The 71362-nt window shown below is 48.5% G+C and overlaps 1 protein-coding gene, 1 long non-coding RNA gene and 1 pseudogene across 3 annotated transcripts in view; all 3 read right to left on the minus strand.

The window, feature by feature from the left end:
* Window positions 1-1872, minus strand: part of LOC116529180 — a 7323-nt gene extending 5451 nt beyond the window's left edge. Inside the window, exons 1-2 of the long non-coding RNA XR_004259421.1 lie at window positions 1764-1872; window positions 1447-1579 (exon numbers count right to left, since the gene is read on the minus strand). This is a non-coding gene — a long non-coding RNA (uncharacterized LOC116529180). The remainder of the gene's footprint in view (window positions 1-1446; window positions 1580-1763) is intronic.
* Window positions 1873-11894: 10022 nt separating this feature from the next.
* On the minus strand, window positions 11895-40664 carry SPOCD1 (SPOC domain containing 1). Its single transcript, XM_032246725.1, is given in 17 exon segments — window positions 11895-12170; window positions 12173-12221; window positions 12223-12725; window positions 13662-13848; window positions 14132-14221; window positions 14762-14912; window positions 15216-15366; window positions 15593-15704; window positions 18346-18471; window positions 19742-19858; window positions 19974-20133; window positions 20941-21025; window positions 21348-21408; window positions 21556-21687; window positions 21987-22163; window positions 23197-23238; window positions 39297-40664. Coding segments are annotated over 17 exon segments (3606 nt in total). The 3' UTR covers window positions 11895-12075.
* LOC116529182 lies at window positions 16761-17045 on the minus strand (annotated as a pseudogene). The gene has a single exon (XR_004259422.1). The product of XR_004259422.1 is annotated as a 40S ribosomal protein S29 pseudogene (transcript).
* Window positions 40665-71362: the final 30698 nt, after the last annotated feature.

Consider the following 71362-nt stretch of genomic DNA (forward strand, 5'->3'; position numbering starts at 1 on the left):
CTGACTTGCCTGAGAGCTTGGTTCTCACTTGGGGGGCTGCTACTCTATCTCAAGGCCCATCGCTCACATTAATTACCGAGAAGGAGCCGATTTCTCCTCATTTCCAGACTCCAAATGACAGTATCATTAGTCTGGTAATGTGCGGAGAAATTGTGCGTGTCTGTCTTGGAATATGTCCTGAACCAGACTGTGTGAGGGCGCCCCTAGCAGGGGTTTGTCTCCAAGACACTCCCCGTGGCTGAGGGCCAGTCTCCAGAAGAGATGCTGTGCCACCAGGGCAGAAATGCTCTCCCTCTCTGTTCAGTGGGCACTAACGATGGTGATTCAATCAAAGCATCATAGCAGGCAATGGTGTGGGCAATAGCCCACAACACGGAAACCCTGCCACACATGAACAGAGTCACTCTTGACTTACCACAAGGACAGGAACCTCCCTGGTCGGGGCTGAACTTGAACTTGAAGCCTGCCTGCTGTGCCATGGTCCTTCCCAGTCTTGCCTGGACACTTTTCTCTGAGCTCCTATCCACCTCTGGACCAAGAGGCATCTGGGTGCCATCTTGGCTTGGGGAAGGAGGAATTGGCAGTTCCTGAACATTTTCTCTTCCCTCAGCAAAGTCAGCTTCCTGGATGTGAACAGAACGCTGCCTCCTAGCCCTGAAAAACTCGCCTCTGCTCACAACTCTTCACACACCTCTCCATACTCGTCATGTAGAGTGCTCTTTCAAACCCACTTGACACACGAGGAAACTGAGGCTCAGAAAAGCAAGGCCATTTGCCCAAGTTCAAGCCTCAGAGCTGAGCTCGACCCCCAGGTCTGCCTGAGGCCAAAGCTCAGACTGAAGCCAGAGGCCTCAATTCAATCTATGCAGGACTCCGAAGCTCCCACCCTCAGAGCTGAGGTTGGTGAAGCAGAGGCAGGATGTGAAATATAATTATAGCTCAGTGTGATGCACGCATGACACGAAAGAGGAGATCCGAAAGGTTGATCCTCCCCAGTAATCAAAGGAATGCAAATCAAAACAACAGTATAATGCAGTTTTACCTATTGAAATTAAGACAGGTTTTGTTTTGTTTTGTTTCGTTTTTTAAAGACAGCACCAGTATCGTGAAAACTGAAATCTGGGCCGCTCTCAGACTCCATTGATGAAAGGGTAAATTAGAACAACTTTTCTAGAAAGCTCTAACACCGGGCAGGTGTGTTAGAGCTTTAAAAACAGACAGACCCTTTGGTCCCATCAAGCTACTTGGAGGAACTCAATCCAAAAAATAACCACAGCTGTTAAAAAGAACCATGTACAAAGATGCTTATTACTGTTATTTACAACTATGAAAAATCATAACCAACATAAATGTTTAGCAATACAGGGTTGGATAAATAAATTATGATATATCCATATATAAAGATATTATGCAAACATTAAAAGTCAGGATCTCAAAGAATCTTACCCTACAGTGTAGTATCTGCTGACTCGGACCCGAAAGGCGGTGATGAGGCGGTCCAGCTGGTTGCCAGAATGAGAGAATCGCTCTCCACCACCCCCTCCATACTCTCCTCTATAGGAGGAAGACCTGGCCTGAACTGGAGGGGCAAGCAGGAGTTAGAGGGAGAAATCTTCCAGGAGTTGAGTTTCTCTGCACCACCCCTGTTCCTCCCACATCCCAGCTCCCCCACCCCAAGCCAGCCTCCAAAAGCCTTGGCCAACAGCAGTGCCCAAGGCTGCCTTCCCATGTCCCCCTTACCAGGCTCCTGGTATCTCACTTACTGGCATTGGCAGAGGCTAAGGCACAGAGAAGAGCTAGGAGAGCAACAGTCAGCGTCAACATTCTGGGGCTGCAGTGGAAAGAAAGAGCAAATGAAGATTCACCTTTTTCTTTGTGGACTTCATTGACCCAGGCACTCCTGACCTGCAGTTCAGACCAAGGCTTCTTCAGCCTTCATCTCAGACCTAGCAGACCCAGTCTTGAGCTTAGAAATGCCTGTCCATCGCCTGTAGTTCTTTTGCTCCCCAATTCTCCCTTCTATGTCCCTGACCCCTCCAGCTCTTCCTGGTCTGGCTGTAGCCAAGCCCTCCTCTTTTCTCTCAAGCCTGAAGATGAACACTAACTATCTGGATTAAACCTTATTCCATCCTGGCAAAAAAAAAGCTATGTTCTTGAAGAATTTTTAATAACCTGGGCAAATGATCACAATATAATGATAAGTGAAACAAAGCAGGAAAGAAAACCATACATATAGAATGGCCTTTATTTTAGAAAGAAAATATTTCATCAATTCATTTAAAGAAGACTGGAAGGAAATAAACTAAGAGGTAATCTGAGAGGATTCTGGGTGATTTTTTGTTTTAATTTATACTTTTCTGTTTTTTCCAAATCTATACATTTTCAGGGGGAGAAAATCCATTAGAAATATATGCAATGTGTGGGTGGGGGTGAGGAAGCAGCCCAGGATGTTAGGAGAAGCAGAGGCTCCTAACTCAGCCCGTGGGCAGTCAGGGAAGGCTTCCCGTTGGAGGCAATACCTGCGCTGTGTCCCAGGATGACTAAGCTTTATCCAATGAAAGGAGGATTCCAGTTCCAGGCTGGGCAATAGTTATGTGCAAAGGCACAGAGGCAAGAGAGATCCTGGCCTCTTCTGGAAACTCTCAGTTGCTGTTGTGGCTGGGTGAGGGAGCAACAGGGAGAGGACAGGGGTGGGCAGAGGCCTGACCAGGGAAGACCAGGCTGAGGAGCTGACACTTTGCCCTAGGAACAAAGTGCAGCATTGATGGGTCCCAAGCAGGGGCGTGACAGGACCTAAGCTGTGTTTTATCTTCACGGACACAGAATGGTGAGGGGATGGGGCATGGGAGATAAATAGAGGCAAGATGTGGAACCTGGGCCCAGGGGCCAGCGGTGGGGAGGCTGCTGCACGTCCTGGGGAGGGAGGCCCTTGGCCTGGGCTGGGCAGCGGTGGCCAAGAGAGGAGGGGCCTTGGAAGCAGTGATTAGGAGGAGATTGGACAGGACTTGGTGATTAATTAGAGAGTGGAGGCAGAGGTGGGAGGGGGCCTCTGCTACTGACAATGACTAGAGCACGCTCAGAGATTTCGACCGCAGTTTTAGGGAAGGCTTCCTCCTCCATTTCCCCTAGATAGACAGATTCGGGGCTTCTATGATATTAGGCTGCAGAGCCAGGGAGACATTGACCTCAGCCCTGCCACCACACCCAGCCTGACCCCCGGCTCACCCTGAGCGCCCCACACCCTCATCACCTCTGCACTGCCAGCCCTGGAAGGTGGGGCAGGCAGCAATGAGGGAAGCCCACAGGGAGGAGAGGAGCCCAGGGGCATGCCCAGGGACATGCCCAGGAAGTCTCCGGCCAGGCCCCTCCCTCAGGACACGAGCACACGCTGTCATACACAGGGACACACATCCTCAGAGAGAGAGAGCAGCCATCAATGGGGCTCTGAGAGTCAAGTCACAGGCACTGATATACACCCAGGGACACAGCCTGCCAGGGGCTGTAAGATAGGGACTATCACACACACAGTCACAACCCCACAGTCACACAGCCTCTGACACTGCCAGCCCCAGCCTGGGTCTCACACGCAGGCCATCAAGCTCAGCCAGAGTCCCTAAGGTCCTCCCTCTTGCCCTCCCCACACCCCACCTTCCTTCAAGAGGACAGGGCAGAGGGCTGGCTGGCAGAGGGGCCAGCACGGTGGTGTGGGGGGGGCTGGCACAGGGACCCGCAGCCCAACGGGACAGCCCAGCCAGGAGGGAGGCCTCTGAGAAGGGGTTGCCAAGGCAACAGGCTCCTGCAGAACCAACCAGAGGCTTAGATTCTCGGCTCTTATTTTTAGAAGTTGGGCCTGGGCTGGTTGGGCCGGCCATGGGCCAGGCTCCCCCGGGTATGCCCAGGGCATAGACACCAGCCTGAACACCCTCAGGGGCCCTGGTGGGCAGCTACCATGCTTCTGCTTCTTCCAGGCACTTCCAGCCCCCTTCCCGGGGGTCATGCTCCAGGTGAGATCTTGCATTCCCTCTGTTCAAACACAGCCAGGGGCCTACCAGCAGCACACACCACCCACCAGGCCTCAGGCCGGAGACACAGCCTGCTTGCCCTCTGCACAGCAGCCTCTGAGTGTCTTTGATTGATGGTATCCGGGGAAGGGGGGCTTGGCCAGGCCTGTAGGGTGGTGTTGCGAGGCTTGTGTGTCATTGTCGTCAGCATGAGTGCATATGTGAGAGGCTCGTGTGTCATTGTCAGCATGAGTGCATATGTGGGTATTGCAGGGGCTGCTCTCACTCTCAACTGTGAGAGAGAGAGAGAGAGAGAGTGTGTGTGTGTGTGTGTGTGTGTGTATGTGTGTGTGTGTTTGTGAATTTCCTCTTCTACAGGGCAAAATAGAGGTCTCCCTCTGTCTCAGCTGCACTTGCCACTCCCCACTAACTTCCACCCCTGCTGGGATTTTTCTAAGGTGAGGGGAGGGAGCAGAGATCTCAAGCTGGGTGGGCCTTGGTGGCCCCCCTTGTCCAGCCCCTTCCTGTGTCTGAGCAGGCTTCTGAGGGGGTAGAATGCCAGGAAGGGGAGGGCCCAGGCAGGCCCAGCCAGACAGAGCCCAGGAGAGGGGTACTGAGGAAGCTGGGGTGAACTGACTTTAAGGTGACTCCTCCAGCTGCCAGGGATTTCTCTCTTAATCTGGGACGGCTCTGTTTGCATCTCATTTCCCTATATTTGCATAACAAGGGCCTGGCTGGCACTAGAGATCGAAATTCCTGGCCTGGGTAATTGGGTGGAAAAGCCTCTGGAGGCCCAGCAGGAATCCTGGGGAAGCAGAGGCTGGAGCCGGTGGTGTTGACTCGTGGTGTTGACTCGAAGGTCCCTGTCCAATCCCAGGAGCCTCCACTTCTTCCCCATCCCTGGTGCAGGAGGGGTGGGGACACTGGCAGAAACGGAGAGGGAGGGGTGACAAGATGAGGACTCATTCCAATATCGCTAAGAGAGTACATTTCTAATGTTCTCATCACAAAAAAATGTTAAATATTTGAGGAGCTAGATATGCTGATTAGCTTAATTTAATCATTCCACAGTGTATTAAAAAATCATAACACCGCTTTGTACCCCATAAATAGATACAACTATAATTGGTCAATTTACAATAAGAAAAAAAAAATTGAGTCATCCTTAATAGTCCCTAGCACCCAACATGGAGCTGGGTGTGCACCCAAGGGTGGAAATGGCCTCAACTTGGTAAGGTCAGAGTCCGGATGAGGAAGTGAAACTCAGCAACCTCTTCCCTCCCCACACCCTCAGCCACCATCAGTCTCAGGAGAGTGCCTCTCTGGCAGGAATGACTGGGACCAAATCTGGGACCTGCTACTTACTGTCCCCAGGATTCTCAGACCTGGGCAAACAAGCTCTATGTCCTGGGGTCCCACTTTAGATGACCCCCTTTGGCTCTCTTCTGCATGGGGCGAGGAAGTCAAAGATTCATGGGTCCGCCTGGAGCTCCAGTCCCCTTCTAGACTATATTCCAACCCACGACCCTGGAATCCCCTCCCCAGGCAGACCTAAGCCAACTACCAGGGTCTATGGAGCCACTTTCCCACACGCATCTTTCCTCCTCAAGCCCAAAGGGAGGCTGTTTGCCAGGAGTGTGGACCAAGCAGGGATTGGAGTGTTGGGGTGCCCACAGGCATCCATACAAAGGCCCTTATACTGCAGGATGGAGCCCAAGGTAGGATGAGAAGGGCATGGGCGGAGGGCTGGGGACCTCCTTTTGTGTTGTTACCCTAGGTTCTTTAAACACTTGGGGTGGCTCTGACAAGCTATTTGACCTTGGACAAGCTACTGTGCCCCCCAGTAGGGTTAATAATAGTACTTGCCTCTCAGAGTTGTTATGAGGATGAACTGAGTTAATTCATGTAAAGCACTTTGAACAGTGCCTGGCACAGAGTCCCAGTGCGTAAGCGTGAGCTATTATTATCTATTATCCTAGAATTTGGCGTTTTTTTCTCTCCAGCTGCAGAAGTCCCTTTTCTTTCATTTGAGAGACTGAGCAAGAAGCAGGGGAAGGGGATCCCCTCCACTTCCTCTTCCTTCTCCCTCACAGCCCGGGCCCCCTTTCCCAGCTCCTGCACCCCCAGGCCTTCATGTCAGGAGGGCAGCCAGGTCATTGGACTGAATGTCATGATTTGTTTAAAGTCTTTATTTGCTGAATGACTGAAGGAGCAGGTGAATAAATGAAAAACAAGGACTGAGTGAATAAAAGTGAAACAAGGCTGGACGGACTGATGGAAGAACAGACTGACAGGCACGTGTTTTGGCTTTGGGACTCTCAGATCCGTGTCCCTGCACACCATTGTTTTCTGCCCGTTTTGATTAGATGGTGGGAGTCAGAGAGGGGAGGCGGGCTCTCACCAAGGTCAGCTCTGGCCTGGTGAGTGGCTCACCCTACGGAAGGGGCCCCTGTGCCTGCGGCTGTTAGAGGGAGAATGCCCACATGCATCCAGGTCCTTCTGGTCCTGTAGATGTCTGAGTGTGAATGAGAGACCGTGGGGCAGGCTCCATCCTGGTCTGGGGCAGCGGGGGCTGAGGGGAGAGGCTGAGGAGCCTCACTACCTCCTTACTTACACCCCAGCCTGCTTCTGGCAGAGCCAGGCCTCAGTGCCTGCCTGTCAGCCAGCGGGTTAGCAGTGATGGAGAGCTCCCTTGGGGCCTGTCAGCCTCCACCATCTGGCCAGGCTGGGGAAAGTGGAGGGACCTGTCGCAGGATGCCCCTTTGGGCCCTCTGACTTGGCACTTGACTCATTTCAGAGTCTGATGAGCTAGTGGGCATGTGGGGGTGCAGTTTTGTGGGACTGTATGTGTGTGGCCAGCCGGTACATGGTGGCTAGGTCGGGATGTGACAGTAAGCAGCATTTGACGTGTTCATATTCATGACTGGCTGTGTTTGTGTGTCTGCATCTATATCCTGTGCATGACAGTGTATGTCCCAGAATGTGAGCAAAGTGCATGCGTCTCAGGTTTGAGGGTTTTCTAAGGGAAGCTCAGCGTGGAGATAAGGATGGGGAGGGCTTGAACCCAGTGGGGACTGGAGCTGTGGCTTTAAGAGGAAGGTGCACAGTGAATTCCCGCCTCAGCTTTCAAGCAGGAGAAATTAACCTCCATGTCAATCTCTTAAAAGGGACTAGAAGTCCCTGTGAGGGAAGCCAAGTCAGCCTGAGAGCATCCCTGCCTGTCCTTGAGCCCCAATCCAGTGGTGGGCGGTGGGGGCAACGACTCTGCTTTCAGACACCATCCCAGGCTTCCCAGGGAAGCGTCCCTCCCTGGCCCCAGAACAGAGACAAGACACATACATGTAAAGCCACGCGAAAGTACAGGCACACAATTACCTGGACATGGACACTGGCACAGCATGATCACACGTGATCCAGGCACCCACATGTGTAGTCACAGATCCGCTGGGCACAGCACATGTACACATACCCATGCATCATGACAGACACTCACCTCAGGCAGCCACACAGATGTATAGCACATGCATGTTTACACACAGAAATGTGCCCATACATGGATGAAACACATTCTACAAGGAGTCACAGGCATGCAGACACGCTTGCATGTTTTCACACACATTCTGCCCCCGTGTCCCCTCCCACACTCACTCCAGTTCTCTCTCCGTCCAATACCCTGCCGCTGCCCTCACCCACCGTGAACAACCCTCTGAAGGTCACCACAGGAGGGATGTATGCATCTGTGACCCTGTGAGTAGAAAGCTGTGTGTGTCTACAGGTCTAAGTTTGTATATGTGAGTGTCACTGGTAGTCTGTGTGGCTCTAGCTCTGTGAAAGTGTCTCTTTGTGACACTGTGGGCATTTTTCTGTGTATCTCTGTGTATGCCTCTGGGAGGCCCTATGTGTGTGTATGTGTACCCGTCTGTGTGAATGTGAGTATACGAGACAGTGGGGAACTTTTATATCTGTGTGACTGCATTCTGTGGGCTACCTATCTGAATATGACTGTACGTGTATATCTCTGTGTGCATTTGCATATCTGTCATGGCTCTGCGGTCCAGGATCCAGAGTCAGGCTCAGTAGACACCCCTGCCAACAGACGCTGTGGCCTGGGGTGGGGCCAGGCAGGACTGAACTGAATACCCTGGCCGTTGACAGTTGTATTTACAGAGCTCCGAGTAGGACATAATTGTTCCTATTAATCTTTCTCCGGTTGTTAATTGCTCACTTATCGGGTTGTGTATTATGCCGACTGTTGCTCTTAATTCGCCTCCATAGCTGCAGGTGTTTGCTGCCTTATTAACTGTTAATCGGCTCGGCTAGGGATGGAGACTTAATTGGCCCCCAGAGCAGGACACAGGCAGGCCAGCCGGGTACTGCTAGGCTCACAGTCTGTCCCTGGAACTCTCACCTGTGAAGCACAGGTGGCAGGCCCACCGCCATCCACCAGCAGACAGCAGTCTTGCATGTAGCAGTCAGAGTGACAACTGCAGAGTATGGCCCCCATGCAGTCCTACCTCCTCTAGGAAGCCACTCAACCCCTGGGAATCCAGCTCCTACACCCCTAACCATCACCAACAATCTTCCTGCAAGCAGGATAGAAGCCAACCCCAGTTTCTAAAGAACAAGAGCTTCCAGGAGTTCTGCTGCTCCTATTCAGCACACTTAAGGGGTCCCCCTCAGTTTCTGCTTGCACAGCACAAAGAACAGGGAACTCCCTCCACAGCACTGTTACATAGCTGCAGCAATGAGAGAGTTCTCCATACTGAGCTGACTTCTTACCCCCAACCCAAGAGGCAGCAGAGGAGTCCCTACTGTCCACAACAGGGAAACTGAGGCTCAGAAAGGGCAAGGGGGTGGCCCAGGGTTCCCCAGTCCTCTCTGGAAAAGGCACTCCAGGCAGATTCTGCTCTCAGTCTCCTTCCATCTCCAGACCTGCTCCATCCCAGACATCTCAGTCCTGGAAGGCACTTCCTCAGCCACCACCTGCTCAGCCCTGGTCTTCGGGCCTCCCAGGCTCAGCTGTCACTGCTGCAGCCGCGTCAGGGTCCCGGCCTTTGGGACAGGAAAGCAAGTTGTGGGCTCCCTGAGAGAGACAAGGATGTCAGGGGGTGGCAGTAGGAGAGTCCATGCTCACCAACCTGACCTCCAGCTTCCAAGAAAGACAAACAGGCAAACCAATAGTCCTCATGTTGTGTGTCAAATCCAGTCTGCCTTGACATCTGGGAGTTCTTCCTGGTGTCCAGTTGCCATGTCTTAAGCGGCAAAGGAAGTTGATTTGCTTTGGTTGGACTCTAAGAAGGGTTGGGCTTGAGAGAGGGAGGAAGGGAGTACCACCAAGTGCCCACTGTATGCCAGAAAGCAGCAACTAGTGTGTGTACAAGTGGCATCCCGTTTAACCCTCCCATAACCTAGTAAGTTAGGGATTAATATCCGTTTACAGAGAAGAAAACTGAGCCACAGAGAGGGTAACTAAACTTGCCCAAGGACACACAGCTAGAAAAGGGCAGAATTGGGGTGCCAGAAAGGCCTGGCATTGCTTGGGAAGCTGGGAGTCTTCGGTCAGAGATATCTGGATGGATTCAAGCTAATGGTTCAATAAGGGGACGTGCGGAAAGGGAACCGGTGGTCACTAACACAGCTCACTCATTTACCCCACATCTGAGAACAGGGACAGGCGAAACACTCACGCATGCGCAGCCCACGTGCCCATCAGAAGGAATGAGGAGGAAGCAAAGGGAACCGTCCAGGGATAGTTGCCCAAACAAGTTCCGGCCCCGCCTCTATGCTAATGACATGCAGATATATGTAAATTTGTGCACGCAACCGCTCAAACCTTTGGGAGCAATGGGGTGACACAGGAGCGGTTGCTATGGAAACCCAAAAGTGATATCCGCTCCGCACCCCCCCCCACAGGCAGGCGCACAGACACGTGCACAAAGATGCAGGGTTCTTCACTCCGCAGCCAAGAGGATCACGGAGTGGCAGAGGGTGTGACCGGAAGGACCCTTAGAAACTGCGTCCAGTCGGGGGAAGCTCAGGCCCCAAGAAAGTCGCCGGGAGAGCAGAGTGGCGATCTCTGGTAGCCTGGGGCGCCTTCCACTAAAACCCAGGGCACGAGGTGTTTCTTCGGGTCCCGGGCGATTCCAGCTCCGGCCTAGCAACAACGAGCCCCGCCCAGCGTTGCATAGCAACGCCCCCGGAGCCTAGCAACCGCCAGCCACGCCCCCTAGCAACGTCCCGCCTAATCCTAGTTCCTGGCCTCTGCCGAGAGAGGCTAGGGGCTCTTGGACTGGGGCCAAAAGGTGGCAGGGGTGGGGGAGGGTGTTATGTTTAGCGGGCAGTAGGATTTCGGGGCTCATCTACAGCCCTCCTGAGGGCGAACCCCATTTACAGAGGGGAAAACTGAAGCTCCCAAAAGAAATCCCTGCCCAGAGTACAAAGCTCGCTCTTCGCTGAGTGCTTTGGAAGAGCGGCTCTGGCGTCTCTCCAGAGGAAGCCCTGGGCCTGGAGGGGAGGGGGTGCACAGTCGTCTCCCTCTGCACCAACTGCATTAGGAAAACCACCCAAACTGTGGGCTCAGAACCGAGCTGTAGGTTTGCATAGTAATTTGTACCATTTGCATATACCGCGGAGGCTGCGGCGTTCCCATGCCATTCCTAGCCGGAAAAGTTCCCGAAGGAGCCCCGCTCCCTCCCCGGGTTCAACTGTCCAGCTCCCTCTCCCTACACCTCACCTGCACCCCACCTGCATTCCACCCGCATCCCACCCCGACCCCGCTTCCAACTCCTTCCGCCAAGTTCCTGCACCTCGCACCACCCCTGCCCCCAGCCGCCTTGACTCCGGTCCTGCCAGCCCCGACCTCCATCCCAAGGCCGAGGGCCCCCTCTGCTGTCGTCCGCGGGTAGGGCAGCCGCAGAGCTCATGGGGCAAAGAGGGGCTCTCCCAACCGACCATCGCCCCACCCTTCCCCGTCCAGGAGGGTCCAGGGCGAGGCCTGTACATGGGTGGACTTCGCGAAGGGGTGGACAGGGAGCGGGTAGGGCCCTTCTCACTACGGGCGAAGGGTGGGGTTCTAAAGAGTTTCTCTTCTGGAAGCCAGGCCCCTTTCCCCACGCGGGCCAGCTGGTTCCCTATCAGTCCGCAGACTCCGTTCTCTCGAGGTACACCCTACCTGAGACGCTTGACAGTTACAGCTGCTGTTGGAAGCTTATTCTAGGCCCAAGGCGGGGTAGCACCGTCCAACCCTAATACCAGTCCCCAACCCCACCCTGAATACCCACCACTAAGGCCAAGACCCTCGACTTTTTCTAACACCAGTCTGCGATCTGGCAAGAGAGAGAGAGAGAGGAGTCACCCAATCTGGATCTCCCAACTTCCTCAACAGAGACCTACCCACAGGCAGGCCATGAGAGTCACAGATACTCACACACATGCACGCAGGCACACACATGCACAGAGATCCCCCAGAAGCACAGAGACACAGAGGGGATATGGTGGAGGTAGGTACTACCCTTCCCCAATTAGTCAAAGGAAAAAAATCTCAATATTAACTGAAAAATGTAAAAACCACTGCAACTTGCTCTTCTTTTCCTCTCTAGCAATCTGTTGATGTCTGTGACCCTCCAAAAGGCTCTGTCCATTTCTCTCTCCACCCCCAACCTCAGTCCTGCCTTCTTTCCCACCACCTCCTCTTCCTCTTAGTTCAGAATACTTGCAAAATGCTTCCAGAAGCCACCGTGGCAATAACTGTGCCCTGGGGCACAGAGATGGTTCAGGACCTCAGCCCAGCAATGAGTAAGGCTACACATCTGCGCACAAGACACCCACTGACACACCCACCCAACCCACATGGGACCAGGACCAAGGGCTCTCCCGACCAGCCAGTAGATGCCATCCCAATTTTGCCAAATTCTTTATTGAATGAAAAATCAACAGCAAACATTGTCAAACAGGAAGCTCAAACAGGGCGGGTGTGTAGAGCTGACCCTCCTCTCCTTGCAGCCCAGCATCTCTCCGGAACAGGCTTCAACACGAGTGAGAGCATCAAAAACCCTGTTCTGGTGGGTAAGGAGGGTCAGGCCTTTCTAGGGAGGGGACACTCAGAGCCAGCTTCATCTGTAAGCCCCAAAGAGGAGTCAGGGGCTGGGCCAGGGAGCTCTGGAGCTGCAGGCGGCTGGACAGATGCTACAGAGGGTGAGGGATGGAGCTCTTGGTCTGGGGAGCACAGTAAGGCTTGGAGCTGATGACTCATGGTCACCAGGGATTCCAGGTGCTGGAGCAGGGCTTTGTGGGGACAGGAGTTCCTGTGGAGGTGCTGGCCATGGCCAAAGCCATGGCCAGCTGGTGCTGCTGAATAGGGATGCCAGGACTGGCGCAAGCCGGGTTCTGGGGGCCATTGCCCTCGCCCAGGATCCTGCCAAATTTCAGGCTTTGGCCAGAGCCTCCCCCTGCCTCTGGGGGGTCTCTGCCAAGCACAGATTCCCCTTGGAGCTATACTGCCCCTGCCCTGGCTCTGCTGCCAGGCGCCTCCTGGGGGAGGGGTGCCCTTCAGGGGCATACTCGGCCTCCTGTCGTCTGGCTGGTAGTATCTCTTCTCTACCTTACTGTTGAAGGAGACCATCTTTTGAACCTTCCCCACCCAGGGGCTGGATGCTGCTGTGTCCGGAAGCCCTTCCTTGGGGAGCAGCACAGCCAGCAACAGACTTGAGTGAGTGACTTCCAGACCTGGGGAAGGAAAAGGGGAGACAGGAAGAGCCCCAAGTCCTGTGGGGGAGAACTATGTTCAGCTTAGCTGCAGCAGATCTGGAGGCTGGATCCCAAGAAGGGCCTCTCCGCAGTAAAATGAGGCCCATGAGATGCTGGGAAGAATAAGTGGGAAGGTGGGGCCATCTCGGAAGATTTGAGCTCTAGGATCAAGGGTCCTCTGGCTGAGGCTGGGGTATGGATGGTTTGACCTGAAGACTCTCCAGACTCAGAGTCTAGCTCATTGTCTCAGGACATACAGCCGGGAAAGGCCAAGCGCTTGCTCAGGAGTGGACAGGGCCCCCACCGCCGCCCTCGCTGTTGTCCTGAGCTGCACCATGCAGGGTGTCCAGGTACAGAGGCCGAGCCTGGCCCCCACAGAGCTGTGGTGAAACATTCCTCCCTCCTCTCTTAGGTGACATTTGCAGTCAACCGTGTGTAGACCCTGTCTCTGTCCTGCTGCCTGGGTCACATGTGGCTGTCCCGTTTTTCTTCGGGAGGTGCCTACCTTGAGAGGCAGTGTGGTGTGCTGAGGGGCTGGGTTTCTGAAGCCACGCTGCCTGGCTGTGAAGCCCAGCTCTGCTATTGACTGGCTGTGTGACTTTGCAAGTCACTTGCCTTCTTCCTACCTCAGTTTCTTCATCGATGAAATGGAGAGTCTAGTCTAATAGTACCATTCTGATAGGGTGATTTTGAGACTACAAGAATTCAGCTAGGCAAAGCTTTTAGAACAATGGCTGGCATGCAGTTCACGACGTAAGTGTGAGCTATTGCTGTCACTGTTCTCACATTTGCCTGGCTGGGTGAGGAGTTCCCTTCTGGGATGCGCCTGCCTCTGCTGGGTGACTGCATCAACCATGCCTGGTCTGGTGACCAAGTGAGTGGAAGCAGGGTCTGCTACGGGCCTTGGGCACTCACCTGGGCCCCCTAGAGGGCGCAGCCTGGTGGGCAGGGGCTGGAAGGCAGGCAGGGGCAGCAGAACCATCCCCATGTGCTCCACAGAGGCCAGGCCGTGGCGCTGCCTGTCGTTGAGGTATGAATAGAGCAGGCGGCAGTTCTGGGTGTCCCGGGCCCCATGTGGGCACAGTCTGATCACGCAGACATCCTGCGATGGCAGGAGGAGAGCAGCTGTAAGCTTAGTCCTCCTCTGCTCCTGCCAGCACCCCTGGGCTCCCTGAACGCCGAGAACCCCGCGAGGAAGTGTGTCCCCATCCTCCAGAGGAGGAAACAGAGGGACCTGCCCAGGGTCACGCAGTGAGTCTGCAGTCACTCTGGAAACTAGACCTGGGTGTCCCAAGCCAGGCCTCTCCTCCAGAAGTGGAGAGGGAGGGTGTCTGGGGTGGGAGTAAGGTGCTAGGAAGAGGGGGTTCCCAAGAGTGGGCAGTTACCTTGGTCTTGGCTGGGCAGATGCTGGCCAGAAGGTCCCAGACAGTGTTGGGGGAGACGCAGCCTGCTGAGCGGATCACGGTGGGCAGAGCCTGGGGACAGGAGGGACGGCCAGTCAAGACTCCCAGCTTCCCACCCACTCGGGGTGGATGCATTCCCAGCCACCTGGAAGGCTTCAGCCTGTGGCAAAGATGGGTAGGCCGTATTCCAAGACCCTCAGTGGCTGCCCAGAAATCTCTAATTGCCCCATGGAGGCCTGCAGCCTGTCCTGGCTAAACTACAACTTCTCCAAAGCCCCTCCCTCCTCTATCCTCGGCCCTCATCCAACACTTTAGCTGATCATTCAGTCACTCAACGATCACTCCTAAAACCCTCCTATGGGCCCTTCTTGCTATGTGCTTTGGGTGACAGGGAGTCCTTCACCCTGTGTCCCTGTAGGAATGGGGCCAACACCTCATTTGCCCCCATGCCTCACATAGGGCCAGGCACAGAGAGGGGTGCCAATGACTTTAGAATGGGAGAAAAGAAAGAAAAAGAGAGAGAAAGGGAGGGAGGGAGGGAGGGAGGGAGGTGGGCGGGTGCCTGGGATGGTCAGTATATGAGGGAGTCCTTGGCGAGGAGGGCAGGTGCACCTGGACGAGCCGACAGCTCTGTCCTGAGACCAGCTGGGCCCTGGCCCGGAACCGCTTGATGGAGAACATGTCCAGAACACCTTCCCAGGGCAGCGGACAGGGCAGGGCCTCTGTGGGCGCAGAAGGCACCTGGGGCCCAGATGGAGTGACCCTAGAGGGAGGGACAGAGATGGAGCCATCAGGACTTCTCCGGCCACACCTTTCTTTTCAGAGCAGGTCCTGAATCCCCACTGTGGGAACTGGAACATTGGCCCAGGCTTGACCTTGTGCAGGATGCAACCAGGTGGCTGGGGTGATAAGTTCCATTGCACAGATGGGGAAAGGGAGGCTCCCAAGGGAGGGAAGACTTGCCAGGGCCACACAGAAAGAAAAGCCAGTGCTCCGTCTGTTGCCCCAGCTGGTGGCCTCCCCTCAACCCTGCTGGGCTACCACCTCCCTGCCCCCAGCCCCATACCTGTCCTGTGGCTCTGTGGGAGGCATCTCCTTGGCTTTGGGCATCTCTGGAGCAGGCACAGGAGTTTGGCTTAGGACTTTCTGGAAGATATTGTCCCCAAGCCTCTTGGTGGCTTTGAAGGAGCCCAGCAGCTCACTCGAGGGCTCCCAGTCTGCAAACAGCAGAGGCAGAAGCTGAAACAGGGGAAGCAGCGAGACTGACGCCAGCCCAGGGCTTTAGCGCCAGGGTTGAACCAGGTCCTTTTCTAGGTGACCTGGGGCACAGACACCCCCGCTCTGCTACCCTCTCCCTGGGCCACAAATCCCTGTTGCTGCTGAATTGCACACTCAGCCCCAGCCTGCCCACCACCCCTGCACCCCTCCTGTGTCCCCTCCCACCCATGCAGATGCGGCAGTCAGGGTCTAGGAAGTGGTGTTCATGCTGCCCCGTGGTGTCCTCTGATGCGATGGGCGGGGCCTGTGGGCTGCAGTCCCTGGACACCTGCAGTCCCTGGGAGGCAGAAGACAGAGGGGCAGGCTGAGAAGGTGGCTGGGGATGCCAGGAGCCCACAATGGGTTGGGGACCCCAGGACGTGGTTTATTTTTTTCTCAATAATAAATGTTGTTTATTATTGTGAACTCACAAAGGAAATTTGGAAAACACCAAAACTTGAAAATTGAAAAGAAAATCGCTTCTTGTCCCACCACTCAGAGACCACTGTTGCTCTTCTGGGTATTCTTTTATAATCTTTTTCTAGACACAGGGTTTGGGAGTCCTTTTCCTAAAACAGCTGGGATCACATATTCAACTTAGTGATCTCTTTCTGTCCACTGATAATAGCAGAGGCATTTGTCTTGCCACATAGTCCCTGCAGCCGCTGCTGTGACGGGGTGGACTAGAGCAGACGGATCCCCTCTGTTGCTATACATTTGGGTTATTTCCAGGTTTTCACTATTACAAAATAGCACTGAGGACATCTTTGTGCAGAAAGTAGTTTCCTAAACTTTAAATTATGTCCTTAGGACAAGATTTCAGAAGCAGATGACAGAATCAGGGAAAAGGAACATTTTAAAGACTCCTGACGTCTATTGCCAAATCACTTTTTTTCTCATACTAGAAATAGCTTTAAACATAAAACAATCATTGCTTTAGGAAGGTTTAAGAAGATTTTGAAACTCTGCTCTTATCAGCCACCTCCAGAACAGTCTCAAAGCACAGACTTTGGAGTCAGGCAGCCTGGGTTCAACTCTCAGCTCCCACTGCACATTGTGTGGCCTTGGGTAAACAGCGTCAGGTTCCTCATCTCAGAAACGGGCAGGGAATAGCACCCACCTCCTAGGCCACTGTGAGATGTGAATGAGACACTGCTTGTAAAAGGGGAACATAGTTAAGTATTCAACAAACAGTCAAGACTGTTATCATGTGTTATTTTCCCCTCCCCTCCCCACCATCTCCTCTGTCTCCTCCTCTCTGGCGCTATCTAGGTCTTTCTCCTACATTGTCATTCAGTTTGTTCAGGGAATACAAATCGATTTTATTTTATTTATTTATTTATTTTCTTTTTTATTTTTTTTTTTTTTTTGGTTTTTAAAAATGTTTATTTTATGTACAAAGAACTATCATGGTTTTTCATGGTAGGTGTCTTGGATAATCCTTTGAAGATCATTTTGTCCAACTGAATGAAACCTACATCCTTCGCGTACTGACGGAAACACTGGCGGCACATATTGAGACCATATTTCCGGATCAAACCGTGCCGGTTTGAACAGACTCGACAAGAGCGAGAACCCTGGCCGAATTTTCGCGGGTGGCTCCAGTACAGCTGCTGGTGACCCATCTTGCTCTCAGGAAGGCTATTTATTTATTTTCTAAGACAGCCTCGCTCTGTTGCCCAGGCTAGAGTGCAGTGGTGCAATGTCAGCTCACTGCAACCTCCGCCTCTCAGGTTCAAGCGATTCTCCCGCCTCAGCCTCCCAAGTAGCTGGGACTGCAGGTGAGCACCACCAGGCCCAGCTAATTTTTGTATTTTTAGTACAGACAGGGTTTCACCATGTTTGTCAGGCTGGTCTCGAACTCTTGACCTCATGATCTACCTGCCTCGGCTTCCCAAAGTGCTGGGATTACAGGCATGAGCCACCGAACCCAGGCTGCAAATTGATTTTGATTGGGGAGCAGCCACACTCCCTTGGGGCTCCTCTCGGCACAGGCAGAAGTTCTCCCAGTCATTGGTGGTAGGAGTTGGGAGCAGAGATTTCCGTCTGTTCACTGTTTCCCCCGTGCCTGGAACCATGCCTGGCACCTGGCAGGTGCCCCATAAATGTACTGACTGACTGAGTATGTACTGGTTAAAGAGACCTGCCCCCCACCCCTCTCCTGGACACATAGCTGATAAGACCCAGTTGAACATGTGACCCACAGAACACTCGACCACAGCCAGAGTGGTCTTCTGAGAGTGACCAAAGTCAGGGGAAGTTCTGGTGGACTGCAGGAGTCTGAGGTGAAGGCTTCGTGGATTCTGGGACTGCTGAGCCACCACGTCAGCTTCTGTGCAAGCCTCGGCCAAGGGGGAGGAAGGGGCAGGATGGACATGGGGATGGAGCAGATCCTCAGTGGCAAGAGCCCTAGACTCTTGTCACTCCTGTTGGCTTTTGTCACTCCTGTGGGCTTTCCAGGTCTGAGGACAAGTTCCAGGAGGCCCTCTGGACCGACTGCCTGGGCGCCAGGGGGTCCCTGCCTGGAGCATCCCCAAATCAATCCACTGAATACAGTGGGTCTTCATTCCTTCCATGTGAAAAATTCACTGCCTGGAACAGTGCAGCCTGCTGTTTCCCAGCAGAGATCTTGGCAGAAGGCCTGAGGTTGGGGGTGACTATGATGATGGGACTTAATGCCACTCATGTGGGGGCCTTGGGGTGAGGCCAAAAGGAGGGGGACCAACAGTGACAAGGCGCTGGCAGGCCTGTGCCAGCAGCACTGTCTCCTCCCATGCTCCCCTGTGCGTTAAGGGTCACTGTCCCCATTTTATCACAAATAAGTCGGGCCTCAGAGCAGTCGGGTGACATGCCCAAGGCCACACCACTGGTGAGGCGAGGTGAGGCGTGGGACCCCCAGGCATGGGCTCTGCCCAGAACCAGGTCAGGCTCCAGCTTACCACCAGATCCTCCAGGGTCAGCGTCTGGTCCATGTCCCGCTGGATCTCCACTTCACCTTTGTGGGTCATTTTGGAGGCTGGGAGTCTGCACGGCTCCTTCTGTTGCTGCTCAATGATATCCAGGCCCTGAAGAGGAGGAGCAGCCAAAGCTGAGCCTGGTTAGGGGGCCTCTAGCCATCAAAAGCCCAAGTGCTCACTTTCCTCCCTTGAGGCCCTCTCTTGTAGTTCCCTTTTCCTCAACACTTTTACTTCCACCATACCCCTCCCCTGGGAAGCCCTCCACCCTTAGTGCTACCTCTCCATGTTCCACTGATGCACCCTTCAAATCCTGCCTCCTCCAGGAAGCCTTCCTGGATTTCGCTTTTACCCACAGGTCAGTTCAACCTCTGACTGTACTTCATCCTGCTCTGGGAACGGTGTGGTATTGCTTAAACAGTGCAGGCTTTGAAGTCCCCACTGGACCATTAATAAAGATTCATAACGTGGTATGGCCTGGGGCAAGCACTTAGAGGCTCTAAACCTCAGTTTATCTGTTTGTAGGAATTTAGTGAAAAGCACTATATTAAACAACATATAGAGAGTGCTTAGCCTGGAATATGGCTCGTAGCAAATGCTAGTTGTAAGTCTTACTGTCGATCAATGTCACTCTATCTGCAATGCTCCCTGAAAGCCTGTGTCTCCTTTCCTAACAACCCCTGGAGGACAGGGGGTCCGCTCCTCTCTGGTGGGCTCAGCCTCGTGCAATTGCACAGGGCCCTGCGCTTCGGGAGGCCCCTGCATGGCTTAGTGCTCTGTTGTTGTCACCTTGCAATTCTTAGCAGTTGAACAGAGGGCCCCGAATTTTCATTCTGCACTGGCTCCTGAAAATTATAAAGCCAGTGCCGATCCCGGTCCCCCACAGAGCCCGGACGGAAGCTCCGCCTATAGGGAAGGATTCACCTGATGGACTCTGGTTATTCCTTCTAATCCACTCAGTGTCTTCCAGAGCAGGGGCTGGAGGGCCTTGCCCCATCCCAGTGGCCTCAGCCCCTAAATCAGTCCCTTCTCTCACTGGGCCACCAACAAGCATGAGGTGAGTGTTCTCTAAAGCCCGCTCGGTGCCACAGCTTCCCAGTCCCCGAGCAGTTCCCGGGCAGGGACAAACCCACGCCCACAGGGCCAAGTATGTCACGTCTCTACCAAGCTCTTTCACTTCATCCCAGTCCCTTTCATTCCCACCCCTTCTCCTGCTGTGGGAAGGGTCTCTCTGATTCCCCGTCTGCCTTCTGTTTCCTTCATTCTGTCTTTCTGAGTTCCTCCTCCCTTGCTCCCTGTCTCTGTCTCTCCCTCCTCCACCCTCAGGTCACCCCCTCTGCTCCCACATCCCCTTACCGTCCTGACTGAGCTCAGCACTCACCCGTTTCTCCTCCTGGTCCCGCCAGCGGGCCAGCTCCTGGGGGGCCAGCTGCATCGAGCTCATCCGCACCAGGTCATAGGGGTTGACATCTCCATGAACCACTTTGAGAAACAGGTCCTGTGGGGGCAGGGGGCAGGGCTGCAGCACAAAGCCGAAACAGCCCCTGCCTCACATCCTGCAGGGGCTATGAGCCTCGGACAGGGGACCCGGCCCAGCCCAAAGCCCTGCTCACCAGGTTCCTGGGGTCCCGCAAGTTAAACAGCAGGCTGCGGTACTTGGTCTTATAGCGGCCGTTGGTGCCTTGCGTCAGGTCCCAGAGGGCTGCCTCAATGCCAGCAGCGATGCCCTCCACCACCTCCTCATTCAGCACCAGGTCTGGGAGCTCCCGAAGGCTGTGGAGGCCAGGGCAGGGTGTGGCCATGAGCCCAGGAGGCTCGCCAGGCACTTGGTCTCAGAGGGAGGCAGATGGGTGGACGGCAGGGTCTGGGCCAACTTGTTCCTGTCGTGGGCGTTTCCCTGCAGGAACCTAGTTATTCTCACCCCAATTCTGTGAGGAGGAAATAGGATCATTCTCCTTTTACAGATGGGGTTACGAGGGCTCAGAGAAAATAAGGGCTTACTCAGCCGTGTAATTAGTGGCAAAAGCAGTACTGGAAACCCGACTGTCTGATTCGTCAGCCCGTGCTCCGTCTCTGGCCCATGCAATGTGTGGGGTGTGTGTGGAGAGGAGGAAGCCCAGGTCAGGTCAGAGTAAGGCCTGAGTCAGGGGAGGGAACGGAGCCCTGGCCCTGGGTGTCATTTGTCATTGACTCGCTGTGTGGCTTTTGCAAAGTCCGACCCTCTTTGGGCCTTGGTCTCCCCATCAGCAAATGAGAGCTCGGGGCTCGGGTCTCTGAGCCGCTCCCAGCATAGGCTCTCATCATCTGAAAGCATCTGCTGCAGGTGACATTGGCACGGCTGGACCTGAGCCGAGGCTGAGAGCTGCCGCAGCTGAGTGGGGAAACACAGTCTTGAAGCCAGAGAGACCCGGCTTCAAACCTCAGCTCTCCAATGGCACTTTGTGTGGCCAAGGGACCTTGCACAGCTACCAAACGGAGTTAGCCAGATACCCAGAAACCCTTAGAACGTGGCAGGGCCCCAGAGGCGGGGCATGTGAGGGCGTCCCTTGGGATGTCACGTAGTAGGGAGCAGGGCCTCACCGAGTCCACAGCACCTCCTGCATGGAACGGACAACAGTGCCCCGCACCCCGATATACAGGGATGGCTTCTCCTGTTGGAGCAGAGCTGTGGAGAGAGAATGTCACAGGCTCCCAGGGGTGCGCAGGGTAAAGGGGAGGGGCTGACTCAAGGCTGATGGGCTTAGGCAGACAGGAGAGGGGTCCCACCCTCAAAGACCTAGACCCCTCTCTCCATCCGTCTGAGAGCCAAGCCCAGGCAAGCCAGCGGCCCCAACCCCTTTGGGGAAGAGCTACAGGCTGATGGGATGCGGGGAGAGAAGAGTCCTAGCAGGGGCTGGGGCCAGGAGCAAGGTCCAAGTCCTCCCCAGACCCCAGCAGTGTCTGGAAGCCAGGGGGCGGCAGAGGAGGCTCCCTCCAGGGTCCTTCACCTGAGTCCTCCGCCTCCTCCTCCAGCAGAGGTTCCTCTTCTTCAGCCTCCATTGGGCCACTCTGTAGTGGAGGCGACAGGAACTGAGGCTGTGCCAATGGGCCTGGCCTTCCAGCCCAGGAGACGCTGCTTCCTCTAGTCACCTCCCCACTCCCACGTCCTCCCTGACCCATGCTCCAGCGAAGGAGGCACGTGGCCAGGGCAGAAGCACTCCCCTGGTGACACGCAGGGTCCAAGATGGGGTCGCCAAGGGACAGGGAACCGCTTCTTGGAGGGTGGAAGGGGTCAGAGAGGCCACCAGAGTCCCATGCTGTGCCTCCTGAAGGAGGAGGCTGGAAAACCTTGGGGCAGGGAGCAGGACAAACTAGTCAGCCAGAAATGGAGGCCAGGGACTGTTCCCTCCCCAGATGCACTGGAGACCCAGCCCCTTCCTCCTGCAGTCCACCCTGAATTCAGAGCTGCAGAAGGAAGTACACATGGAGGCAGGCCAGCCACCCCGCTGGGGCCTAACCCTGTCTCTGGCTATTCTGTGTGATAGCGAGCAAGTGGCACCCTCTCTCTGAGCCTTGGTGACATCTCTGTCAATCAGGTGTGAAGCTGCCTCTCTCAGCAGGATTAAATGACGTCACGTGTTCTGTACCTGGCACCCAGCAGGGCCCTGCGCCATGGGTCTTTTCTTCCTTCTGAGCCTCTTGGCAGGTGAGAGCGAGCTGAACTGCATCAAGTCCTCCAGGACCTCTAGCTTTGGTGCGAGCTGACCCCCTGCCTGGCTATGGCTGACAGCCCCCAGAAGATGGATCACTGGCCCGGAATCCAGCTGCGGGGGAGACGGCACTTCAGAAGTAAGCAGGGCCAGTGGCTGTCCCCACCTTGAGAGTATTCCCCTCACCTGTAATTGGTTCATGTCTCTCTCCCACTGGACTGTAAGCTCCGTGAGGACAGACAGCATGCCTGTCTTGGGCCCCCCTGTATGCCCAAAGGCTGGAAAAGGTCTGGCCCATAGCGTTCAGTGAATGTTTGCTACCTGGCTAGCCAGTGTCCCGGGAGAGAAGCCTGTCTCCATCCCCATCCCTTCTCAACCTCCCCGTAACCCCCAGTCACATTCAGAGTTAACTGGACTCTCTCCCAGGACCCTCTCACCCTCCTGACCACAGATGCATCTCATCAGGAGGGACACGCCCTGTTCTGACTCCACCTCCTCCCGCTCAAAGCTCTGTCATGCCCCTTTCAGGGGTCACTGACTTGCTCTCTGCCTCTCCCTTGAAGCAGCCAAATGCAGTCAGCACCTTTTGTAACCCTGCTGATCACTTCTCTATTGCCGATTTAAAAAAAAAAAAATCGCTTCATGACCATTTCAAGGTGCAGAGTAGATTTTGTTCTTCTAATGAGCTACAGAATCTGTAGCTGTTCCCCTTTATGCTATGGCTGCCAGGAAGCTCAGCGTTAACTTTGAGCCTAGTAGTTGTACCTTTCCAGGATTGGTGGAGAGTAAAGTGTTGTAACAAGGTTCTCCCTTCTCCTTCCTCTTTTCTTGCTTTCTTTAGGCTTTTGGCCCATTTTAAATGTGTTTTGATTCCTTTAATTTATTGCAAACCACAGGGAATTGTTTTAAAACTAGGTGAGTCTGAAAACTAACTGTTAAATGAATGATCATGAAATGGTCAGTAACCAAGGTCTGCAGGAAACGAAAAGTCTAAGACCCAATATTATAGAGGGAGGGGAGCACTAGGATGCTGGGGGAGGGCAGGCTGGGTGGGGGTAGGATCACCTCTACTGTGCAGGAGCCCTCCCCCTCCACCCCACCTGAGGAAAGGGAGGAAGAAAAGCAGTATTAAACAGTAAAAACTTACATAATACACAAGCTTCACCCCATGGGGTATTTTCACTTCCTCCTTGAAGAGAAAGAGGATGCAGAGATTAGAATCCAGAGGACCCGGCCACCCCATGGCAGGAAATTCACAAAAAGACGGCATTCTTGTTGAGGTGAGTGTTCAGTGTTCACTGAGTTATACTTACAGCAAAAAAGTTGTCCATCAAAGGGAAAATGGTTAACAACAAAACATCCATCAGGCCAGGCTCGGTGGCTCACACCTGTAATCCCAGCACTTTGGGAGGACAAGGCGGGCAGATCACCTGAGGTCAGGAGTTCAAGACCAGCCTGGCCAACATGGTGAGACGCTCTCTCTCCTAAAAATACAAAAATTGGCCCGAGTGGTAGCGTGTGCCTATCATCCCAGCTACTCGGGAGGCTGAGGCAAGAGAATCACTTGAACCCAGGAGGTGGAGGTTGCAATAAGCCGAGATCACACCACTGTACTCCAGCCTGGGGGATACAGCAAGGCTCTATCTCAAAAAAAAAAAAAAGTCCATCAAAGGGAAAATGGTTAGTACATGGTGACACTTCATACTTCTAAGTGTCTTATAAAGGGTAAGGAAGTCACCATAAAAATGACCACCCGTTGAGGGCTTATGAAGTAGCCGGCCCCACAGGAAGCACATCATGCAGGCTTTTAAGGTCCCAGAACGACACCGTGAGGTATATACTATTTCTATCCCCATTTTACAGATGAGGAAACTGAGGCTCAGAGAGGATCTGAAAAGTCCTATATCTGCTAAGCTGCAGAGCTAGCATTAGAACCTCGCTCTGTCTGACTCCAAAACCCAAGCACTTAACTCAGGGGCTATGTGGAGACATGGAAAGATTCATGGGACGATGTCATGAAGTATTATTGGGAGAAAAAGAAAAAACAGGTTACAGAACAGTATCAGTTGCATAAGCCCATTTATGTAAATATATATTTACAGATACATAATAGAGGTTTATCTGGGGAATGAAATTCCAGCGAGACTTTCACTTTCTACTTGTAGATACTTGGGTATTCATGTTATTCAAAATGAGCATGTATTTCTTTTGTAACCAGAAACATCTTTTTTTATTAAAAACGAGTTCAGAACAATACGTGTAGTGTGCTACCCTTCGTGTTACAGACAGAATGAATTTTTAAATTTGTATTTACTTGGATACGCATAAAATATCACAGGAAGTATCTGCAAGAACCTATATAACCCTGGCTGCCAGTAGCGAAGCGACTGGGTGCCGAGAAAGATGAGTTTCACTTTTTTTGAACCATGGAAATGAATCAGCCTTTCAAAAAAGTAAATTGAGAAAGAGGGAGAAAAAACAAAGAAAAGGGGTGTGGGAAGAAGAGGAGCAGGAAAAGCATCAAGACCAGCCCTTCACAGTTCAAAGCCTTCTGGCTGGCCCCTGTCTCAGGGGTCCTAACGTCGGCGTTATGTGGCTCCGAAAGAACAGGCAGGAGAATGAGACAAGCAAAGCCTTTCAACACTGGACGTATCAGAGCAGAATACAAACTACGTATGTATCACATGTTTAAAGAAGTAAAAGAAAGAGGTGAACGCATGAGTGAAGGACAAAAAACAACCAGGCAGATTTGGTTGGGAACCAACACAACTTCTGGAAATGAAAAATATAACAATCTTCATTAAAGTTTACAAACTCAATATATCGGTTTAATAGCATACTAAATGTCGCGGAAACAAATCAGCTAACTGGACAATAGATTTAAATAAATTATCCAGAATCTTCACAGCAGACACTGTGAAGCACCAAGAGACACATTACGCCTGTAATCTCAGCACTTTGGGAGGCCCGACAGGAGGATCGCTTGAGGCCAGAAGTTCAAGAGCAGACTGGGAAACATAGCAAGATCCCGTCTCTACAAAAATAAGAAAGAAAAAAAAAAAAAAAAGCCAGGCGTGGTGTGCACCTGTAGTCCCAACTGCTCAGGAGCTGAGGTGACAGAATTGTTTGAGACTGAGAAGTCAAGGCTGCAGTGAGCTGTGATCACACCACTGCATTCTAGCCTGGGTGACACAGCAAGACGCTGTCTCAGCATAAAGGAAAGGAAAAAGGAAGAAAGAAAGAAAAGGAAAAGAGGAAGGAAGGGAGGGAGGGAAAAGAAAGACAGACGGATAGAGAGAAGATGATTAATTAATCTAACTGAAGTTCCAGAAAGAGAGAGGAAAGAGAATGTGTAGAAGAAGTGTTTAAAGAAATACGGCTAATATTTTTTCAAAATTCATAAAAGACAGCAACTTACAGATTCAAAAAGCTCAGTGGATCTCAAACAGAATAAATAAAAGGAAGTTCATATCTAGACACATCAACACTCATGATAAGGAGATCGTTACAAGCATAAAGAAAAAAAGTAATAGCTAACACTTGAACAGCACTTAAAATGAGCTACGTCTGTGGCGACTGTTTTACGTATCAGTTAATTTAATCCTCACCACAATCTTATGAGGTAGGTACTGGTACTATTATCTCTCCCATTTTACAAAAGAGGAAACTGAGGCACGCAGAGGCATGGGAAGGTTAATCAGCTTGCTCAATGTCACACAGCTAGAAAACTAAAGAGCTGGGATCTAAATCCAGGCAGTCTGATTCCAGAGGCCAAACCTTCAACTACTGTACTATGACCCCATTCACCAAAATACATTTTATCTATAAAGGAATGGCAATTAGACGAATAGATACTTTCTCAACAGTAATAATGAAAAGCAAAACATAGAAAAATAATATTTTTGATGTGCTTAAAGAAAATAATGATCAATTGTGGACCCAGACAAAATACTTTTCAAGAATAAAGCAGAAATAAAGATACTGTAGAGAAAATCAACAGAGTTGTTTTTCTTGATAATTTTGTTTTGCTCAATAAACAAAATGCTAAAAGATAAACCCGAGGAAGAAGGAAGGAAAAAGGATCCCAAATAGAAAAGCTGAGATGAAAGGAGGAATTTTGAGCAAAGAAAATGATGAAGATGTTGTTAAATCTAAACAAACATTCCATGAAGCTGTAATCACAGTGTGTAACTTGGGGATTAAAAAATGCATAGGACGAATCGACTGGATAACTACAGCACACAAACTGGAAATCTACATGCTTGGAATTAGAGCATTCCAAGATCCCTGTGTCATTTCAGAGGAAGATAAAGATTGTAACGACCTTCATACTTTGATAAGTCAGTGATTTTTGCTCAAATTTCTAAGAGAAGCACCAAAAAAATATGAGCTGAGGAAAGGAAACATCTAAACTACTAGAGGAATAAAAAGAGGTAAGAAAAAATAATCCAAAAGGAGGCAATGAAACAAAGGAGTGAAGAAATGCAAAACCCACGCAAAGCACAAAACAGGCTGGGCGGGGTGGCTTATGCTTATAATCCCAGCACCTTGGGAGGCTGAGGCAGGACGATTGCTTGAGTTCAGGAATTCGAGACCAGCCTGGCCAACACAGCCAGATCCTGACCGTACTAAAAATGTTTTTTGACAGAGCCAGGCACAGTGACATGTACCCATAGTCCCAGCTGCTTGAGAGGCTTAGGTGGGAGAATCATCAGCCGGGGATCAAAGCTGCAGCGAGCTACGATCATGCCCCTGAACTCTAGCCTGGACAACAGAGTGAGGCTGTGTCTCACAAAAAAGCACAAAATAAAATGGTAGGAGTAGATGTTAATAAATCAGTAACTGTAACAAATGTAAATGAACTAATGCAATACTTTGGAAAAATACAAAAATGATCAGATCTTTAAGGAAAGAAAATACAATTATAAAGTCTTTATGAGACCCATTTCTAAAACATAATGACGTAAAAAGGTTAAATAACAAAATGGAATAATATATGAACAGGCAAATGCCAACCAAAATAAAGCTTTGTAGCTGTATTAATAGTCAGATAAAACAGACTTTAAGACAAAAAATCATTAGAGGCAAAGGCTTGACTACATAATGATATGCAGTTTTACCAGGAAGCTATCACAACTCTAAATTTATAAGTATCTAAAAGCATCAGCTCAAAAAATATAAAGCAAAAAATAGTAGAACTGTAAGCAAAAGACAAATCCACCATGATAGCAAGAACATTTCATGTATCTCTCCAACTATTGATAAATAAAGCTGACAAAAGAATCAGTAGGAATAAAAAATAATTAATGAAAATGATCGCCGGGCGCGGTGGCTCAAGCCTGTAATCCCAGCACTTTGGGAGGCCGAGGCGGGTGGATCACGAGGTCAAGAGATCGAGACCATCCTGGTCAACATGGTGAAACCCCGTCTCTACTAAAAATACAAAAAAAATTAGCTGGGCATGGTGGTGCGTGCCTGTAATCCCAGCTACTCAGGAGGCTGAGGCAGGAGAATTGCCTGAACCCAGGAGGCGGAGGTTGCGGTGAGCCAAGATCGCGCCATTGCACTCCAGCCTGGGTAACAAGAACAAAACTCCGTCTCAAAAAAAAAAACTCAATTTGGACGAAAATGATCGACAAGCTTAATCTGTATATATACACAGAATACTAATCCTAATAACTAGAGAATACATGTTCTTTTCCAGTATACATGTAACATATATAAAAATTGAGCAAAGCCTGGGCCAAAAAGCAAATATCAACAAATTTCAAAAGACGTTTTTAGATCATCCCTGCCCAACAGAAACATAAGCCACATGTGTACTTTTAAATATTCTGGTAGCCACATTTTAAAAAGTGAAATTAATTTTGTATTTTATTTAATTCACCATATCCAATATATTATCATTTCAACATGTAATCAATATGAAAAACTATTAATGAGATTTTTACATTCTATTTTTTGTTCTTAGTCTTTGAAATTCAGTGTGTGTTTTACATTTAGAGTATATCTCAATTTGGACTCACCAAATTTCAAGTGCTCAATAGACATGAGTAGCCAGTGGCTATCAGACTGTGTAACTCAGATGAACACCAACTTCTCAGACACAATATGATTCAGTTAGAAGACAACAATGACAATATCAATACAAGATTATGTTTGGAAATTAAGAAATACACTTTTAGCCAGGCATGGTAGCTCATACCTGTAATCCCAGCACTTTGGGAGGCCAAGGCGGATGGATCACCTGAGGTCAGGAGTTTGAGACCAGCCTGGCCAACATGGCGAAACTCCATCTCTACTAAAAATACAAAAATCAGCCTGGTGTGGTGGCACATGCCTGTGGTCTCAGCTACTCGGGAGGCTGAGGCATGAGAATTACTTGAACCTGGAAGGTAGAGGTTACAGTAAGTCAAGATAGCGCCACTGCGCTCCAGCCTGGGGGACAGAGCCAGCCTCTGTCTCCAAAAAAAAATAAATAAATACACTTTTAAATAACACATAGGTCAAAGAAAAATTGTAGTTAAAAATGATAAAACAGGCCAGGTGAAGTGGCTTACACCTGTAATCCCAGCACTTTGGGAGGCCAAGGCAGGTGGATCACGAGGTCAAGAGATCGAGACCATCCTAGCCAACATGGTGAAACCCTGTCTCTACTAAAAATACAAAAATTAAAGCTGGGTGTGGTGGCACACACCTGTGGTCCCAGCTACTGGGGAGGCTGAGGCAGGAGAATCGCTTGAACCCAGGAGACGGAGCTTGCAGTGAGCTGGGATCGTGCCACTGCACTCCAGCCTGGCAACAGAGCAAGACTCCATCTTAAAAAAGAAAAGAAAAGTACAACTTACCAAAACTGATTCAAGAGAAAAACAACACTGAATAAACCTATAGTCATAAGATAAATTGAATCAATAGGGAAGAAAACATCTTCCCTAAAGAAAACATCAGTCCAGACTTTTTTTTAAACCAGGCATTCTATCAAAATGTGCAAAGAACAAATAATTCCAATCTTAAATACATTATGCCAGAGAATAGAAAACAAAAAGACAATCCACAATTCATTCTACGAAGCTAGCAAAACCCTGATACCAAAATCTCACAAGGGTAGTATGAGAACAAATCATTTCAGGCCAGTTAATTCATCAACTGAACTACAAAAAACCCCAAACAAAATATGAAATTGAATTCACAAGATATAAAAAAAGATGTACCATTATCAAATTGGGTTTGTTCCAGCAAGGCAAGAACTTAACATTTTTAAAAGCTTAACATTAAAAAAAAAAAAAACCTCATGGCTGGGTGCGGTGGCTCATGCCTGATATCCCAGCACTTTGGGAGGCCAAGGCAGGCGGATTACCGGAAGTCAGGAGCTCGAGACTAGCCTGGCTTGCGCGGCGAAACCCCATCTCTACTAAAAATACAAAAATAATCCAGGCGTGGTGGTGGGCACCTGTAATCCCAGCTACTCGGGAGGCTGAGGCAGGAGAATCGCTTGAACCTGGGAGGCGGAGGTTGCAGTGAGCCGAGATCAAGCCATTGCACTCTAGCCTGGGTGACAGAGCGAGGCTCTGTCTAAAAAAAAAACTAAAAACAAAAACCAATTCCTTAAATTAGCATCAATAAATTCGAGGATAAAAATCATATTATCTTAGAAACAAAGAAAACAGATTTGATTAAATGCACTGTGCATTCAGAATAATTAGCAAACAAGGAAGAGAAGGGCGTTTCCTTTACCTGACAAAGAGCATCTATACAAAAAACATAGCAAGTGTAGGCCAGGTGCAGTGGCTCACGCCTGTAATCCCAGCATTTTGGGAGGTCAAGGTGTGCAGATCACTTGATGTCAGGAGTTCAAGACCAGCCTGGCCAACATACTGAAACTCCATCTCTACTAAAAATGCAAAAAATTAGCTGGACATGGTGGCAGGCACCTGTAATCCCAGCTACTTGGGAGGCTGAGGCAGGTGAATCGCTTGAACCCAGGAGGTGGAAGTTGCAGTGAGCCGAGATCGAGCCATTGCACTCCAGCCTGGGCAACAAGAGTGAAACTCCGTCTCAAAACAAAACAAAACAAAATTTTAAAAACCTAGCAAGTGTCATACTTAAGGTGAAATGATGACGCCATTTCCTTTAAAATCCAGAACAAGTCATGAGTTCCTTGCTATCACCACTTCTATGCAACATTAAACGAACAGTCTTAGCACAGTAAGGAAAGGGAAGGGAAGAGAAATGTAAAGAATTGGAAAGGAAATAACAAAAACTGTCATTTGTCTACATATGATTGTCTACATAGAAAACAAAATCCAAATAGATAAATTATATAGATTAATAAAAGCAAGATTTCTGGGTGCAAAATCAATAAACAAAACTCAATTGTGGTTTTACACGGGAGACAGTGTAGAAATGCAAAACATATGCAAAGCACAAAACATATGCCTGGCACTTTGGGAGGCCAAGGCAGGTGGATCACCTGAGGTCAGGAGTTTGAGACCAGCCTGGCCAATATGGTGAAACCCCAACTCTACTAAAAACATAAAAATTAGCCGGGCGTGGTGGTGGATGCTTGTAGTCCCAGCCACTCAGGATGCTGAGACGGGAGAACTGCTTGAACCCGGGAGACAGAGGTTGCAGGGAGCCAAGATCGCACCACTGCACTCCAGCCTGGGTGACAGAGTGAGACTCCATCTCTCTCTCTCTCAATCTCTCTCTCTCTCTCTCTCTATACACACACACACACACACACACACACACACAATAGCATCAGTAAATACAAAGTAGTACAAGGAGACATGTACCTCTGATGGAAAGCACATACCACCACCTACGAAGTAGTTCAGGCCAAAAGCTGAATCCAATTCTAATAAAACCTCTAGATTCAACCACCAGTTCACAGCTTAAAGTGAAGACAGAGGAACATGTTTAACTCTTGTACAGGATGCAAAAATTACAGGACAATCTAATTTCTTCAAAAAAAGAAAAAAAGATTGCAAGAAAAAAGATATGGAGGGAGAACCTATAGTTTAAAAGACTTAAAAGAGACATCAACCAATCACAAAGTGTGGACCTTATTTGTATCCTGACTTTAGAAAGACAAGCTATAAAAATAAGGTGCTGGCCAGGTGCAGTGGCTCACACTTGTAATGCCAGCACTTTGAGAGGCCAAGGTGGGCGGAATGCTCAAGCTCTAGAGTTTGAGACCAGACTGAGCAACATGGCAAAACCCCATCTTTACAAAAAATTAGCCAGGTGTGATGGCACATGCCTGTAGTCCCAGCTACTCAGGAGGCTGAGACAGGCGGATCGCTTGAGCCCAGGAAGTGAAGGTTGCAGTGAGCTGAGACCATGCCACTGCACTACACCTGGGAAACAGCAGGACTGACTTTCCAAAAAAAATATTGATTGATTAATTTTTTAAAATTAGGCATCTTTATGAAACTATTGCAAATTTGGATATTAAATGAATATTTGATGATTTTCAGGCAAGATAACACATGATGGCTAGGGTTGGGTGTTAAGCACAAAAGGATTCACTCCAGGGGTCAGCAATCTTTTTTTCTGTAAAGAGCCAGAGAGAAAATATTCTAGGCTGAGTGCAGTGGCTCAAACCTGTAATCTTAGCACTGTGGGACACTGAGGTGGGTGGATCACCTGAGGTCAGGATATCAAGACCAGCCTGGCCAACATGGTGAAACCCTGTCTCTACTAAAAATACAAAAATTAGCCAGGCATGGTGGTGGGCACCTGTAATCCCAGCTACTTGGGAGGATGAGGAGGAAAATCGCTTGAACCCAGGAGGCAGAGGCTGCAGTGAGCCGAGATTGCACCACTGCACTCCAGCCTGAGGGACAGAGCAAGAATCAGTCTCAAACAAGAAAAAAAAAAAAAAAAAAACAGAAAATATTTTAGGACTGCCAAGTGACAGTTTTTCTTCTTGACCAAACTCTAGCCAGGCTCCTCTGAATCTCCTTCTCAGCTAGGCCTCAACCTTTGTCTGTAAAGACTTGAACAGACACTAACATAGTTTCTAAGAGATCATGGCACATCCCTAAGATGACTCTAGCCCTCTTAAAGTGGATGCCTAAGAAAACTCAAGGCTGCCTCCAAAATGTACTGCTTGTTCTAGCCAACACCTGAGGGTAGGACCTCTGCCTCCGATCTCTATCAGAGTATAGAATCCTAACTTGGTGAAATCCAACATGGTCAAGCCCCTTCTCTACTAAATATACAAAAATTAGCCAGGCGTGGTAGCCATGCTTGTAAGCCCAGCTACTTGGGAGGCTGAGCTCATGCCACTGAGCTCATGCCACTGCACTCCAGCTTGGGCAACAGAGTGAGACCCCATCTCAAAAAAAAATAAGGTGCAAGATTTTTATGGAGAAAATATAAAGACATAAAGATCAAAATAAATGAATATACTATGTTCATGGATTGGAAGACTCAATATTGTGAAGATGGTAGTTCTCAGCCAGGTGCGGTGGTGGTTCATGCCTGTAATCCCAACACTTTGGGAGGCCAAGGCAGGCAGATCACTTGAGCCCAGGAGTTCAAGATAACCCTGGGCAAGATAGTGAAACCCTATCTCTTAAAAAAAAATTAGTTCTCCTCAAGCTGATTTATAGGTTCAATATGTTTTCAATCAAGATCCCAACCTCTGTGTGTGTGTGTGTGTGTGTGTGTGTGTGTGTGTGTGTGTGTGTGTGTGTGTCTGGAAGTTGACAATCGGATTGTAATATATGAAAAAGCAGAAGAATGTAAGAGTGAAGATCCTCTCGAGAACAACAAAGTTGGAAGACTTGTTTCACCAACTATCAAGAATTTTTAGTAAGACACAATGTATGAGAACTTCATCACTACATTGAGATAGGAAAGGAATTCTTTAAAAATACTTTTAAAACAAACTATAAATGAAATAATTGATAAACCTGGATATTTTTAAATTAAGAATTACATCAGCAATTTTACTTCTGGGTATATATGCAAAAAAGAATTTAAAGCAGGGATTGAAACAGATATTTGTACACCAATGTTCTTAGCAACATAATTCACAAATGCCAAATGGTGAAAATCATCCAAGTGTCCATTGATAGACGAATACAATGGAATGTTATTCATCCTCAAAAAGGAATGAAATTCCAATACACACTACAATGTGGGTGAGCCTTGAAAACATTATGCTAAGTGAAATAAGTCAGTCACAAAAGGCCAATTATTTAGTGATTCCACTTATGTGAAGTGCTTAGAGTAGCCAAATTCATAAAGACAGAAACTAGAATGGCGGGAATCGGGGTTTGGGGAGGGAAATAGGGGGTTCTTGTTTAATACGTACAGAGTTTCAGTTTGGGGTGAGGAAAACGTTCTGGAGATGGATGTTGGTGATGATTGCACAACAGTGTGAGTGTACTTAACGCCACTGAACTGTACACTTAAAAATTGTTAAAATGGTAAATTTTAAGTTATGTATATACTTTACCACAGTTTTTAAAAATTAAGAATTTCTGCTCATCAACAGATACCACAAGGAAAGCAAAATTATGAGCCATACTCTAGGAGAATATATTTACAAAATACATGAGCAACAAAGGAGTACTATCCAGAATAGATAAAGAATTCTGGCCAGGTGCAGTGCCTCATGCTTATAATCCCAACACTTTAAAAGACCAAGATACGAAGATTGCTTGAAGCCAGGAGTTCAAGGCCAGAGTGGGCAATATAGTGAGAGCCCATCTCTATAAAAATATTTTTTAGCCTGGCATGGTCGCTCGTGCCTGTTATCCTAGCACTTTGGGAGGCTGAGGCAGGAGGATCACTTGAAGTCAGGAATTCGAAACCAGCCTGGCCAACATGGTAAAACCCTGTCTCTACTAAAAATACAAAAAAATTTAGCTGAACGTGGTGGTGGGCACCTGTAATCCCAGCTACTCAGGAGGCTGAGGCAGGAGAATCACTTGAACCCGGGAGGCAGAGTTGCAGTGAGCTGAGATGGCGCCATTACACTCCAGCCCGGGCAACAAGAGCGAAACTCTGTCTCAAACAAAAACAAAAACAAAAAAAGCCAGGCACGGAAGCTCATGCCTGTAATCCCAGCACTTCAGGAGGCCGAGGTGGGCAGATCATGAGGTCAAGAGATCAAGACCATTGTGGCCAAATATGGCAAAACCCCATCTCTACTAAAAATACAAAAATTAGCTACTTGGGAGGCTGGGGCAGGAGACTTGCTTGAACCAGGGAGACGGAGGTTGCAGTGTGAGCTGAGATCGCGCCACTGCACTCCAGCCTGACAACAGAGCGAGACTCCTTCTCAAAAAAAAAAAAAAGTATTTTCTTAAATAAGCTGGGCATGGTGGCACATGCCTGTAGTCCCAGCTACTCAGGAGTTTGAGGTGAGAGGATTGTTGGGGCCCTGGAATTCAAGGCTGCAGTGAACTATGATCTTACCACTGCACTCCAGCCTGGGTAACAGAGCAAGACCCTGTCTTTAACAAAAAAATAATTTAAAAAAGAACGCCTTCTACAAATCCATAAGGAAAAGTTAAACAACCAAAAAACTTTTTTGGCAAAAGACTTAAGAATAGCCAAAATGCATGAAAAGATGCTCCTTACTAAGAGGGCAGTGAAAATTAAAACAACACTGAGACACCACAGCATACTGCCATTTCAGCAAAAAATCCAAGTCTGATACTGTCACAGCTTGGCAAAGACGTGAAGTCGCCAGAACATTTATACACTGCTGATGGGGGTGTATACTGTCTCAACCACTTTAGAAAGCATGTGTGCACCCTATAACCTAGCAATTCCACCCCAGAAAATATTCGCTGGAGATACTCTTGCCCATATGTACCAAAAAACATACAAAACTAGGCATAGCAGCATCATATGTAGCAGGAAAAAAACCAAAAAACCCAAATGTCCACGCAGAGTCAACAAATAAATAAATTGTGGCATATTCATGCAATGGGGGTACCTGCTGCCAACACTAAGGAGCTGCGTGATCTTGGGAAAGTTACTTAATCTCTCTGTGCCTCAGTTTTCTCATCAGTAACATGAGGATAATACCACTATTTACTTCACGGTGTTGGGGCAAGGTTCATTATCATTATTCCAGACCCTTAGAACAGTGGCTGCAGCAGAACAAGCTCTCTCCGTAAACGTTGGTGTTGCTAACATTCCTTGGTCCCTGCCCTGGAGAAAGGCCATGCTGACATTTTACCCCCCTGCAGGCTCTCCATTTCCATCCAAGCAGCGTTGCCCTCACTGGTCTCTCCCACCTGGCTCCTGTCCCACCGGTAACGCCCACCTACCCTTCCACTCCTGCAATGCAGCCCTGCAGGGCACTGCCCTCTTCCTAGCAAGCCTCTCCTACTTTCTCAACTGCTGAACACCCACTTCCCTTGCCCAGACCCAGCTCAGACATCCCTCTCCTCTCCCCTCTGGGCATCCTCGATCCACTGGGCTTCCGTCTGTATTTCAGTGCTGTGGCTAGCTGCTTTCTCCTCCCACTAGTAAGATCCCTGGACGAGCCCCACTCCTTGTTCAACAAATTATAGCAAAGCCCCATAAGCACCCAAGTTATGTCAACACTTACTCACTATGTGCCCTGAGTGAGTCACTTAACTTCTCTGAATCCCAGTTTTCTTACTCAGTAAAATGGGAATATTAACACTGATTTTTTTTTTTTTTTGAGACAGGGTCTCACTCTGTTGCCCAGGCTGGGGGGCAGCAACGCCAGCACAGCTCACTACAGACTTGACCTCCTGGAATCAGGCGACCCTTTCACCTCAGCCTCCCGTGTAGCTGGGACTATAGGCACACACCACCATGCCTAGCTAATTTTTGTATTTTTTGTAGAGACAGGGTTTTGCCACATTGCCCAGGCTGGTCTCCTGGGCTCAAGCAATCCACCCGCCTTGGCCTCCCAAAGTGCTGGGATTACAGCTGTGAGCCACCCCGCCTGGCCAGCATTGACCTTTAATGGTTAACGTGAGGATTACATGAGATGACATATGTGAAGCTCTGTCTATAGTCAGCACACTAATAAAACGAGCTCCTCTGAGGCTGCTCATCTGCTGGGAAGACACGCTCCTCCACGCATCTCCTGACACTCTGCAGCTGCAGACAGCCTACCTTGAACCAGGGATTCTGGGCCAGGCCAAAGGAGCTACGTGCCCCCCTGGTTGCAACAGGCGGACTGCGAGCAGCACAGGGTTACTGGCAGAGCTGCCCTCCACACACCCACTGCTATCCCATCCACAGCACAGCTCCAAACCTCACCAGCCACTGTGGGGCCCAGGACAGACAAGAGAATGGTATCCACTTCCCCTCCCATGTCTCCTCCAAGAGTCTCTGGCCAGCCTCTGATACCAGAGTTCTAGGGCCCAGTTCATTCTCCCCATTTCACAGACGAGGCAACTCAGATTCAGAAGAGACATTTCTAAATATCTAAAGTCTTCTTGCAGCCAGGCGCCGTGGCTCACGCCTGTAATCCCAGCACTTTGGGAGGCTGAGGCAGCAGATCACATGAGATCAGGAGTTCGAGACCAGCCTGGCCAACACAGTGAAATCCTGTCTCTACTAAAAATACAAAAATAAGCCGGGCGTGGTGGCACACATCTGTAGTCCCAGCTACTCAGGAGACTGAGGCAGGAGAATCACTTCAAACTGGGAGGCGGAGGTTGCAGTGAGCCAAGATTGTCTAGCCTAGACAACAAAGCGAGACTCCATCTTAAAAATAATAATAATATGTGGCCAGGTGTGGTGGCTCACACCTGTAATCCCAGCACTTTGGGAGTCCGAGGCAGGCGGATCACCTGAGGTCGGGAGTTCAAGACCAACCTGACCAACATGGAGAAACCCTGTCTCTAAAATAATAATAATAAAGTCTTGCTGTTACTGAGCTTAAGAAAGCGGGGGGAAGCTAAACTCATCTAAATGTCTAAAGACAGGTCTAAAGTCACCCTGCAGTAAGAGACAGAGCTTGACCTTGAACCTCTCCGTCTGCCCCCGCCACAAGCCAAGCTGTCTCCAGGGGAAGGTGCTAGGGCCCTAAGCGGGGCTCCGGACCAGCTGGGCACTGTGCCCCCCATTGCCCAGGCCCCACTCAGCCCTGTCCGCAATCACCCACCCGTCTCTGTCACATCCCAGACTGAATTCTTCTCCCGCAGCTGGGACTGGTTGTCACGGCAACGAGTTGTTTGGAAAGCTGTGGGATGATGGGCTATGCCGCAGAGTCAAGGATGGAGCCTGGAGGAGCCAGCAGTCGTGGGCTGCTTCCAGTCAAGCCAGGCAGGAAACTGGCTCCACCACCAGCCCCCTCAAAGGCTGCAGACCCAGGAATCCCAATTCTGGGCATCTGGTCGAAATAAATCACGTGAAGAAGGGAAAAGCCAGATGCACAAGGATGGTCCACCCCTGCATTACTTACAGCAGGACGAAATTGCCTAGGTTGGTAACAGGTAACCTATCTGAGTATTTTTCTTGCACCAAGCACTCTGTTAAATGGCAAACAGGTGTCATCTCATTTCATCCTCACCACCTCCCTAGGAGGCAAGTCCTCTTAATACCCACATTTTGCAGATGAGAGAATTACACTCGCCTCAGTTGTTCGGATAGCAGCAAAGTCAGGATTGAACGTCAGCCTATTGGCCTCCAGGACTCACGCTCCTGACTCCACTACAGTGGTTGAAAATGAGAAGAGGAAGTCCCAGCCCACCCTCTCATCCTGACAGCGCCTGTGGTTATGACAAATACATCCACAGACACTTATGACGCAGGGCTCAGGAAAAGATCAAATTCGGCAGAACAAGGTGAACCAGCTGAGAAAGATCTTCAAATACTATAGCACTTACAAAACAAAGCAAAGTCCTGGAACAATAAGGCATAATAGGAGCCTATTTATAGATAAAAAGGCTTCATGCATAGTGGAAAACAGTTCACTGATTCTATTTTACTAATTGGCCATTTGGCCTTGAGTACTCATGTCACCTCTCAGAGCCTCAGTGTTCCAATCAGTAAAATGGGTATATGTCAATAGTGTCTACCTCACAGGCTTGTTACAAAGATTGAAGATAAAGTGCTTAGCACAATATCCAGCACGTGTTAAGCAAGCCAGACGCTGTTACGACTGTGCTGATACCACAGAACATGCACAGAGAAGGGCAGTGCAGTGAGCTCTCAAGATAGATCACCTGGGGTTATACCCTTGCTCCCATTCACCAGTTGGGTCTGTTACCTCACCTCTATGGACACCATGTGAAGATGAAATCAGAAACACTTAGCCACATCCTGCACATTCAATAAATGTGATGAAAATTCAACTGCGTGACAAATATACACCAAAACCAAGTAGAGTCATCTTCCGCCTTTGGTGTGTAAATGTTAGCTATGATTATTAATGAACCGATGATTAGTATAAGTAAAAGAACAATGGAAAGGGAAATGGTGATACAGGGAACATGGCTGGGCACTGCCTCGCTAGCTGTGTGAGCCTGAAGAATACTGTTAACCCCTTGAGCCTCAGTTTCCCCATCTGGTTATATGGAGCTAACGCCTATCTTACAGGGTAACTGTGAGCAGTAAAGGAAAAACAATTTACCTTGTGCCTTGTGCTGTGCTGGGCACATTATTTTATACCATAATCTCATTTAATCCTCAAAACAATCCCATGAAGCTGGAATTAGTATCCCTTTTTTTTTTTTTTTTGATTTTTTGATTTTTGTTTTCTTTAGTATCCTTTCTTTTGAGACAAAGTTTTGCTCTTGTTGCCCAGGCTGGAGTACAATGGTGCGCCCTCGGCTCACCGCAACCTCAGCCTTCTGGGTTCAAGCGAGCAATTCTCCTGCCTCAGCCTCCCAAGTAGCTGGGATTACAGACATGCACCACCACGCCCAGCTAATTTTGTATTTTTAGTAGAGACAGGGCTTCTCCATGTTGGTTAGGCTGCTCTTGAACTCCCAACCTCAAGTGATCCGCCCACCTCGGCCTCCCAAAGTTCTGGGATTACAGGTGTGAGCCACTGCACCCGGCCTAGTATCCCCCCGACCTTTTTTTTTTTTTTAAACTAATGAGGAAACCTAGAGAGATTTAAAAAACATCCCAATGGCCTCGTTTTGCCCATTTAGTTAACAGGCATGTAAGAGAGAATGTTCATGAAGAGGCCATCTAGCTTAGCTCTATTAAATTATACCGTCAAGCATGACATTGAGAGACATGGCCAGGCCCCCCTCCTATCCCAAACTATCAGACTCAGCTCACCAGCCTGGGGCAGGCTCCTGGGCCGGGTTCCTCTGGCCCGTCCTGGTGGGAGTTGTCTAAGCTTCTGTCTGCACCTTGGTCTTGGGCACAGGGCACCGGACCCTTCTTCAGCTTCTTAGCGCCCTTGGATCTTCTCTGCTCCGTGAATGGGCCTGAGCAGGCCCTGCTGGCTTCCGGGTCCAGGGGGGAGCTGGGGCTGCCCAAGGACTCCGGGGAGCCAACACAGCTGTCCACAGGAGCAGCGAGTCCTTGCTCTAGCCTTCCCCTGGATGCTGGCTGACCCTTGACCTGCAGCTCCTCCTGGTCCTGCGCTGCAGCCCGGCCTTCATCACTGCCAGCCCGCACGACATGCACAGCTTTTTGCTGCTCTGCAGAGGCCCTTGCTGACACCCCCAGGCACAGTGCCGCGCTCTGTGGAGGAGCCTGTGCAGCTGGACTGAGGGACTCCCCTCCACTGGACACTGGGAACCCGACAGCGCCACAGCGGCTGCCTGGCTGGGCCCCATCCCCTGCAGCAGGCAAATATCCAAACTTCTCAGTCCCTGAGGCACAACCTGCCCCACTTCCACCTGGCTCTGCAGGCCCACACCCAGTGTCTCTGCAGGGGCCTCCCAAGGACTCCAGGTCAGCACCCTGGGGAGGGTCTCCCACAGACGAGGGCTTGTTTCCACCAGGGCTCCAATCAAGCCACAGGAAGCTGCCGGCCCTTTCCCCACCCTCCAAATGGGCCCCCTGCTTCCTGCTTTTCTTTCTTACCCTCACAGAGGCTGGGCCTGGTGAGGCTGTCGGGGGCCTTCCATGGGGCTCCTCTTTGCTGACTGTGGGGCTTCTTCTGTCACACCCTGGAGAACTCATCCCACCGTCTCTGGCCTCCCTGGACCTGGGGCAGCTCACCTCCTCCACCCCTGCAAGCCTCTCCCTGCAGACCAGGGCTCTCTCTGGAAGGCCAGCAGACCTGTGACAAAGTTTCCTGGGGCAACTGTCAGCTAAGATGTCACACAGATAAACCTGGAGCCTCTTGGAGGTCAGAGCTCTCCCCTGAGCTGGTACCGAGGGCAGCTGCATGTGGAGCCCAGGACCCGGCCTCGAGCCCTGGCTCTGTCCCACAGCGAGCGGCTCCGAGACCCCTGGGCGGACCCCAGCAGCACCCGCAGCCCAGGAGCTGGCACCTTGATGGGCCTCCTTCCTGGGGATCTTCCTTCTGCTGCCAGCCCTGACTTGGGGCCCAGAGCTTGTTCCTGGCCCATCTGGTGCCAGGCCTGCAGTGGAGCTGGCTCCTTCCATGTTCTGTAAAAGCTCACAGTTGTGTTGGGGACTGAGCACAGGGTCTTCTTTGCTGGGAACCTCTGCATCACCCACTTGGGACATGTCTTTCCACCTATCTGGGCCAAAAGCACAACACCGGCCCTGTGTGGAGACAGAAAGAGGAGACTTTGTCATGGAGAGTCCGACCTGTCAGCCCATTCAGTGGGAACTAAGAGGAGCCCCTCTTCCAGGCAGTGCTCCCAGACCCTTCCATTCCTGAGGCCTAGGTGTGAGCACTCCAGGGAGGGGAGCACCCATCAGGAGCTGGTGCCCTGGGTGAGGGTGGAGAGGCCTGCCTCCAAACAGGGCAGAGCTACAAGCGGCCTCCAGGGCCTTCTTGTCTCTGAGAGTTCACTCATTCGCTTAAATGGGATCTAATAAGATACCATTTATTAATGGCTTGTGTGCTTACTTCATTTCATGCTGGCAGCCACAGGCAAAGACACTGAGATTCTGAGATGTTAAGTCACTCACCCAAGGGCACACAGGAAGTAGAAGGGCCAGGATTCTCTCCTCTCAATTATCTTTCTCAATTCTCATTCATTCTCTCTCCCTCTCTCTCTCTCTCTCTCGTCTTTTCTGAGATGGAGGCTATTGCAGTGGCGAGATATCGGCTCACTGCAACCTGCGCCTCCCGGGTTCAAGCAATTCTGCCTCAGCCTCCCAAGGAGCTGAGGCGCAGGCCACCAGGCCCAGCTAATTTTTGTATTTTTAGTAAAGACGGGGTTTCGCCATGTTGGCCAGGATGGTCTCAATTTCTTGACCTCGAGATCTGCCCGCCTCGGCCTCCCAAAGTGCTGGGATTACAGGTGTGCGCCACCGCGCCCGGTCTCAATTTTCTTTCTCAATTAAATTCTCTCCCAGCTCTTAAACACTCCGCAAGGGGCAGATACTAAACGCGGTTCGTGCCCATAACCCCTCCCGTCCCTCTCCCATCGCTCCCGTTCTGAAAGGCGCCCCACCCAGGTTCCCAGGCCTTCCTGGGGCAGTCCCCCAGCATCCGGAAACCGGGCGCCACCGGTCTCGTCGCTCTCACCTGCGCTTCCCCGGGTTTTCCCTCCTGGGGTTCCACCCACCAGCTGAGAAGGAGCTGGGATCACGTGATGCGGGGGAGGGAGGCCCCTGGTGAGGGATGGGGGTGGAGTTCCTGATGATGCGCACAGGGAGGCTCCCCAGGCGTGCTGGCGTTCCTGCTACGATAGAGGGCGCCCTCTTCCTCCCGAGGGCTTCCCGGAGGAGGTGCCAATCCTTCTGGCTCCCAAGCAGAGGTAGGTGGGTGCATGGGGCGGCGTAGGGCCTTGACTGACTGCCTGAGAGTTTTACTTGATCCTTCCGCAACAGTCCCTGAGCCGATAGGGGAATGTCAGAATTATCTAGATTTGTTGCCTAATTTTATTTTATTTTTTAATTTTTATTTCAGGTTCAGAGGTACATATGTAGGTTTTTTATGTAGATAAACTTGTGTCACAGGGGTTGTTGTACAGATTATTTCGTCACCCAGTTACTAAGCCTGTACCCAATATTTATTTTTTCTCATCCTCTCCCTCCTCCCACCCTCCACCCTCCAGCAGACTCCGGTGTCTGTTGCTCCCCACTTTCTGTCCGGGTGTTCTCATCGTTTAGCTCCCACTTATAAGCGAGAACATGCCATAGTTGGTTTTTCTGTTCCTGCATTAATTTGCTGGGGATCTGGCCTCCAGCTCCATCCGTGTTCCTGCAAAGGACGTGATCTCATTCTTTTTGATGGTTGCATAGTATTCCATAGTATTCCATTTTTTGCCAGTGAGTATTTAGGTTGATTTCATGTCTTTGCTATTGTGAATAGTGCTTGCCTAATTAAAAAAAAAAAAAAACTCAACTATAATTAATGTAGATGGAAATGCAGATTCAAGCCCAATAGAAGGTTAGAAATCAAAAGTTTAAAGCTTTCTCTCATTTCCCAATCCCCCAACTCCTGGAAACAACTGTTTTGTTTTTTGTTTTTTACCATGTTTGTTATTGTTTTAGTTTTTTTAATTTCCTGACTGAATAATACACTCATACCTCTATTACTTGATTTATTAATTTTAACTGTACCTGTTGACTTCCTGCTGTGGTGATTTTAAACACCACCCTTTCCCCCTTTCTCCTCCCAGTTTTTCTTTTTTATATTTATATTTTAAGTTTTTCTGTTAGTTTCTATTACCACTTTGAATAATACTCTTAAATGTCTGTTTCTTCTGTATTTTGTATCTCTTGACTCTTCTCCATGTGAAATGGATAATTTCCCTTGATATCCACTCCCTGCCTCTGCTTTCATCCATGAACTAAGCCTTTATTTTTTTAATTTTTTTTATTTTTGAGACAGAATATCACTCTGTCACCAGGCTGGAGTGCAGGGACACAATCTCAGCTCACTGCAACCTCCGCCTCCCGGGTTCAAGCGATTCTCCTGCCTCAGCCTCCCGATTAGCAGGGGGTACAGGTGCATGCCACCGTGCCCGGCTGGTTTTTGTATTTTTGGTAGAGACAGGGTTTCACCATATTGGCCAGGCTAGTGTCGATCTCCTGATCTCGTGATCCACCCCTCTCAGCCTCCCAAAGGGCTGGGATTACAGGTGTGAGCCACCGCCCCTGGCCTAATTTTACTTTTGTATGGTTGAGATTTATAGCATTTACATTCTATCCAGTAAAGAGAATTCAGTTTACCATAGTTTACCTGTAGATTGAGTCTTAACACTGAAAACCAGATGACATCTATGACGTTATGATTATGTAAATAATTTTACTGAAGAAACAGGGGTGTTTGGCTTTTTCTGAGATAGGATCTGGCTCTGTCACCCAGGCTGGGCTGCAGTAGCATAATCAGAGCTCACTCCTGAGCTCAACTACCTGAGCTCCAGTGATGCTCCTGTCTCAGCCTCCTGAGTAGCTGGTACTACAGGCATGTACCACCACGCCCAGCTAATTTTTAAAAAAATTATTTTTGGTGGAGGCTATGTCTCACTATGTGGCCCAGACTGGTCTTGAACTCCTGAGCTCAAGCAATCCTCCCATCTTGGCCTGGGATTTCAGGCGTGAGCCACTGTACCTGGCCAGAAAATTTGATAGGTCTGATTTCGAGGGAGATAGAATTCCCTGGCACTAAACTTGTGCCAGGTGAGACTGTGAGAACCTTCCAGGCCAAAGGAATACTAAACCACAGTTAGACTACATAAATTAGATCTCTATATCAACATGAATGTATCTCAATGACATAATGTGGAATTTTAAAAACAACATAATATTAATAATAAGCGAAACTGAGTTTGGAGTACACGGGAACTCCCTGTACTAATCTTCAGATTTTTCTGTAGATCTAAAACTGTTCTAAAAAACAAGGTTTATTACCAAAAAAAAAAAAAAAGAAAAAGAAAAAAAAAACCCAGCTGGGCTCGGTGGCTCACGTCTGTAATCCCAGCACTTTGGAAGGCCAAGGCGCACGGATCACAAGGTCAGGAGATCGAGACTGGCCAACATGGTGAAACCCCGTCTCTACTAAAAATACAAAAATTAGCTGGGCGTGGTGGCAAGCCTGTAATCCCAGATACTCGGGAGGCTGAGACAGGAGAATTGCTTGAACCATGGAGTCGGAGGTTGCAACAAGCCGAGATGGCACCGTTGCACTCCAGCCTGGCTACAGAGTGAGACTCCATCTCAAAAAAAAAAAAAAAAACCACAAAACAACAACAAATGAAGAAGCTATTGGGTAATCCATATTGAAAACTGTCATGATCTGGCAGTCAGAGTCATAGATGAGGGAAGGGTGGAAATTGGATGTCACTGATGACCAAAATTACTAAGGAAATCGTTTTTGTAAATGAGAACTCCTCCCACTAAGGAAAGTCTTGGTCATGATGGCAGAGAATTGACCAGGTTTTCTAAGACCAGCGAACTAAGCCATTCTGGTCCATTTGGGTAATGAAGTCTCCAACATTGAGCAGAGAAAGCGGGGGAGGAGATGTTAGTACCACATGGTACAGAGATAAAGAATGGCCGGCCAGGTGAGGGGGCTCACGCCTATAATTCCAGCGCTTTGGGAGGCCGGGGTAGGCAAATCACAAGGTCAGGAGTTCGAGACCAACCTGGCCAATATGGTGAAACCCTGTCTCTACTAAAAATACAAAAATTAGCTGGGCGTGGTGGCACATGTCAGTAGTTTCAGCTACTGGGGAGGCTGAAGCAGGAGAACCGCTTGAACCCAGGAGGCAGAGGTTGCAGTGAGCCGAGATCTCACCACTGCACTCCAGCCTGCGTGACAGGAGTGAGACTCTGTCTCCAAAAAAAAAAAGCATGGTAAACACTTAGGTAGTGCTGTATTGAGCCAGGGTCTAGTCTAAATACTTTGCCTCTATTAATTTACCTATGTTAATCCTTACACCAAGTCCATGAGGTAAGAACTGTTAGTATCCTTATTCGACAGACAACGAAATAGGCAGAGAGATTAAGTAATTTGTTCAAGGTTAGCAAGTACTGGTTTTGGAAGCCCGCCAGTCTCTGGCCAATTTCTCTATCTCCTGGTATTCTAACTTAGGTTTTGTTTGTTTGTTTGTTTGTTTGTTTTTTGAGACAATCTCACTCCATCACCGTCTGGAGTGCAGTGGCACAATCTCAGCTCACTGTAACCTCCGCCTCCCAGGTCCAAGTGATTCTTCTACCTCGGCCTCCAGAGTAGCTTGGATTACAGGCATGTGCCACCACAGCTGGCTAATTTTTGTGTTTTAAGTAGAGACGAGGTTTCACCATGTTGGCCAGATTGGTCTCAAACTCCTGACCTCAAGTGATCTGCCTGTCTCGGCCTCTCAAAGTGCTGGGATTACAGTCATGAGCCACTGTGCCCAGCCTATCTCCTGGTATTCTAAAATGTCTCATTGTCGTAAAAAAATAGTAAGGTTTTGCCCAGGTTTTGGCCTAACACCATTTACTCCATCATTAGCTGTTTGCTCCACTGACTCATGACAGCACCTCTGCCATATACCTGGTTCCCATTAATGAATGAAATTTATTTCTTGGCTTTTTTTTTTTTTTCTTTGAAATGGAGTTTCACTCTCATTGCTCAGGCTGGAGGGCAGTGGTGGGATCTTGGCTCATTGCAACCTTCGCCTCCTGGGTTCAAATGATTCCCCTGCCTCAACCTCCCAAGTAGCTGGGATTACAGGCGTCTGCCACCAAGCCCAGCTAATTTATTGTATTTTTAGTAGACATAGGGTTTCACCATGTTGGCCAGGCTGGTCTCGAACTCCTGACCTCAGGTGATCAGCCCAGCTTGGCCTCCCAAAGTGCTGAAATTACAAGCATGAGCCACTGCGCCCGGCCTATTTATTGGCTTTCTTTTCTTTTCCATTGATCGATTTGTCTATTCTTGCTATTGTTTTAGATCTATGGTTTTGTGATAAATATTGCTATTGGGGGAGCAAGCTCCACCTCCCCCAACTTGGTTTCTGTTTTTTATAATTGTCTTAGCTAACTGTATACCTTTATTCTTCCATATGATCTGTAGAATCATTTTGTCAAGTTCCTTGAAGAATTCTGTTGGGATTTAAATTAGAATTTCATGTAATTTACAGATTAGGGATAAAATTGAATAATACTGAGTCTTCTCATCCGTAAATGTACGTTATTTCCATTCTTTCAGGCCTTCAATGCATTTCTGTGATTTTTCTTCATCAAAATATCACACATTTTAATTAAATTATTCTATTATTTAATATTTTTATTGCATTTTCTTTTTTCTTTCTTTCTCTTTCTTTTCCTTCTTTTTTTTTTTAAATAGGGTCTCGCTCTGTGTACAGGCTGAAGTGCAGCGTACAATCACTTGGGCTCAGATGATTCTCCCACCTCAGCCTCCTGAGTAGCTGGTACTACAGGTGCCTATCACCATGTCACTTAGGCTAGAGTGCAGTGGCGGGATCTCAGCTCACTGCAACCTCTGCCTCCCGGGTTCCAGTTCAAGCAAGTCTCCAGCCGCAGCCTCCCGAGTAGGGGACTACAGGCATGTGCCACCATGCCCAGCTAATTTTTTTATTTTTAGTAGAGACGGGGTTTCACCATGTTGGCCAGGCTGGTCTTGAACTCCTGACTCATGATCTGCCCGCCTCGGCCTCCCAAAGTGCTGGGATTACAAGCATGTGCCACTGTGCCCAGCCCATCAGTTCATTTTTAAAACTCTTCCTTTAGCTGGACGAGGTGACTCACAACTGTAATCCCAACACTTTGGGAGGCCAAGGCGGGAGGATCACTTGTATCCAGGAGTTCGAGACAAGCTGGACAACATAGTGAGACCTTGTCTCTATAAAAAATACAAAAATTAGCCAGGCATGGTGGTGCATGCATGTAGTCCCAGCCTAGAGACAGAGTCTCTAGGGAAACGAAGTATTAGTGCCTGACTCGCATTTTTATTTTTTGTAAAGATGAAGTCTCTCTATGTTGCCCAGGCTGGTCTTGAATTCTAGGGCTCAAGCAATCCTTCTGCCTCAGGCTCCCGAAGCACTGGGATTACAGGCATAAGCCACCAGACCCAGTGGCTACCTGTTATTACTAAAAATAAATGTAGTTTCGGGCTAGGTGTGGTGGCTCACGCTTGTAATCCCAGCACTTTGGGAAGCCAAGATGGGAGGATCACTTGAGGCCAGGAGTTCAAGACCAGCCTGGTCAACATAGTAAGACACACCCCCATCTCTAAATAAAAACAAATAAATCATATCTACATAAATGTTTCAGCCAAACTTGGTGGTGAACCCCTGTAATTTCAGCTACTCTGGTGGCTGAGGTGGGAGAATCCCTTGAGCTCAGGAGTTTGAGATCAGCCTAGGCAACATAGTGAGACCCTCTCTATTGAAAAGAAAATTAAAACTTACTTTTACTACATTGTGATAAGTTAAAACGGTCTATATGATGTTGACTTTTTTTAAGATTTCCTTTGTGATCTGATATACTGTCAGTCATTGTTAATATTCATTATATGCTTGAAAAATGATTACAATTATCAGTTTAATAGTTTAAGCTTTTCCTGTTTTTTTTTTTCTCAAGATGAAGGCTTGCTCTGTCACCTAGACTGGAGTGCAGTGGCGAAATCTCGACTCACTGCAAACTTCGCCTCCTGGGTTCAAGCGATTCTCCTGCCTCAGCCTCCCGAGTAGCTGGGATTACAAAAAAGATGGTGCCCATCACCTCGCCCGGCTAATTTTTGTATTTTGGGCAGAAACAAGGTTTTGCCATGTTGGCCAGGCTGGTCTTGAAGTCCTGACCTCGTGATCCACCCGCCTCAGCTTCCCAAAATGCTGGAACTACAGGCGTGAGCCGCCGCGCCCGGCCAACAGTTTAAGCTTTTCTTACTTCAAGCTTTTTACTCATGTTTTTCAAATCCATAGTAATCTATGGTAACCTGAATCTATAGAAATCAGTGTTAAATGCAGGAAACAGAGACTACTCTGGGTATTTTAAGCAGAATGAGGTTTAATACAGGGCACTGAGTGTTTCGAAAGTCATTGGAAAGCCAGGCGCAGTGGCTCACGCCTGCAATCCCAGCACTTTGGGAGGCCGAGGCAGGCGGACTGCTTGAGCTTAGAGGAGTTCGAGACCAGCCCAGGCAACATGCAAAAACCCTGTCCCTACAGAAGTACAAAAATTAGCTGGATGTGGTGGCGTGCACCCATAGTCCCAGTTACTTAAGAGGCTGAGGTAGGGGGATGACCCCGGGAGGCAGAAGTTATAGTGAGCCAACATCACACCACTGCACTCCAGCCTGGGACACAGAGCCAGACCCTATTATATTTAAAAAAAAAAAAAAAGTCACTGGGAGGCTGTAGGAATGGACCCGAGGCTGGGCCTAGAACACACATTAGAACTGTATTTTTAAGTACACTGTTAGGGAGACAATACAAATGTCTCATACAGGCACTGCCGGTGCTGCTCCTACTGCCCACATGCACAACACTAGGGGCCAGACACTGATGCGGGCAAACTCGATAGAGCCACAGCTGTGCCTGGAAGCAGTAACAGCCCACAGAAAAGGACAATGGTCTTGGCCTCTCATCTGCCTTTCAGATCTTGCACAATAGCACTAAGTGGTGGAAAATAATTCACATCTGAGACACTCATTGTAAGGGAATCTGGGAAAGGGCTTTTGGCCTTCAATCCTCTATAGGAAGGCATTCTAGTATGTGGAGGATCAGTTGAGCCCAGAAGTTCAAAGCTTCCATGACCTACGATAGCACCACTGCCCTCCAACCTGGCCGACAGAGTGAGGCCCTTTCTCTAAAAACATGTTTTAGATAAAATTTTAAAAATCAGCCAGGTGCAGTGGCTCATGCCTATAATCCCAGCACTTTTGGAGGCCGAGGCAGGCAAATCACTTGAGGTCAGGAGTTCGAGACCATCCTGACTAACATTGCAAAATCCCATCTCTACTAAAAATACAAAAATTAGCTGGTAGCAGGCACCCATAACCCCACCTACTTGGGAGGCTAAGGCAGGAGAACCGCATGAACTGGGGAGGCAGACGTTGCAGTGAACCAAGGTTGCACTATTGCACTCCAGCCTGGGCAACAGAGTGAGACACCATCTCAAAAAAAAATTTTTTTTTAAATCTCATGCAATTATTATGGACTTGTCAATTTTTTCCTTTACCTCTGTAAGTTCCTGCTTTATATATATTTAAAAACACTTTTTTAGGATCATGCAAATTCATAAATTTTTACAACTTTTTGGAAGATTATAACTTTCATCAGTGCCAAATGTGCCTTTTCTTCCTATTAATGTTCTTCTGCTTTAATTCAGTTTTTCTGATACTAATATTGGCACACTGCTTCCTTGTGATCAGTATTTACCTGGTATAATTTTGTGTTGTTTTTTGTTTGTTTGTTTATTTGTTTGTTTTCAGAGACAGGGTCATGCCCTGTCACCCAGCTTAAGTGCAATGGCACGATTACGGCTCACTGCAGCCTCTACCTCTTGGGCTCAAGTGCCTTTCTGGGCTCAAGTGATCCTCCTGCCTCAGCCCCCCAAGTGCTGGGAATACAGGTATGAGCCACTGCACGCTGCCCATTATTCATTTTTTATAGAAGAGAAAAGGTGGGCTTCACACACGTGACTTGCTAGGGATTGTTTGGCTGGAGAGAAGCAGAGCCGATGTCTGACCTCAAGTCCAGCTCCATCCAAAGTCCCTACGCCAGACTGTATCCCCACGCCAGACTGTATCCCCGCAAGGGGAGGAATCAGACTGGGTCTGCCTTGTGGTGTGCCTGTCTTTTAATAAGAAAACATACCCAGAGGCAGTCAGAGAGGGAAGAAGGAAACAATGGCATGACATCCTGGAAGCCATGGAAAGACTATTTGGGGTTTTGTGGATTTTTTCCCTAATAAATTATTTATTTTGGAATAATTTTAGACTTAAGAAAAAGTTGCAAATGTATAAGAAGTTCCATCTACTCCTCACCTATTTTCCCTCATTGTTAACATCTTTTATTACTGTGGTCTCTCTGTAAACTAAGAAACCAACATTGGTACATTACTATTAACTAAATTCCAAGCATTATGTGGATTCCGCCAGTTCTCCCCTTCAGGTCCTCTGTCTGTTCCAGGCTCCCGTGTGGGCTACCACATTGCATTTAGCTACCATGGCCTTAGGGTCCTCTGATCTGTGACAGTTTCTCAGTCATTCCCTGTTGTTCATGACCTTGACAGTGTTGAGGAGTAATCGTCAGGTATGTTGTAGAGTGTTTCTTCATTTGGATTTCCCTGATGTTTTTCTCCAGATTAAACAGGTCTCAGGGGTTTTGGAAAGAATGCCACATGGGGAAAATGCCTTCTCCTCACATCATAGCAGGGGGGCAGGTGATATTAACCTCCACCGCTTGGTAGAAAGTGTTTTCCAGACTTCTCCACTGCCAAATTACTACTTTAAGAATTTTAAAGGCTGGGCACAGTGGCTCACGCCTGTACACCCAGCACTTTGGAAGGCCAAGACAGGCAGATCACTTGAGGTCAGGAGTTTGAGACCAGCTTGGCCAACATGGTGAAACCCCGTCTCTACTAAAAATAAAAATACAAAGCTTAGCTGGACATATTGGCGGGCATCTGTAATCTCAGCTTCTCGGGAGGCTAAGGCAAGAGGATCCCCTGAACCCAGGAGGCAGAGGTTGTAGTAAGCTGAGATTGCGCCACTGCACTCCAGCCTGAGCAACAGAATGAGACTTCATCTCAAAAAAATTTAAGATAGAAAGAGGTAGTGTTTTCAAAGCATATTGAATGGTGTGGAAGTGTCGTAATGTGATATTACACAAAGGAAGAAAATGAAAGGAAATGTACCAGGATGTTCACGGTGGCTCTTTTTTCTTTTTTTTCTGAGACAGAGTCTTGCCCAGGCTGGAGTGCAATGGCAGTATCTCAGCTCACTGCAACATCCGCCTTCCAGGTTCAAGCGATTCTCCTGCCTCAGCCTCCTGAGTAGCTGGGATTATAGACACGTGCTACCATGTCTGGGTGATTTTTGTATTTTTAGTAGAGACAGAGTTTTACCATGTTGGTCAGGCTGGTCTGGAACTCCTGACCTTATGATCTGCCCACCTTGGCCTCCCAAAGTGCTGGGATTATAGCCACTGGACGGTGGCTCTAAGTTGCCTCTTTTTTCTCCTCTTGTGTTTTTTCATTACTCTACAATAAATATATAGGACTTGAAATTTCTTTAAAGATTTTAAGACATCGTATATAGTATCACCTCCATTATGCAGATAACACATACAGACATATTTATTCACAGGAACAATGTATAAAATATCCATTATATGTTGATAGCTAGAGATTATCTCTGGATGATAACTTTTATTTCTTGTGATTTTATGTATTTTTCCATTTTAAAACAATAATCTTATTTTACTTTTTTATTTTATTTTTTTTAGAGACAAGGCTTTGCTCTGTCACCCAGACTGGAGTGTAAGTAGTGCAATCATAGCTCACTGCGGCCTCCAACTCCTGGGCTCAAGCAATCCTCCCATCTCAGCCTCCTGCATAGTTGAGACTACAGGCATGCCACTGCACCAGACTTGTTTATTATTCTTTTTAATTGGGCTTCAATGGCATAGAACGAGGTTTATCATAATAATTGGGTATGTAGTACACATTCTCACCATTGGTCCACAAAAGGCCTTCCTTGAATAGTTTATGAATTTATGTATTAGGGTATCTATTTTAATTATATAAAAATATCCATGGAACCACTGCCCAAGATGAAAACCAAATGCTGGTAAGAGCTTACACCAACTGATATGATTCTCCTCACTCTTATCCACCCACAGCAACCCCTAATTTGAATCCTGTGTTATGTTCTTTTGCTTTCTGTTTTATGTAGTTTTATCACATGCACATCTGTTTCCCCAAATTATATATATGTTGGAATTTACTCTTTTTCTTTTCTTTTTTTTTTTCCCCCTTTTTTTATTTAAGATGGTGTCTCACTTTCAAATAAAAAATCCAGGGCGGCTCACTGCAACCTCCACCTCCTGGGTTCAAGTGATTCTCCTGCCTCAGCCTCCCAAGTAGCTGGAAGGAATTACAGGCACCCGCTACCATACCACATTAATTTTTTTGTGTATTTTCAGTAGAGACAGGGTTTCATCACATTAGCCAGGCTGGTCTCGAACTCCTGACCTCAGGTGATCCACCCACCCCAGCCTCCCAAAGTACTGGGATTATAGGCATCAGCCACAGCACTTGGTCAGAATTTCCTTTTACCACTCAAAATTATATTGCTAAGTTTCATCTATATTGTTGCATTTACCCATGCTCCTGTGTAATATTCCATTGTATGTTATTCTAAAATGTATGTGTCTGTTCTCCTCTCAGTGGTTCTCTGGATTATTTCTAGGTTTTGTGCTGACAGGAACACTCTAGCACGTGTTTCCTAGTGCGTGTGGTAAGATAGTCTCTTGCATATGAAGTAAGGAGTGAAATTGCTAGGTCATAGTTGTCTTAGTTTGGGTCTCCCTAAAGCAGAGCCTGAGACAGAGACTAAGATGCTCCCTGCATCTGTTGTTGGTTGTTTACCTGGGGGGTAAGCCCAGGAAGCAGGAGGAAGGTGGCAAAAAGAGTGAGACAGGGAAGACATCGAGGTCACTGCTGGAGAACTTGATTTTTGGAACTGTGGACCCAGAGAATGGACGACAGGGGCATTTTTATCTACAAGCTCCTGAGCCCCATCTGTCAAGGGCTGTCCCTGGCATGTTATCTTCCTCACACCTCCAAGCTGTGCTTGGGCGTGGGCTGAAAACAAAAAGATGTACAACTCGTGCTGAGGTGGAACTTGCTAGCGTGGGGTGAGCCATGAGGTCAGGGGAGCTGCAGCCGGGGCTCAAATTAGAGATGGGTGGACGGGAGGCGGTGCTGCACCAGAGGCAGCTCCAGAGAGGATAAGTGAATGTTCCACTTTACAAACGAACGCCAAACTGTCTTCCCGAGTGCTTGTGCCAATTTACACTCCCATCTGCAGCCTCTGAGAAACCCTGTGAACCCACATCCTCTCTAACGCCTGGTACTATCCGCGTTCTTTTTTTTTTGATATGGGGTCTTCTTGCTCTGTCTCCCAGGCTGGAGTGCAGAGGCAGGATCACAGCTCCACAGCTCGCTGCAGCCTCGACCTTCTGGGCTCAAGCAATTCTCCCACCTCAGCCTCCCAAGTATCTGGGACTACAGGTGTATAACTGGTGGCATGCACCACCAGGCCCAGCTCATTTTTAAAAATGATTTTTAGAGATGAGGTCTCACCATGTTGCCTAGCCTTGTCCCAAACTTCTGGACTCAAGTGATCCTCCTGCCTCAGCCTCCCAAAGTACTGGGATTACAGGCGTGAGCCACCAGGCCCAGCTATTAGGCTTCTTAATGACCAATTTCTGGCCCTTGGTAGCTTTCTCTCTCTCTTGTTCTCTATCTTTCATAAATATGCATTTGTGTGTGCGTGTGTGTGTGTTTCTTTTAAATTCAGAAGTAGAAAGAAATCTTATTTTTTTCAAGGAGTAGTTTACCTGTTGAGAGTGTCAGTTGTTGCCGAGGGGCCTAGAAATGTAATGACTGAAAAAGGGCCCGTCGTGAGGCCCCGGGTTACTGGCGACTCTGGGGGAGTGGCTGGCGGGGGGGGAGGCTGATGAAACCTCAAGGGGATAAGGGTGGGGCAATATGGATGCCACAGAAGAGAGCCAAGTAACAGGTCGGGTAGCCAAAGGAAGGAGAAGATTGCAAGGTCAAGTGGCGGGCATGTGTAGAAACGGAAGAACTGAGTTTATAGTGAAATGAGGAGGAGCCAGGAAGGAGAGGGTGATGGAGAGGCAGAAGCAAGGGGCTAACTCTGTGTTAAGAGCAGTGGGGCCGGGCGCAGTGGCTCACACCTGTAGTCCCAGCACTTTGTGAGATTGAGGTGGGTGGATCACGAGGTCAGGAGTTCAAAACAAGCCTGGCCAACATGGTGAAACCCCATCTCTACTAAAAATACAAAAATTAGCTGGGCGTGGTGGTGCACGCCTGTAGTCCCAGCTACTCAGGAGGCTGAGGCAGGAGAATCACTTGAACCCGGGAGGCAGAGGTTGCAGTGAGCTGAGATTGTGCCGTTGCACCCCAGCCTGGGTGATATAGCAAGACTCTGTCACCCCCGCACAAAAAAAGAAGAGTAATGGGGGCATCACAGTCCTCTCAAGGAAAGAGCATTGACCTTGCGGCCAGTCATATGCAGGTTCAAATCCCAGGGCTGCCAGTTATGAGGTGTCGGAGAGGGTGAGGACAGAGGAGCACCTAGACCAGAAGGTGCTCAACACCTGCTAGTTTGTTCTCTCTCCCTTCTTCCTCCAAAAGAGTCTGTGGCTGAAGCCAGTCAGATCCAGAAGCTGGGAGGTTCTGCAGGAGTGAGTGGCTCTTGGCTGAGTGGGCTGCAAGCCTTCGAATTCCATGAGTCTCAGGGAGGCCAGGTCAGAGCGAGTTTCTAGAGAAGGAGAACAAAGGGCTCCTGCGAGGGTGATGATGGAGGAGGCTGAGGTGCTACTGCCGAGGCAGGGAAATTGCCATGGATTAGGGTGGGGGCTGGGCCTTGCAGACTGAGGTCCAGCAGGATACAAGTGAAGTCCGGGCAGAAACGCGCTGTGTCCTGCCCTGCCCAAGCGGAGCCACCTTCCACTTCCAGCCTCCAAGCCTGCTTATGTCGTGTGGCCAGTACCCAATTCTTATCCCAGCTGCTACTCCTCCTTTGTCCCCAGCTCAGGTCCTGCTGTCCTTCCACTGAGTTCTCCCAGCCAGAAATCTGGGCATCAGCCTCCCACTCAGCAGCCATCCCGGGTATGGACTCAGCCCTGCTCTGATTTTCCCAGAAGGTTCCCGGGGCTGGAGCACCTTCCTGGCTGCCCCGGGCAGCTCTCATCAGGCGGGACTCCCTTCGATCTTTCCGCAGGAGGCTGGGGGCTTCACTGGCTCCCTCTGGCTCCCTCTGGCTCCCTCTGGCTCCCAAAAGGATCCATCATGGGTTCAGCTGAGGGGAGCTCTTGGTCTTGCCTCCCTAAGGTGCACTGATTTTGGGGAACTGGCTTCTCAAGCTGCTGGAGAGGGGTGGGGAGGACAAAATTTCATTTTCCACGGATGCCTTTGTGCACACATCCCTCAACCTGGCTTTATGAGCTGTGGGAATGAGGGAGGGAAAGTGAGGATCTGGACCACACTGAGCAGCCAGGAGGTGAACCCCGGAGGAAGAGCAGTTCTCTGCAAATCACGCTTGCCCAGGGCACTCTCTAACCTGCCCGTCCTGTGCCAGCCCAGCCTTGGTCAGCAGGCAGCAGGCACCACTGCTTTGTACTGTGCGCGCCAGGCCCTTCCAAGCCCTTCAGCAGAAGGCAGTGGGGCCGCTCAGCCAACAGTCATCACTGTCCACAGCTCCACTGACCCAGCCCAACATGCTGCAGCTCACTTTGTCACCCCATCTCCCAGCTTCTCTGATTTGCTAAAGGACATGTTCATGGTTGTCTGTCTTGTGAACTGGAAAACCAGAGCAGATCCTCAGGGCCCCAAGCAAGACGCTTGGTGATACGGGGCTTGCAGCTCCGTGTCCTGAGGCTTAGTTCCTGCGTAGAGATGGACACCGCTGTCCCCCAGGGCCACCAGCACCAGGACCTTCTGAAGCTGCCAGGTGCCCTTGCTCCTTGGGGCCTCCTTCCGAGGCCCTTGGTCCTCTGCACTGAAGGTCATGGCTGCTGCCCCTGGACACTGCTAACCGTAGCTGCAGGTCACCGGCGAGTGTACTGGGCGTTGTTTGTGCCTCTGACTGTGCAGACACCACTCAGCCTGGTTGCACCTCTAAGTCCTGGGCTGCAGCCAAGGTGGCTGGATTTCCTGTGCCTCTGAGCTCCTAGCTGCTATGGACACAGCCAAATGCTCCATGGCTCCTGATCCTCATCCCAAAGGCACGTGGACAGACACAGCCAGGAGGAAACCAGAGCGCTGGCTGCTGGGGTGCATGTGCTCATGCTTATGAAAAGTGGCCCTTTTCCGAGACCGCCAGGAGCTGCTGGCAGCCTGACCCAGGCTGCTGAGGGACGCACTTGGATAAACATGACTTACACTGCCGATGGCGACCTGGGTCACGTGGCCCCGGTAGGGTTTGTCAGGTTTCTCCACTGGGAAGGTGACTCTTCTCCTGTCCATGCTCTGTCCCATACTTACCCTTAGGAAGGAAGTCATTATGCACAGCCCACACTTAAGAAGTGGGAGCTTATGTGCCACCTCCTTGAGGGTGGACCATCTACATAAATTATTTGGAATCTGCACGGGAAATTTGTCCCTTCTCATTCATTTATTTATATCATTTGTTCAATTACTTATGTCATCTGGACTCAAGTGTATTGATTTTATACTTTGGGTTATAATCCATTGCTACTTTATTTAGTTTGTTGCTCAAACTATTCAGTTTGGCTGTTAGTAGGCCCCTGTGTCTCTTTAACATTTTGTTGTACCCCAATTATTGCAGGGTATGCTATATTTCCTACCTCCTTGAAGACTTTCCACTCCCCTGATGTCAAACATCAAATGCCACTGAGACTCCAATTCGCCCCTCCCTCCTTCACTCACCCCTGCCACTTGCTACTCTGGACCCTGAGCCCTGGCTGAGCCTCCGGTCCTGGGGACCTCAGAGCTGCTGGACACACAGAACTTCGAACCTTACCCTTCCCACACCCAGCCACTGCCACGCACAAACAATGCCCTTTCCCCTGGTTGAATCTGTCTGTCCTCCAGTTCCGGCTTCCAAAAAGCTTTATCACTTTAGTGCCAAAGCTGCCAACTTCAGTGCATATGAACAAACCTACTCAAAGGACAAAACAAAACAAAAGCCCTGCCCCTCTATTGCCTTTGAAACCTACCTTATCTTCTCTACTCCCGCACTTTAGATGAAAGTCCATTTGCTGGCAACTGTTTTTATCCCACAACCTCTCATTGGCCAGGATAGCGTCATGGTCTCTGGAATCACGCCTGTAATCCCACCGGCCTCTGATGCCAATCCCAATGACCCCAGGCAGTCAGTTGATCCCTCAAAGCCTCACTTTTTTGTCATCTGTAAAAGAGATGTAATAATAGCCTCTGAATAGCTCACACTGATTGATCACTGCTGTCAATATCAGGCGATAACTTTTGAAAAGTACCTAATATCCTCTCCTGCAGGGCCCTTCCTTCCTCCATCTGGGGACTTAAGGTCTGGGTTTCAGTCTCCATGAAACCTTTCCCAACCAACCAGCTGGAGCAAGTTCCTTCCTGCCTGCCTGCACCTCCCTAGTACTTGGAGAGATTATTTGCTGACTCTCTGCTCCGTCCCACCCTTCCTCCAGCCAGGCAGCCCAATGGTCAGGTCATGCTGCATTAGAGCCAGGAGATAAGGAAGAAAGGGCATGGATGTGGACTTGAACTTCACACTCGAGTGTGATCTGCATTGGGATCGTGGCTCTGCACCTCAGCTGCTTGGCCTCAGCAAGCTCCGTAACCTCTTTAATCTTCCTTTCCCTTATTTATAAAATTGTGGTAACAGTAGTTATTTTATAAGAATGCTGTGGAGATTTAAGTACATGTCAAGCATTTCACATAACGCCCAGCACACAGAAAGTGCTTAATAATTTGTCCCTTCCTCTCTTCTTACTATCAGGCAGGCTGCTCTCCCAGGCTCCATTTATTGATGGATTCAAGGTTAAAAATAGAGCGGCAGCCTTGGGGAGTAGGTCCTTCAGAGCTGGGAATTGACACCTTTGGTGCTGTGAATGGGGAAGGAGCTGGCCTCTCCCATCAGGAGCCTCTCAGAGAAACACAAATCTTGATGTCTCTAGCCTTTCTCTCATTGATTTCCAGGGCAGGAGTGCAGAGTCCAGGCCGCTAGTCAGGTGAGTTCAGAGCAGAGGCTCTGCGAACAAACGAGCTGGCTTCTCACCCTACCCCTGCCATTCAGTGGCTGTGTGACCTTGGGCAAGCAGCGTTTCCTCTCAGAGGATCATCAAAGAAACTGACAATGTTAACAACGCTGCTACTTTATATATATTACATATATGTTACGTTACGTATATATTACACACACACACACACACACACACACACACACACACACATACATATATATATATATATATATATATATATATGTGTGTATATATATATAAGCAAACAACTGACACTGGCAGAGACCTTGAAGTCAATGACCAGCCAGCTCTGGGACTCAGGGTAATGGTGTCTCCTCTCTGAGCCTCAGTTTCCATATCTCTGAAACAGACACAGCAGCCCCAACTTACAAAGCTGTTGTGAGGATGCAGCAAGGTCATGGACAGCAGCTGCTGACAGCAGTAACACCTGATGGGCACCTGAGTTATCTAATAGTCCATCTTCCGGTCTGAGGGTATAGGGAGCCGACACATTTATTTTAGCTGTTTGTAACTATTGATCCACCAGCCTTGGAAAATGTAAAGAAATGCATCAATGGAAAAACCCTTCACATCTTGAGCTGCTAACAGAATGGTCCCGCCAGTGGGTAAATCATTTCTGTGCGATTGACTTCCCCTGCTGTCGGCTCAGCACTCTTGCCAACTTGCTTTGTCACCCTGGACAAGACACTGGTTTAATCAAAGCAGATCCTGAATTGTGGGCAGGAACTCCCACTTTCACTTCTGCAGGGAGTCTTAGCAGTGATGTCAAAGGGCATATATCTGGCTTCCAGGGCCAGCCTCCTTCAAGTAGACCCTCGGGGGGCCGGATGGCCCATGACTTCAGGACCACACTCCTGGACTGTGTCTTCCTTCCCTTCCTGGGGCAGGCCCATCAAACTCCAAACCATGTCCCTCACTCATTTCTGACCCTGAGATGGATATGGAATTTCGTAACAATAACATTAATAAAATACACAATCTTGGCCAGGCACGGGATTTCACAATCCCAACTCTGGGGTTATAGCTGTGAGCCATGGCATCTGGCCTACCATTGTTATTTTAAATCCTTCTTGACCTGAACCCTCAGTTCATTTTTAAAAGTCTTCCTTTGGCAGGACAAAGCAACATGGTGGCTCATGCCTGTAATCCCAGCACTTTGGGAGGCCAAGGTGGGCAGATCACTAGAGGTCAGGAGTTCGAGACCAGTCTGGCCAACATAGAAACACTGTTTCTACTAAAAATACAAAAATTAGCCAGACATGGTGGTGCACACCTGTAATCCCAGATACTTGGTGGCTGATGCATGAGAATTGCTTGAATCCAGGAGGCAGAGTTTGCAGGGAGCCGAGATCGTGCCACAGCACTCAAGCCTGGGCAACAGAGCAAGACTCTCCCTAAATAAAATAAAATAAATACACAATCCCATCACATTGCAGTCGTCAAGGGAGGGTGATAATAAATTTCTGCAAGAGCTCAACAAGGGCTGGGCACAGTGGCTCACACCTGTAATCCTAACACTTTGGGAAACCGAGATGGGCGGATCATTTGAGGTCAGGAGTTCAAAACCAGCCTGGCCAACATGGTGAAACCCTGTCTCTACTAAAAATACAAAAAGATTAGCCAGGAAAGGTGGCAGGTGCCTGTAATCCCAGCTACTTGGGAGGCTGAGGCATGAGAATTGCTTGATCCCAGGAGGCGGAAGTTGCAGTGAGTCGAGATCACGGCACTGCACTCCAGCCTGGGAGACTCAGCGAGATTCTGTCTCAAAAAAAAAAGAGCTCAACAGCCTTGGGCCAAGGCACGACATGCAAAGGCTCTCTTCCGGGTCACCTGCAACCTGTGCCCCTCACAAGCAGAGAAGAAATTCATGTTTTGCCCAGGCTGAGCAGGATGATCACCAGAGGATACGAGCAACCCCTATAGGACTGCTCCCACCAGATGGGGGTGTTGATCTGACAGCATCCTGTAAGAGTCGGGGCTCTAGATTCTCATTTTCTTGGGTTTCGGTCCCAGCTATAGCATTGGGTGACTCCAGGCCACACTCAGCCTCTCAAATCTTAGTTCCTCAGCGTGTGTAGTTGCCCCTTGAACAACTTGGGGGCGCTGACCCCTGCATAGTCGGAAATCCATGTATATTAATAACTTTTGACTCCCCCAAAACTTAACTAATAACAGCCTACTGTGGACTGGGAGCCTCACCAATAACGCGAATGCTTAAGTGGAAATGGATCATGGGTCATCATAAAGGTCTTCACCCTCGTCGTCTTCACGCTGAGTAGGCTGAAGGGGAGGGAAAGGAGGGCTTGGTCCTGCTGTCTCAGGGGTGGCAGAGGCAGAAGAAAATCTGTGTGTAAGTGGACCCGCACAGTTCAAACCTGTGTTGTTCAAGGATCAGCTGCATATTTTTGTTTATTTGCATGTTTATGAGTATTCTTGCTTGTAGACAACAGAGTGCCGTCTGGCTAGTTTCCATAGAAGGGACAGTCATTTAGGGATGTTAGAGAAAGAGGATCTGGATGCCTTTTCAGGAAGCTCTCCAAGAAGCATACTGCAGAGTCAGATTCATGGGGACCTGCTGCCGCTGTCACGGACTCCAGACCACAGGCTTCCACCAGCCTGGCAGAAACAGGGTGCCCTGTTCCCACACATAGCTCATCTCCCAGTGGCGTCTCAGGTGGACAAGTGTGACTGGGGAAATTGAGGTCACATCCCTGCACCCTAGCTGCAAGGGAGGCTCGATTGGCTCTGAGGAGGAACTCACGATATCAGGAATAATACAAAGTTATTTTGGATTATTTATTAAAGAATAATTTTTTAAATTGTTGAGCAGCAATGAAAGATAAATGGCCAATACAGCTTTCTTCCTGTGTCCCTCAATTAGACTGTTAACTCCAGGTAGGCAGGTACCTTGAATATCTTGTTCATCACTGAATCTCCAGCACCTAACAAGGAATCTGTGATAAAAAAAACAGGTAAAGGAAATGTAAATAATAATAGAACCACCTCAACTTTGAGGCTTCTGGCCACTCTCAAGGGGCTATGTCTCCAAGCCTTTGGAAAAGCTCTTCCTTATTCATGGAATGTCCATTCCTCCACATCCCCTTGCCTGGTGGTGAAGTTGTCTTTGTCTATCTATTCTCAGCTTTGACTCACCTCCTCCTGGAGGGTTTCCTTGATGTACACCTCCATGCCTCTCACCTCTGTTGGCATCATCACCACATCCTTGCCCTAAGAGCTAGTTTTGTATGGTAGTTAAGAAGGCAAGCTCTGAATTCCAGCTGTCTGATTTCAGATACGGGCCTCAGTTCTTACTGACTGTTGGCACGTAGGTAAGTCGTGTGGCCATTCTGACAATCATTCTCCTCATCTATAAAATGGGGATAAAAATAGTAGTTAAGTCACAGGATTGTTGTGAGGTTTAAATGAGATAGTATATGCAAGTTCTTAGAATGGGGCCTGGTACAGAGAGAGAGAGAACGTGCAATCAGCCTCTGCTGTTGCTGCAATTCTTTACTGTTCTAGAACTTAGCAGGGCAATATTGTAATTGCTTTCCAGTTTGTATCCCCAACTTAACTGAGGCCTTCTGGAGTCAGGAACTGGGGTGTCCTTTAACCCCATACCTCTTCATGCACCTGGCATCCAGACTGGATGTTTACATAATATTTGTTGTATAAACGCAACCAAATAAATTACAAATGCAAAGATGGAAAGATAAAATGTTTAGCTTTTGTATAATAGAAAAATAACTTAATAACTAAAATGTCACCTGGGAGTGGGGAAAATGGAAAATGGATAATAGGTATGTGATGCAAAAAATTTTATATACATCAATAAAAAGATATCTGAGTTGCTAAGAGACATGGGTACAAAGGTCATGAGCAGGCAGTTCAAGTGCGGAAATCGAAGTAGTAAGTAAAATAGGGAAGAATAGTCAGTCTTCCACATGAGCTACAAATGATAGCAACAGTATCACAGAATGCAGAATTAAACATAGAACTATCCATAACACCGAGAAATGTCCAATGGCAGAAGAATGGTTACATAAATAATGATATATTGGCTCAGCGGCATGGTGTTCCACCATAAAATAATTATGAAAATGTTGAAGCAAGCGTTTATGACATAGAAAGTTTGCAAGCAGATTGCAAAATTAAACTTAAAACATGATCACCGTGTGCGAAATGTTCATCTGGACTTGATAAAAGCTTGGCAGAGAATATAACAAAATGAAAACAGTTGTCTTGATAAAAAAGAGAAACTTTACCGACTGCCCCCATAGGCCAGATGCCATGCCCAGGGCTTACACACATATGATCTCCCTGAACCCTCCAGTTCTCCCCAGCTCCCTGTGAGCTAAGAGTTGTTCCCCTTTACAGGTAAGGCAGCTAAGGCTAGAGAAGGGCAAGAGGAGGTGCAGGCAGTAATTAGTGGAGACGTGTGCCAACCCTGCTGTGTTGGACTCCAAGTTCGGTGCTCTTTCCAACTCATCAGATGTGTAAGATGGATGTAATCCAATGACTTTTATTTCTTTTTAAACATTGCCTTTAGTGCTGTTTAAATGTCACTTGCGCAATTAAAACACAATTAAAGAAGAAGCCAAAGCTGTCTCGGTAAGGCAGTTTAGTCTCTGTTCCTCCAGAGAGCTCCGTGGACCAGAGCCCCACCCGGCTCCTGGCCGACGCCCATGGTTTGGCCCAGACAATCCCAGGACACAGCCCTGCTGAATCTTCTGTCCCTCTTCATTGGATTTAAAGCCCACGGGAGGGACCTGGCATTTCCTTCAGCCCTCTTACCAAGACTCTCCTTTCATTTGAGGGTTCTCAAGAACTCTAGTTAGCCCTGTCCTGGGGGCCCCAGTACTACTGTTAGTATTTCAAAAGGCCAAATGGAAATTGTGCTTTCACCTTAACAAGGCCTTGTGGGCTGACCAAGTGCTCCTAGTGTCTGTCCTTGCATGAAAGTATGTCCTGACCCTGTGCATCAGCAGAAAAGGCACAGAATCCCAGTTGCTGAGTTCTGGGGAGTCAGGGAGGTCTCCCCGGGGAGTGGACTTTTTCAGCTGCGATCTGGAAGGTGAGTAGGAGTCAGCCAAAAAAAAAAAAAAAACAGAAGGAGGAGCCTCACTCTGCTGTCCAGGCTGGAGTTCAATGGCACAATCAGAGCTCAGTGTGACCCTGAAGTTAAAGGGAAAGTAACACAAGACAGACTGCTGCAACACGTCAGAGAGAAATGAAGAAAGAAAAATTAAATGAGAAAAAAATTTTAACATTTAAATGATAAGAGAGAAAATGTGAGACCCTGTCTCTAAACACAATAAAATAGACCAGGCGCGGTGGCTCACACCTGTAATCCCCGCACTTTGAGAGGCCAAGGTGAGCAGATCACCTGAGGTCAGGAGTTCCAGACCAGCCTGACCAACATGGAGAAACCACGTCTCTACTAAAAATACAAAAAATTAACTGGGCATGGTGCCATGTGCCTGTAGTCGCAGCTTCTTGGGAGGCTGAGGCACGAGAATCGCTTGAACCCGGGAAGCAGAGGTTTCGGTGAGCTGAGACTGCACCACTGCACTCCAGCCTGAGCAACAGAGCAAGGCTCTGTCTCTGTCTTTCTGTTTCTCTCTCTCTCTCTCTCTCTCACACACACACACACACACACACAAAATACACATATTGTGTGTGTGTGTGTGTGTATATATATATATACACTATTTAAAAATTATTAGATTTTAAAGTTAAGAACAAAAACAAAAAATAAAATAAAATAAAGAGAGATTCCTTTGAGAATCTACACAGAAAGAAAAAAGTCACTTAAAAATCCCAGGCTGGCCTCCAACTTCTTCACAGCAATATCTAGCATTAGCATACAATAGAGAGATACCTACAAAGTCATCAGGGAGAGAAAGTGTGACTCAAGAATTTTATTTTCAGCCAAACTGCTGTTGAAGGAGAAAGGCAAGAGGCAAACTTTTGGAACATGTGTGGGAAGTTTGGAGGCTGAGGCAGCAGCACAGTCTAGATTTGTTGGAAGAATAGGATTTTTTTCCTTATGGGGTGACCCAGAGTTTTACTTAGAGGTTCATTTACATATTTATTCAACAGATTTTTTTTCTCTCTCTCTCTTTTGAAACAGGGTCTTGCTCTGTTGCCCAGGCTGGAGCTCAATGACACGATCACTGCTCACTGCAGTCTGGACCTCCCAGGCTCAAGCAGTCCTCCCACCTCATCTCCCCACCCCAAGTAGCTGGGAGCACAGCTATGTGCCACCACGCCGGGCTAATTTTTTTAATTTTTAAATTTTTTGTAGAGATGGGGTCTCCCTAGGTTTCCCAGGCTGGTCTTCAACTCCCAGCTCAAGTGATCTTCCCAAAGTGTTGGGATTACAGGTGTGAGCCACCATGCCTGGCTTAAACAGATTCTTTAAGACTCAAGAAGGTGTTGCGCTCTGTGTCCGGAACTGTCTTATACCAAATGCTAAGATGGGTGAGAAGAAAGCATCTTGAAGAGGTGAGTTGGCCTTTGAAGGTGAGTCAGAGTAACAAAGGATCCCAGGCAAAGATCCAGGTAAAGAAACGTGCATGAGCGAAGGCAGTAGGCCTGGAAGCATACAGCAGATATTCTAAGGCAGAAACCAAGCAATCGTCAAGGATGGTACCTGGAATGTCCAAGTGTTTGGAATGGGAGAAATGGGTAAACCTTGAAGACTCAGGATTGGGAAAGAAGGAAAGAGCTTGCACTCTGGACTTTCAAGAGGCTCAAACTTGGCTGGGTGCATAGCTCACACCTGTAATCCCAACACGTTGGGAGGCTGAGCTGGGTGGATCACTTGAGACTAGGTGTTTCAGACCAGTCTGGCCAACATGGTGAAACTCCATCTCTACTAAAAATACAAAAATTAGCTAGGCATAGTGGGGATAGTGGCACATGCCTGTAATCCAGCTACTCAGGAGGCTAAGGCACAAGAATTTCTTGAACCTGGGGGGCAGAGGCGGAGGCTGTAGTGAGCCAAGATCACATCACTGAACTCACTCCTACCTGGGCGACAGAGCAAGACTCAATCTAAAAAAAAAATAAGGCTCAAACTTTATCCCACAGGCAATGTGGAGTCATGGAATGAGTGAAGCAGGAAAATTCGAGGAGACAAGAAGATACCTTGAAACCTTCGCAACGAGAAAAGGTTCAGAGGTTTTGTGAGAATTCAGCCATTCCCACAATTGTTTAATCTAGATGTCATACCTAACGGTGCACACTAGAATCATTTCCTGCAAAGTCAGAAGCAAGGCAAGCTTGCCTGCTATTGCTGCTTTTGTTCAGCACTGTGTTGAAGAGTCCCACGAGCACAGAAAAAGAAAGAGCTTAAGGATTACTGTGACCATCTACATATTTTTCATTGCTGAGTCAAGGAGTGTCCTGGTATAATTCCCTCCTTCTGCTCTTTATGTTTTTCCTGGAGTTTTAAATTGTCTTTGTTTTATTACACTATCTGCCTTTATTATTGTTTCTTTTCTTTTCTTTTTTTTTTTTTTTTTTTTTGAGATAGTCCTGCTCTGTCACCCAGGCTCAAGTGCAGTGGTGCGATCTTGGCAAACTGCAACCACCACCTCCCGGATTGAAGAAATTCTCCTGCCTCAGCCTCCCAAGTAACTAGGATTACAGGCGTGCGCCACCACACCCAGCTAATTTTTGTATTTTTAGTAGAGACGGTGTTTCACCACATTGACCAGGGTGATCTCCATCTCTTGACCTCATGATCCACCTGCCTCGGCCTCCCAAAGTGCTGGGATTACAGGTGTGAGCCACCATGCCTGGCCGCATCTGCCTTCATTATTGAGGGCAGAAAGTTCCCAATAAATTGGAAAGGTGGATGTTCCTATTTCCTTTTTGCAGATAGAGGAATCAGAGAGGAATTGGCAAAGTCCACAGGAAAAACCCAGTGGAGCAGCTGGGATGCTTATCTATTTCATGGGATGACTCTATCAACCCCTAGGCTGGCCCCGTACAGAGAACTGGAGTATGCGTTGGCAGGTACCGAGGTGCAGTGCGTATGTCTCAGTTATCTGAACTTCATAAAGTTCACAGTTGCAGGAAATCCCAAGGGCACCAAATGAAAGAAGGTCCTGTGAAGTGATGCCTGGAGAGCCAGCCCTGCCAGCCAATATTCAGCTCTCCGAAGGGCCGAGCCACCTCTGTGCAGCTGCAGGGCTTTTGTATCTTTATCCCCTTGCCTAGAATGTTCTTCTCTGCTCTTCCTTGGGTGAGCACTTGGGTAGCACTTCCTTGGGTTGCTCAAGGCTCTGTTACCAAGTCAGGCTCCCACCTTCACTAGGCAGAATGCTTCATGGAGCCTCCCCAGGCCTCAGGCAAATGGGGGTCTCTCCCCTCAGGTCATCAGACTGGCCCATTCCTGTCCCAGCCTCGGGACTAGTGGACACCATCTCTGGCTCTTGCAGAAATACATGAAATGAAGCACTTGGAAAATTCCATGTTATTCAGCACCTGGAAGCAGAGGACTTCTTTCTGAGCACAAGTGAGAAGCCCTCAAGAGCTCCCAGAAATACCTGGCTCCCCTCTCTCTTTCTCTCTCTTACTCTCTCTTTTTTTCTCTCTCTCTCTGTCTGTCTCTCTAAACTGCCACATCTAATCATCTGTTTACTCAATACGCTACGTGAGCACTTCCCCAGTGCCAGCCTGTGCTAAGCACTGGGTAGACACACCAGGGCAGACTGTTCCTGGCACAAGGGCACCCTGCCCAGGGGCAAGTAGGGCTGAGATCCAGCCCAGGGACTGTTTGCCAAGCTGTGGGCTCAGAGAGCAGCATCTGTCCCAAAGGATTCCTTTTTTCGAATTCCCTCAAAAGCACTGCATGGGCTGGCTGCAGCCCTGCACATTAATGAATTAAACCCACATGGTCCCTGCCCTTGTGGAGCTCCAGTCCAGTGCAAGACAGACACATAATTAAACAATTAAACATATAATTAGAATTCACCCTGATTTTGCTGGTGAGGAGACTGGGTATTCTGGAAGCTAAGTGACTTAGTCAGTGAGTGACAGGGTCAGGGTTCAAACTCTGGGCTCCTGGCTCCAAAGCCACAATCTGTTCTGCAGCATGCAAGAGGCATTTGAGCTACATCAGTATTCATTCTGAGCATCAGCCCCGATCTCCAGCGTTTCAGATTCTCCCTCTTTCTAATCCATTTGATTATAAGCTCCAGTTCCTCTGACCTTGAAGGTCCCTCCTCTTGACCTTGCCAGCTCCTTCAGCTCATCCCAGCCTCTCGTCTCCCTCTGGCTGCCAAATCTCTAGCTCGGATCCACCTGCTTCCTGTTGCCGAGGCCTGCAGCTGGTACTTCCTGTCACAGGTGTCTTTTGGAGCCAGTCATGCATCCCAGAGGCCCGGCTGGGGACAGAACTGAGCAACGGTCCCTGGACCATACTCAGAATTCCACTCCCAGTGGCAACACAAGCCACCACAAATCTAGGAATAAGCCGATATGAATAAAATTATGAAACTTTACTGAAGGTCATAAAAGGAGATCTGAATAAATGGAGAGACATGCCATGCTCCTGGGCGGAAAAACTCAGTACTGTAAAGATGTCAGTTCTCTTAAGAGTAATCTACAAATTTAACATGATTCAAATCAAAATAGCAAAGATGTTTTTAGCCAGGCATGGTGGCTCACACCTGTAATCCCAGTGCTTCCAGAGGCCAAGGTGGGAGGATCGCTTGAGGCCAGGAGCTTGAGACCAGCCTGGGCCGCATAGCAAGACCCTGTCTCTAAAAAAATTAACAATAATTATTAGCTGGGCATGGTGGCAGGAGCCTTTAGTCTAAGCTACTCAGGAGGCTGAGACACGAGGGTCCCTTGAACTCAGGAGTTCAAGGCTGCAGTGAGCCCTGTTCATGCCACTGCACTCTAGCCTAGAAGAGACAGAGCAAGATCCTGTCTCTAAAAAAAATAAAAAGTAAATGCATTTTAAATGGATTTGACAAGCTGATTCTCAAGTTAATCCAGAAGGAAAAAAAATACAAAGAAGATACACAAGAATAGAATATCCAAGAAAACATTTTCAGTAGTTTTTATTGTGGTAAAATATACATAACATGATATTTATCATTTAAACCATTTTTAAGTGTACAGTTCAGTGGCATTCAGTACATTCACAATGATGTGCGCCCATCACCACCGCCCAGCTCCAGAACTTTTCTATCTTCCCAGCTGAAACTCTGTACCCATCAAACGCCAACTCCCCATTCTCCCTTCCCTACAAGAAAAAAAAAAATGTAATGAATAAAAATAAGAAAACTGTCAAACCAGAAATAAAGATACCTTATAAAACAACATAAATTCTGTCTATCAATCATAAATGTAGCATTTCAAATCCACGAGGAAAAGACAGACTATTTAATAAATGGCATTAGGACAAATGGCTCTCCAATTTGAAAAATATAAAATTTGAACTCTACCTCACGCCACACACACATCCAAAGTCCTTTTAAGAACTCAATGTAAAAAACAAAACCCCATAAAATCATTCGAAGAAAAGTAAGAAAGATGGACAGATCTGTCTACATAAAAGCATTTAACTTCTGAATGACAGAAGACTTGGTGAACAAAGTTAAAAGACGGGCAACAGGCGGGGAAAACAAACCCACCATGCACATGCAGGAATGCAACAGAAACATATCTTGAAATAATAACGATTTGGCTTTTATTTTGCGCACTTCCTCACATCAATCAGAGATTTCATTTTACCTCCAGGAGAATTTGTGCTTTTGTAGCAGGAATATAAAGAAAGAGAAACAGTCAGTGTTTAGACGTCATTGTTTTTTTAACTTTCTGGATAGTCTACTGAAGCCCACATCAGAAATCACACTTTTGAAAGGCAAAGTCTTTTGATTTGCAAGAGGCTGCTTCTGCTGAGAGAAGAAAATGCTCTTGAAAAGCAAAAGGGAAGGTCTTGGAGGAAGTTGAAGATAAAATGTATGCCTTAACGATGGATTGAGAGGGAATGGAGAAGACCCACGCTGTGTTTCCCTGAAGGAAGTAAATGGGTCACTGAGCTGGGAAACAGAGAGGGAGTAGGAGTGAGAGGTGACCTTGGAAGAGGTCAGGGGGATCCGGCATGGGGAATTGGACCTGCAGGACCCCAAGGAGAGGAGTGGAGTCAGTGCCCAGAGACAGCTAAGCCCCCTCCGTCACCACTACTCGGGAGCTTCCTGTGGACTGAGTCATCCCCAGCAGACCTTCTGTGGCCACTGGATACCTCAAGCCACCTTGGTTGAAGAGCTTCATTAGCCATTGTATTAGTCCATTCTCTCATTGCTGTAAAGAACTACCTGAGACTGGGTAATTTATAAAGAAAAGAGGTTTAATTGACTCATGGCGCTAAAGGCTGTACAGGAAGCATGGCTGGGAAGGCCTCCGGAAACTTACAATCATGGCAGAAGGCGAAGGGGAGGCAGGCACATCTTACATGGCCAGAAAAGGAGGAAGAGCGTGAAGGGGGAGGTGCTACACACTTTTAAACAGCCATATCTCATGAGAACTCACTATCACAAGAACAGCAAGGGGGATGTCTGCCCCCATGATCCAATCACCTTCCACCAGACTCCTCCTCCTACACTGGGGGTTACAATTCAACATGAGATTTAGGCAGAGACACAAATCCAAACCATATCAGCCATTCAACTCTGCACTGTCTGACGAAGGCATTCATTAACAGCTGTCTGGAGTGCTCAGCAGGCATAACATCTACCCATGTCCTGATACTTTGCTGAGGGCCCCATCCACTTCCTTACCCCTAGTAATGCCTTCCCTTTTCATATGACTCAGGATATTCACCAGCATCCCAAACCAAGGATGGGATCTTTGATACCCACAGAGGAGGCAGTAATATGGAGTGAAGGCCACCTGCAAGCTGTTCTTGGGCAGAACTAGATAATGGTATCATCTACCCTGGTTAAAGTGATCCACAATATATAAAGAGCTCCTATAAATCAACAAAAAGTGGGCCAACAACCTAATAACTAAATTGGCAAAATATGAAAAGAGAATTCACAGAAGAAATACAGATGTCTAATAAGTATATGAAAAGATGTTCAGTGACTTTATAATTAGAAAAATGCAAGTTAAAACAAGAATAAGATACATTTTGCTTAGTAAATTGGCAAAAATTTAAAAGGCAGATAAGGGAAGAAAGCATCCTCTTTTGCCATTGGTGGAAATATCCATGGGTGAAAGCTTAGTAAAGGGCAATTTGGTAATTCCATAGAAATTTTAAGTGTGTACACTTTTAAACCCAACAATTCCACTTCAACCAAAATGTCCAACCAGGGGATGGTTGAGAAAGTCATGAGCAAAAGGGTCTGTCCAACATGTATGTGCAGAATGGTTTTGCAGCATCGTCGTCATGAAAATCTGGGTTGCAGGTTAGGTTGGGGATGTTGCCATTTAGGTGGTGACCGTGATAGGCTGGACTGAGAGTGCGATCCTTGAGTGACCCATAAAAGGTGAGGAGGCACCCTTAAAGGAGGTGAGGAGTGACCCGTGCATACTTTTGGGAGAAGACATTCCAGGAAACGGAAATCGGAAATCTCCCTGTGAAGACCCCGAGGGGAAGTGGGAGCACATACCTAGCATGTTTGGGCAGTGACGCCACTGTAGCTGGAGCAGAGTGGCAGGGAGGAGGGAGGGGTCTGAGAGGAGGGCACGCCAGGGAGTTTCCTAGAGGGGAGGTGGAGCCAACAGGCACGCCACGCAGGACCTTGCAGCCCATCGTAAAGGCGCTTTGGTTTTGCTATGAAATTGGAAACCACTGAAAGGATTTATTAGTAAGATTTAAAAAGCAGAATGTAAAAATCAAAGTATAGGATGCTATATTGAGAGTCATTTTAAAAGGTTGAAAGGGACTCATCAAAATTGACCACAGCTGCCAAGTTAGGGTGAAGGGATTATGATTTTTTTTCCTCTGTCCAACTTTTAATGTTTCTGTATTGCATGTTTGTGATTAAAATCTGTTTCTAAGAGTTTTTTTAGACTGTGGTGGGTTGGGTTTGGTTGTCTTGAAAGCTGGCTCTCGAGAGGATGGCAGAAAACTGTGAGGAGGGGCTGGGCACAGTGGCTCATGCCTGTAATCCCAGCACTTTGGGCGGCCAAAGTGGTCAGGAGTTTGAGACCAGCCTGGCCAACATGGCGAAACCCCACCTCTACGAAAAATATAAAACTTAGCCAGACATGGTGGGGCATGCCTGTAATTCCAGCTACTCAGGAGGCTGAGACAGGAGAATCTCATGTCTTGAACTCGGGGGGCAGAGGTTGTAG

Source organism: Sapajus apella, unplaced genomic scaffold, assembly GCF_009761245.1.
Source record: "Sapajus apella isolate SASKATOON/1434 unplaced genomic scaffold, GSC_monkey_1.0 scaffold62, whole genome shotgun sequence".
In the NCBI taxonomy this organism is placed as follows: Eukaryota; Metazoa; Chordata; class Mammalia; order Primates; family Cebidae; genus Sapajus; species Sapajus apella.